The sequence below is a fragment of the Corythoichthys intestinalis genome, chromosome 6 (assembly GCF_030265065.1).
Source record: "Corythoichthys intestinalis isolate RoL2023-P3 chromosome 6, ASM3026506v1, whole genome shotgun sequence".
Classification (NCBI taxonomy): Eukaryota; Metazoa; Chordata; class Actinopteri; order Syngnathiformes; family Syngnathidae; genus Corythoichthys; species Corythoichthys intestinalis.
In genome coordinates, this window is record NC_080400.1 from 41683913 (window position 1) to 41756001 (window position 72089).

The 72089-nt window shown below is 38.4% G+C and overlaps 3 protein-coding genes across 6 annotated transcripts in view; 1 reads left to right on the forward strand and 2 right to left on the reverse strand.

The window, feature by feature from the left end:
• zbtb44 (zinc finger and BTB domain containing 44) overlaps positions 1–1775 on the reverse strand; it is a 19153-nt gene extending 17378 nt beyond the window's left edge. Inside the window, exons 1-2 of one of the 4 annotated variants that reach the window (XM_057839536.1) lie at positions 1434–1775; positions 1270–1335 (exon numbers count right to left, since the gene is read on the reverse strand). The gene's annotated coding sequence lies outside the window, so the exon portion shown is untranslated. The other 3 variants (XM_057839534.1, XM_057839535.1, XM_057839537.1) reach the window with 3 other exon arrangements.
• Positions 1776–4850: 3075 nt separating this feature from the next.
• LOC130918003 (A disintegrin and metalloproteinase with thrombospondin motifs 8-like) lies at positions 4851–26116 on the reverse strand. Its single transcript, XM_057839837.1, has 9 exons — positions 25168–26116; positions 22797–23036; positions 21171–21303; positions 20933–21100; positions 19942–20234; positions 16690–16873; positions 15713–15885; positions 15276–15451; positions 4851–7231 (listed from the first exon to the last, which is right to left on the reverse strand). Exons 1-9 carry the CDS (start codon positions 25888–25890, stop codon positions 6490–6492), a joined length of 2832 nt encoding a protein of 943 aa, XP_057695820.1. The 5' UTR covers positions 25891–26116; the 3' UTR covers positions 4851–6489.
• Positions 26117–29378: 3262 nt separating this feature from the next.
• On the forward strand, positions 29379–45290 carry LOC130917974 (A disintegrin and metalloproteinase with thrombospondin motifs 15-like). The gene is made up of 8 exons (XM_057839775.1): positions 29379–30496; positions 34514–34646; positions 36598–36765; positions 38457–38740; positions 39041–39218; positions 39309–39484; positions 39779–39954; positions 43074–45290. The coding sequence occupies exons 1-8, from the start codon at positions 29555–29557 to the stop codon at positions 43846–43848; spliced, it is 2832 nt and encodes a 943-aa protein (XP_057695758.1). The 5' UTR covers positions 29379–29554; the 3' UTR covers positions 43849–45290.
• Positions 45291–72089: the final 26799 nt, after the last annotated feature.

A 72089-nucleotide genomic window follows, 5' to 3' on the forward strand; every position in this document is an offset into this window, starting at 1 on the left:
TGAAGAGAAAAGCAAACCAGATTTTTTTTTTTTTGTATCATAAACGAATGATTTTTTTTCTAGGTTTAATTCAAAATAGTTCTCAAATTGCACTAGTGATAATCGTTTGTTTTTGATGGGTCAGATTTTAGGGAAACTTTTAAAATAGAAAATCATGATATTTTTCTCTGAGTTCGGGTGTTTTTTTTAGGCATTTCTAAAAGTTTTATAGTGATTGAAAGTTCTCCTGTGCATTTGGATTATTTGGCAATACAGTAATTGTAAATAAAAACTAATTGTGGTATTAAATGCTAAAACAAAAACACAAAAACAACCAGGATTTTTTTTAAGTATCATGAACTAATGATTTTTTTTTATTTTTTTTAATTAAAATTAATTTTCAACATGCGCTGGTGAAATATGTTTGTTTTTTTTTTTTTTTTTTCACTGGTTTTGATTAGAGATTGGTCTCATATTAGGGAAACTTAAATCTATCACCACATATCTATTGACCAAGTAGCCCAAAAACAACGATAACAACAATACACCCACACTCACAAAGTTTGCATCCACCGTACCTTTTAATTACTCGTGATGGCGGCGTCCAGTTTACAACCTGGTCCTTTCACTGTAACTATCATCACATACTACTAGCAAGTGGTCAGACCGCGGAAACAAATAAGGAAAGGCTAATCGTTGAATCCATTGCACTGAAGTTAACACAAAATAAAATTGCTCCACGTATAACGTATGAACAAGATAAACCTATAAATTTCCAAAAATAACATACTAAACAGAAAAAAAACTCCCAACAATACAGTTTAGCGCAACCCAGCTAAGGGTCAAGTTGCGATTAGTAATCACGGTTGAGATGAGAACTACATCCTGTTTTGGATATCAAAATAATATCTATCACGGTGTCCTTTAGCCTGACGTATCTGGACACTGCTGTCGTCACAAAGTTTAAGTGGGAAAATCTTGTTCTTTCGTTTATTCACGATGACAAGGAGCGTCGGATAAAATAAGTCGAATGCACATACATTTGTATAAAATGGAGGTGGGAATTGAAAATATGAAAGCACGAGGCACGGCTCACCAGACTGTTCCGCAATGTAGATTTAAGTTTACTTTTCAGTTGCTTCTATTTCCGAAAGTTTTGTTTTGTTGTTTTTGTCAACCAATTTCTCCGAGACCAACTTTGCTTTTCTTCAAAATTGAACAAAAGCTTTTCTTTCGAAGCTTACTTTATTGAATTTCCGGTTTGACCGTGGATAACCCTGAGTAACTCACCGCACTGAGTGATGCACAACAGCTAACGTTAGCTACTAGGCTCACCAAAGCCAAGAGGGCAGCATTCTGCAACCGACAAGCATATGTCTTCAACATGAAATAGTCGGATAAAACGCGCACCATCAGAATGTCGCTGAATTACACGCTGTAAAAAGGATGTTTACCTTTCAGTGCGAGGCCTCCGCTGGCACCTGGGCCCGAGTATACAAACAAGTTGAGCGGTCACAGAGCTGATTGCGACGCGTCCTGTCGCTTCTCATGGCGCGTTTACGTCCCAGCTTTAACGACGCTCACGCCCTCGTCATACTTGTTCAAAGCGTCTGACTGCTGTTTTTTTTCTCTCCTTAGTGATGCCGGTTAGCCTTTCGGCGTTCTTATTTGTATCCCCACAATGCAATGCGCATTACTGTACCATACTGTAAGGTGCAGGGAAGCCCATTATCAGACCGCCCTGTTGCTTCCCCAAAACATTTGCATCGATACTAAACACATATTGGGAACACCATGAACACAGTGTCACATGCTTAGTAACGCATCATTATGGTTTAAACATGCCTGTTGTTGTGAATGTGCTGAGGAAATGTATGTAACAATTTACTGAGGGATTATTAATAGTTAACCCTTTAATGCTATACTTTTAATAAATCAAGACTAATTGGCTTTTGGGTAACATTTCTGGATGACCCCAAATGTGGTAGAGGTTAACATTTTGTTGCTGTTTCCCTGGGGGGGTCACAATCTTTGTTTTGGCCATCATTACGGTGGCCATACGCCTTGTCCTGCGTCCAGTGTAACCTAATGTGGGACACTTATTCGTCCTCCTTTTTGGACCTAAACACAACACGCCAGTATGTACAGTGGTGCTGTTGCATTCGGATCAGCTACAGTGGTATGAAAAAGTATCTGAACCTCTTGGAATTTCTCACATCTGATCTTTGTCAAAATCACACAGATGTAAAAACAGTGTCTGCTTTAACTAAAACCACCCAAACATTTATAGGTTTTCATATTTTAATGAGGATAGCATGCAATCAATGACAGAAGGAGGAAAAATAAGTAAGTGAACGCTCTGCTTAAGGAGACAAAGAGGAATTGAAACCTATTTTTACCAAACAATTTAACTCAGGAGTGTGCCCAATCACTGATGAGTGGTTTAAAGCTGCACTGCCTACTATAAAACACACACCTGGTAAGAACTGTCTTGATGAGAAGCATTGTCTGATGTGTATCATGGCTCGGTCAAAAGAGCTGTCTGAAGACCTGTGATCAAAGATTGTTGATGTGTATACAGCTGGAAAAGGATACAAAACCATCTTCAAAAGTCTGGATGTTCATCAATTGACAGTCAGAGAAGTTATCTTCAAATGGAGAGAGTTTGGCACTGTTGCTTCTCTCCCAAGGACTGGCCGTCCACCAAAGATGATGCCAAGAGTTCAGTGCAGAATACCCAGAGAGGTAAAAAAAACAACCCTACGTAAAACTATGGCCAAGAATGGTGTTAATGGGAGGAGTCCACGGAGGAAGCCACTGCTGTCTAGAAAAACCTTGTTGCTCGTTTAATGTTCGCAGATAGGCCCTGGGACACTCCACAGAAGTTTCGGCAAAATATTTTGTGGACAGATGAAGCCAAAGTTGAATTGCTTAGGAGAAACACACAACGTCATGTGTGGAGGAAAACCGAAACAGCTCACTAACATCATCACCTCATCCCCACCTTGAAGCATGGTGGAGGGAGCATCATGATTTTGGACTGTAATATTGCTACCTCAGGGCCTGGACAACTTGCAATCATTCATAGAAGAATGAATTCAAATGTTTATCAAAATGTTTTGCAGGAAAACCTAAGGCTGTCTGTCAGACAGTTGAAGCTAAAAAGAGGATGGATGCTGCAACAAGACAATGATCCAAAACACAGAAGTAAATCAACTTCAGAATGTTTTGAGAAGAACAAATTACACGTTCTGGAGTGGCCAAGACAAAGTCCAGACTTGAACCCCATTGAGATGTTGTGGCGTGACTTTTAAAGACAGCGATTCTTGCCAGACATCCCAGGAATCTGACTGGACAACAGCAGTTTTGTAGAGAAGAATGGGCCAATAATAGTCCTGATCGATGTGCCAGACTGATCTGCAGCTACAGGAAGCCTCTGGTTGAAGTTATCGCTGCCAAAGGGGTGGGGCACAAAATATTAAATGTGATGGTTTACTTACGTTTTCCCCCTTCTGTCATTGTTTGCATACTATTCTCATTAAAATATGAAAACCTATCAATGTTTGGGTGGTTTTAGTCAAAGCTTATGCTGTTTTTCGTGTGTGTGATTTTGACAAAGATCAGATCACATTTGATGGGGATTTTATGCAGAAATGTGAGAAATTCCAAAAGGTCAAGGTACTTTTCCATAATACTGTATATAAAGCCAATGTTAATGTTAAGTACAGTACTTGGGAAAGTGCCATTTTACCTGAACATCTGATATGCTGTCAACTTGTAGGCGCCACTGCCACAAATGAATGATTTTTTGTTGTTGTTGTTGTTGTTGTTGTTGTTGTTGTCAGCGCGACTGCTAACGCGAGGATATTGTTGCGTTTGATCAAATTGTTGTTTGTGTTAGCACACTCGCGGTTAGCCACTCACCACGTTAGATCCGGCAGTATTTTTTGGGCTTGACCCTTTTCTCTTTAAACAAAATATAAATACTGTAAAATATTTTTCTCCTCAATTTGAAAGTCTTCAGTATTGTGTTGCATTTGAAACATTTCCTCTTTTTAATATGCACCTGTTACAAGATGTTCTCCCAGCTTCCAGGCTGTATCCATAAAAGTTCTATATAGAATAGAGATTTGTATATTCACATTTATTTAAGTTTATGAAAATTATTTTCACATTTAAAGCCACAGATATTCATTGTGGAAAAAAAATGTCAATAAATAAAATCTGGTTTCTCCAAATGTATTTTGTTTTTCCTATTCTGTTACACATAGGACTAAATCGTCATAGACATAGATCATCATCAAATTATATATAAATTATCTTGTGATTAATGTGTCTTAGAATGGCTGTGTTATGATACCATTACTATCATCTATTTGACTTCCTGGCGACCAGTTCATGGTATAGTCCTCTTTTTGCCCGATGTCTGTTGGAATAGGTGCCAGCACCCCCGTGACCCTTGTGAGGATAAGTGGTATGAAAAATTAAAGTTAAAGTCATGTTGGAAATTTTATTGTTATGGGGAGTGTACTTTAGTTTGCTGTTGTGATTTTTCTTTCCTGACAAAATGCAAAAAAAAGTGTCCTCCTTTCTCATGATGTGGAAATGGACACCCTAGTCCATAAAGTCCTATTTTCAAAAGTCCTTTTTATTATGCTGTTCATACTGTATTTTGGAAACTTCTAGCAATTGTCAGTGTATCTTGCCATTCCAAGGGAGTCGCAATGTCATCAGTAGATAACAGAGACTGGAAGAGTCACAGAAAGCCAGAGCCAAGGATTTCTTTTATTTGTACCTGGATGAATTTTGCTCTATGAGATTTGATTGAAACCGGCATATTATTAAGGGACACTGGTTAAGATACAGAAAAGTACGGGCGGAACATAACACACTGTCCTCGCTTTATAAGAAGGATAAAAATACAATAAGGCAATAATAATAATAAAATAAAACATAATTAGAAGTTAAAATCATGTGTAAAACATATTTATGAAAGAACAAGAAATAGAAACAATAGTGAGAAAAATAAAAGTCTTAATAAGATAAAAAGATAAATTATAGGAAATGTATCAATATGGTATTTTGTTATGAGTTATCTTTCTGTGCTGCCTAACTTCAGGGGTGGTCATGGAGGTGTTTGAGACTATCCCAGATGCCTAAGTGCAGGTCGGGGTGCAGCCTGAACTGGCTGTCATCCAATTGCAGGACGCGAAGAGACAAACAACCATTTATGCTTACATTCAAACCTACAGACCATTTGGAAAGTGCAGTCAGTCCCCCCATTAAATTAATATAATGTTTTGGGCCTAAAAGAACAAGTAATCAAATAAAAAAGTATCTGAAACAGTATAAGGTGTGTAAATTAACATAAATGTGTTTATTTGACATTTTTACAGACAAAATAATTTCTGAGACAGTAGCATCTGCCATGTTCATTACATATCCAAGGTAAAAAAAAAAGAACAATAATAATAAATAGCTTAAAAGGAAGCTGATATTACAAAACACTTTTGTCCTTCATTGAAGGGATAAAGGCCTAATGCTCCCTCTTTCTCTTAACAAACTGTAAAATAACAGGAATGAAGAATAAAAATCATACATATAAACATAGAAAAAATCTTTACATTTGAATGTCGACATTGTTGAGGCATGAGAGACATGAAAATGAAATGCATCTTAAATAAGGTTCTTTTTTTGTTTTTTGAAACGTATTAAAGTATGTATTATTATTTACTATGTACTAAAGATCATTTGTAAGCCAGATGCCCTCAACTGCGACATAAAGCAGAAAAGAAAGTACAGGGCAGGGAAAGTCTTCTCACAAAACATTTTACAGAATTGAGTTTTGCACTAAAACGATTTATTTGTCTAAAAGTAGTGAAATAGTTCTTCGGGGCCCAGGTAAAAAACATATTATGCAGTCAATGAATAGCTTTCTCATGAAACCAAGTTGGGTGGGTATTATTATAATTACAATCCTTGACATAATCAATCACCTTTGTGTAGAAATGGGAAGCAGTGAAACTGGATCACACGCCAAAAAAGCTTAAAACCACAACACACTAAACTAACCTACATCAACAATTGAGATAAAACATGAAATTGAAGCAGCCTAGTTTTGTGAGTTCTTTGGAAGTCTGTATGGCAAGATAGATTTACAGTATATTTACACCACGCTGCAAAATAGAGGACTTAATGCCATTTTCCTAGCCCCACTATAAATGAGAGCTAATTTACAAATCTATACGGTAAACTAGACTAAATATAACTCCAATAAATTAGTTATCATTTAAAGTGGAGAAAATTAAACACAGCACCTTGATCTAGCATCTCTAAACGGCATCTCAATACTTTTCTGAGGTAGTTTTCCATTGGTTACTTTCAACAGTGATTGTCCAAAAACAAGATGGCAAAACCATACTCAGGCAAATGCACTTATTGTGATGTGATGTAATCTGTTGATAAGTGCAGTCAGATCAAAAGGAGAATTTGTCAGTTTACCAATGCTCTTCATAAGCACTCAAGGTTAAAACATTCCCCAGAGACAGGTGCAGGTTTTTTAATAGCGTCACACTTTTCTGGTTCAACAGTTTTGCCAGTGTAGTCTATACAGAAGATGCTGCGGCGACGTTCGCCCTGACCACAAGTTCGTGAACAGGCAGACCAGGGTCCCATCTGCCAGATTGGACAGGGCTGGTCCCCGCAGGCCCGGATGTCCATGGGCTTCAAGTCTTTATCACAAAGACTTGAGGGAAAGCCTGCACTGTCTTTGCACTCGACATTCCTCCTCGACCACCCGGACCCGCAGCTCTTCGAGCACTCAGACCAGTCTCCTAAAACCCAGTCTGGCACAGTGAAAGGATGAATCATATGCAAAGATGTTGAGGAACCCTTCTTCTCCTTTGATTTAAAAGCAACATCTTTAGAGATAAAAAAGGAATATTTCACTTTGGGTGGACTGGTATCCCCCGCTGTCGCAAGGAGCTGAATAACGATGGCTTCTTTTAGCCTCATAAAGCTCTGGATCCTCTCCAAAGAGGTGGAGGATCCGCTGTATTTCAGCACAGCACCAAGTACAGGAATGTCTTGCTCCACTGTTGATACTGAGAAGTTTCCATTAAGGATGTAACTTCCACTCTCTCTCATGATAGCCAGATAATTCCCATCATGTTTGATTCCTCTGTGGCTCCGTTGTTTAATATCAATATTTGTTGCACCAGCAGGAATTGTGACGATGTCACTGTATCCATAGCTGAAAGTAAATAGAAATACATGGTTTAAAATACAGCATATTCTCTAATAGCATTGAGATAGAGTGAATGGTTGATATACTATGATGTACTCTGAAAATGACTTGTGACCAGTTCTTTAAGAGCATAGACCTGTGATCACCAATTTCATGATGATATAAGTCTTTGGACAACAATACGATATTTGCCGATATTACAAAGTCTGCCACGATTCAATTCAAGACCCTTCAACCGCATTCAATTGCCTGTACATTTCACTTAATTATCTAAATATATATATAAAACCTACAGTGCCTTGCAAAAGTATTCGCCCCCCTTGAACCTTGCAACCTTTCGCCACATTTCAGGCTTCAAACATAAAGATATAAAATTTTAATTTTTTGTCAAGAATCAACAACAAGTGGGACACAATCGTGAAGTGGAACAAAGTTTATTGGATAATTTAAACTTTTTTAACAAATAAAAAACTGAAAAGTGGGGCGTGCAATATTATTCGGCCCCCTTGCGTTAATACTTTGTAGCGCCACCTTTTGCTCCAATTACAGCTGCAAGTCGCTTGGGGTATGTTTCTATCAGTTTTGCACATCGAGAGACTGACATTCTTGCCCATTCTTCCTTGCAAAACAGCTCGAGCTCAAGAGGTTGGATGGAGAGTGTTTGTGAACAGCAGTCTTCAGCTCTTTCCACAGATTCTCCATTGGATTCAGGTCTGGACTTTGACTTGGCCATTCTAACACCTGGATACGTTTATTTTTGAACCATTCCATTGTAGATTTGGCTTTATGTTTTGGATCATTGTCCTGTTGGAGGATAAATCTCCGTCCCAGTCTCAGGTCTTGTGCAGATACCAACAGGTTTTCTTCCAGAATGTTCCTGTATTTGGCTGCATCCATCTTCCCGTCAATTTTAAATATCTTCCCTGTCCCTGCTGAAGAAAAGCAGGCCCAAACCATGATGCTGCCAAAACCAGGTTTGACAGTGGGGATGGTGTGTTCAGGGTGATGAGCTGTGTTGCTTTTACGCCAAACATATCGTTTTGCATTGTGGCCAAAAAGTTCCATTTTGGTTTCATCTGACCAGAGCACCTTCTTCCACATGTTTGGTGTGTCTCCCAGGTGGCTTGTGGCAAACTTTAAACGAGACTTTTTATGGATATCTTTGAGAAATGGCTTTCTTCTTGCCACTCTTCCATAAAGGCCAGATTTGTGCAGTGTACGACTGATTGTTGTTCTATGGACAGACTCTCCCACCTCAGCTGTAGATCTCTGCAGTTCATCCAGAGTGATCATGGGCCTCTTGGCTGCATCTCTGATCAGTTTTCTCCTTGTTTGAGAAGAAAGTTTGGAAGGACGGCCGGGTCTTGGTAGATTTGCAGTGGTCTGATGCTCCTTCCATTTCAATACGATGGCTTGCACAGTGCTCCTTGAGATGTTTAAAGCTCGGGAAATCTTTTTGTATCCAAATCCGGCTTTAAACTTCTCCACAACGGTATCTCGGACCTGCCTGGTGTGTTCCTTGGCTTTCATAATGCTCTCTGCACTTTAAACAGAACCCTGAGACTATGACAGAGCAGGTGCATTTATACGGAGACTTGATTACACACAGGTAGATTCTATTTATCATCATCGGTCATTTAGGACAACATTGGATCATTCAGAGATCCTCACTGAACTTCTGGAGTGAGTTTGCTGCACTGAAAGTAAAGGGGCCGAATAATATTGCACGCCCCACTTTTCAGTTTTTTATTTGTTAAAAAAGTTTAAATTATCCAATAAATGTTGTTCCACTTCACGATTGTGTCCCACTTGTTGTTGATTCTTGACAAAAAAATAACATTTCATATCTTTATGTTTGAAGCCTGAAATGTGGCGAAAGGTTGCAAGATTCAAGGGGGCCGAATACTTTTGCAAGGCACTGTATATATATATATATGGCGGAAAACACAGACAAGACTGAAAAAGCAGTTTCTGCTCTTGCAATCCTCTTAAAATGAAACTGCTGTATTTTAAGCCAAAACAAATGTTGTGTTTGATAGAACAATATGTCTATATGCTGCCATAGCAGATTTATAGCGCATGAAGCCGCCAAACTATTTTTAATTTGTCCGTTTTACCCTGGAAACCCCCGTTTACAGACGTCTCGCAACAGCTTTTGTTCTAACCCAGCCATATTATTCAAAAAGTCTGTCATGTTTAGCTTTAGCTTAACCCACGCAGGCACGGGGAGAACATGCGAACTCCACACAGGAAGTCCGAAGCCCGGGATTGAACCTTTGATCTCTGAGGCGGACGTGCTAACCACTCAGCCACCGTGCCGCTTAAAAAAAAGGCTTGAAAATTAATTAATCGTAATTAATCGCAATTCGAACCATCTCTAAAGTATGCCATATTTTTCTGTAAATTATTGTTGGAATGGAAAGATAAGACACAAGACCGACATATTCATTCAACATACTGTCTATAAGTACTGTACTGTATTTGTTTATTATCACAATAAATCCATAAAATGGCATTAACATTATTAACATTCTTTCTGTTAAAGGGATCCATGGATAGAAAAACATAAAAAATCTTCTTAAAGTTCTTAAAAGATAAATGTGAGTACAAGTTATAGTAATTTTATATCAAAACCCCTCTTAATGCTTTCATTCAAAAAAAAATTTGTAAAATTTCAATAAAAAAATAAACTAATAGCTCGCCATTGTTGACGTCGCCGAGCGGGACATCACATGGGCTCCCTGCCGTTCTTCCACAGTGTATTTACCTACGTAATGTGGTGATTGAAATACACCACAAGGTGTCAGTGGCGAGTTTTAATTTCATGTGAGATGTAGCCAAGGCAAAGTCTGAGTGTATTTTGCATAGCTATTTTGATTGGGAATGCCAGCTCTCTTTGCATTGAGCGCTTTTCTTTTTGTGAACATTATTTGTTTGAGAGATAGGAATATTATTTTTGTTGTGCTTTCACTAAATGATACTGTAGCGACTGTTCCGCCCAAATGCATGATGGGAAGATGGGCAACCATGACTGTCAGTGGTGGCTCCAAATGGTATATGTTCTGCGTTGTGTTCAATAAAGCATGTTGAGAAAAAGATCATCTCCTGTTATTCTTCCCCACGTCGCTCGCTACAATAGTTATGTTTGTTGTGATAGGGTTGCCAAAGCTTATGCCAATGAAAGGCATGGTCCAATGAAATCCTGCGTGCACTCGCAATTCACTGCCTTTTAGCTCTCAATATGCAAAACGGCATCATTGTAATCTGTTTGTGGCAATGCATGAGTGTGTCATTCCGTGCATGCGTTAAGTGCGTCAAATATTTTAATGTGATTAATTTAAAAAATTAATTACCGCCCGTTTGTCACATTTTGTTCCGCGACTTCTACACAGCGTCTGCCAATCGCCGTTTAATCCGACTGAGGAGCGACTTTGCTCGGGTTCGTTGCCGCTTGGAACTGACCCACTCACCTGGCTTACGATCGATTCCACTTGTTGCACAAGAAAACAGCAAGTCTTATTTTAAGGAGTAGGAGAGATTGTAATTACCTTGTACAGAGTTTTACTAGTTTCGGCGAGAAGGGAATAGTTTTCTGTTCTTGTGAAATACAATTACACACAAACGTACATCGAGATCACATTTAGCCTAGCAATTGAAGGCGTGGGACCGATTTTTCGAGTGTCCAAAACTTCCAATGAAGCGCATTTATCAGAATTTCAATGACCGTGACGTGTGTGTTTCCATCCACCGATATGAATGCTATGACGACGCCCGCTATATTGCTATAGAAGGCATTCAGAGTTTGCCACAAAACACTCACTGCCACCGGGAAGGAACCCTCCCATGGAGTTTCAGAATAAGCGCCTTTCAATTTAAATTTCTCGAGGTCGTAGAACATTTTGGAAGATTTTTGCATACTTGTGAGAAGGCACCATATTTTATTTCCACTTGATCATTAAAAAAAACAACAACAACAAAAATCAAAAACATCAGGATAGTTTAAAAGGTACTGGAAAAACTGGAAAATTGGTCTTGAAAGTCCTTAAAGTTCGTATGACACCAAAAAGCATGTTTATTTCATATTTCACGCAGTGTTTTATGCCCCTGAATGAAATGGACCGCTTGGATGTGTGTGGAAGCGATCGTTTTATATATTCAATTTTTGAATCCCGCGCCATGAAAATGAGTGACTTCTGGTTCCTATCTTGGGTTTGTGTGACGTCACCCGGGTCAGCATCTCACAATACAGCATTGCTTTATAGCATGCAGCTGGACTGCGGATTCAGCTGATTTTGTGGATTAATTCATTTATTTTTCACATCACGCCAGCCAAACGGCTGCAGAAAAATGTTGCTGCACCAGGGAGAGGCGTGTGAGCCTTTTTGGGGTTTCAAAAGGTTCCCATTCACTGGCGGATAGTGGCCAAAACAAGTCCTACTACTGTGAGACCATTGGACTTACGAGGAAGTGAGTAAACATTGTGTTTTGTACGATTTCAAATACTGGAACCATTTTAATACAGAGGTGGCTTGCATTTTGCTGACATGCTCCTTGTCCACTCGGCCAACGACTGGTGGCTTGTCGCACATCCCCCCCGCCGGGAGAGCACTATACTCGGCTTATTGCCCTCTTCCTGTGCCCGGTGTTCTGTCAAATTTTCCACCCGATCAGAACTTGCAACTTTGTGTTAAAAATAGCCGCGAATACAGTGATTACAAAGTAAACACTACAAACTTTCTTTCAATAAAGGACTATTTACTTACGTTTGATCATGGATGGGCATGAAAAAAAGCTCTCAGAGACATTCTGTCATGTTAGCTGCACAACAACTGCAGCCGCTCTCCTATGACTCTCTCGCTGTTTACGTCTTCGCCGTGTAGTAAGCATTGTTTTGACATATTTGTGTTGACCATTTTGCTGTTAGGTGTTCCTCCGACATCGGCCGGTTGGTCCGGCGGTCATTGTCCAGCTGCTTCCCGCAAACGAGCCCTCTGCTCTCAGCAGGGAAACGACAAGCTCTAACTTGCTCGCCGCCAGGTGGGTTGCTGATCGGCGAAGACAATCCACAACCCCGCCGCCGTGTGAAATGATCCAGCCTAGTTATGTGTGATTTTTTGCTTCAAAGCCTTGTAAACATTACTCGGTTCGGGTTAGTATGTCGGCTAGCTGTTAAGCCTCTTGGTTAGTTTACATTTTCCTAAGCCGGGGCAGGGAAATGACAAAAGCCTGACTAATATGGGATAAAATATTGTTCGGGAGGTGCGACAGTAAAGGTGAAGTCGACAGTTTTGAACATTATGGAGTAATTTTGCCATGTCGTACTGAATAAATGCATTTTTATTATTTCATATTCCATTTGGCACAAAACTGTTATTTGTCATGACCATACCATTCAATTAGCTATTGGGGGAAAATACTTGGATAAAAAGAATATCCTGTAAAAATATTGGAGTAAAGAGACTGAAACAATGATATTTTGCAGCTCTCTTCGGCCCATTTTTCCTTGTTCTGAATAATTCCCCCTCAATGGGCTGAATAGTAAAACAGATGAAACCACTCTCCTGCCGACGTCACCCTTATGTTGGGGACGCTAGTGCCCTATAATTGTAGGCGTGGCTAACCGGCAGATTAAAAGACTAATTTCTCGTCATCTGCGCTCTGCCAAATTGTTGTGTATAGTCAAATCGTCTCAAAATATGATTCTAATTCACATAATAATGCTATTTAAGACTTTTTTTCTCCTGTTGTACGCACTATAAAAAGTGCTTGAATTTGGCCATTAAAAAGGTGCCCGAACCCTGCGTCTGTAAAATATGTTCTGTTGAAGTGTCTCTCGGGGATACAACACCGAAGAATTTTTCCACCTCAGGTTTAATTAGTCACTCGTCCGACAAACACGCAGAACAATATAACGAGTATAGGAACTCACAGGAAAAAAAAAAAAAAAAAAAAAGTCGTTCCCAGCATACCGGCTCCTTCTGTGGCAGAGGCTTTTGAGAGGGTGAAAACGTTTCCCCGGGATAGTGCCAAGGCCAATAATCGGACAATATTGAAATAAAATAACCATTGCGGTATATATTTTTTTAAAAAATAAATAAATAAATAACTAAATAACTTGCTGTATTTAAGTATTGTATATCACTTCAAGTTTTAATTCATGCTTTACAAGTGGTTAATGTGACCACCACCATCAACATCAAGCCGATATGACTTTTAATTTGTTAAATTTACTTACCTGTTAAAAATACTTTTAATTCTTATTTAAATTCTAATTAAATGATTAATTAATTAATTTTCATAATTCATAGTTCATAGTTTCATAGTTAATTAATTTGATTAATTAATAATTATTTAATAATTCATTATATTTCAATGATTTTAAAATGAATAAATGTGTGATGATTTTGGCACATTCTTTTTGAATCACCCTGTACATATACATATACTGGACTGTCTCAGAAAATTAGAATACACAATATTCTAATTTTTTGAGACAGTCCTGTGTATTTATACAGGACTGTCTCAGGAAATTAGAATACACAATATTCTAATTTCCTGACTGTCTCAGGAAATTAGAATATTGTGTATTCTAATTTCCTGAGACAGTCCTGTATAAATACACAGGACTGTCTCAAAAAATTAGAATATTGTGTATTCTAATTTTCTGAGACAGTCCAGTACATATGTACATATACATATACATATACACGTGTGCATATACATATACAGTATATACAAATACAAATAATTATCTCTTTGATAATTTGGGTGGTAGAACATTTAAAACATTTAAAACTGGAAATCTTTTTTTTTTTCTTTCACAAAACAGCATATCTAAAAGATAACATTGTTGATGATAGCTGGCATTTCGATCCATTTGATTAGATAGTTGTTCAACCAGTCGCTGTATCGATCCAGATTGATATATCGTTACACTCCTATTTTAGATTAGTTACTTATTTTGTGATCAAAAACAATGATACTCAGAATCCGAAGGTTCTACTAGCAGTTCAAACAATTACTGGAAGCAGGGCGGAAAAAACATTCATGATTCTGGACAAAACTTTCCATTTTACAACATGTTCTGCACTGCAAATTTATAACGTCTTAATCAGATTATTTTTCATAAACTTAGTGAATTTTCTCCATCCTTTTTTGAATGTTAAAGACTAATTAACAGATTAATGCATGAGATTCATTCATTCATTCATTCATTTTCCAAGCCGTTTATCCTCACGAGAGTCACAGGGGTGCTGGAGCCAATCCCATCTAACTATGGGAGGTAGGCAGGGGACACCCTGATTCAGTTGCCAGTAAATTGCAGGGCACAAATAGACAGACAACCATTCACGCACACACACTCAACCCTAGGAACAATTTAGAGAATATGATCAACCTACCATGCATGTTTTTTGTATGTGGGGGGAAACCGGAGTACCCAGAGAAAACCCACGCAGGGACGGAGCCTGGGATTGAACTCTTGATCTCAGAACTGTGAGGCAGACGTGCTAACCACTCTGCCACCGTGCCACCTATGTGTCTGATTATTCCACGAATTTTAAGTAAATATTACTGTAAGTTCTTTTAAGCTTATACATCTATAAGTTGGTGATTTTTCACCTAAACCAAGAAAAAAAATGTTTTTAAATAAAGTTTTGAACAATATCTATTCTTGAATTAAGAACATGTCTGACAAACAAGCTTTTTTAAGATTAAATATACTAATTTATTGCTTAAAATAGGTCTATTAAGGTTATTTTAAACTTGCTATTTTTCTTATTTCAAGAATTCTAAAGTAAAATTTACTTTAACTTTACTTGAAGCACTGGCAGATAATGTCACTTATTTCTAGTAAATTTACACTGAAAACAAAGGAATTTAACTAGTTTTAAGGAGGTGTGTTTTTGCAGTGTGGTACAAAAAAGAAAAGTTTTCGACTCAACCAACTAAATGTACAAATCGCTTGTTGGGTGATTTCACCTCACAATCACACGTTTATATTTCTTGTTCAATTACATTTGCTACTCAATGTACAGTAAATGTAACTTACATTGCCTTGTTGTAGGACCCAGTGATCTTCCTGCAGGAAAGCCCATTTCCTCCACATACGCCACATTTATCCACTCGTTTATTGGATCCTATCACCTGATCACAGCCTGCCTTCACACACTGGCCTTTGACGCAAACTGATGTGGTGTCAGGACCACAGGGTGTTCCATCAACTACCTACAAATGTAGATTTATTGCATTATTGTAGTTCACATAAGTAGAGTTTTGCACTTTTAACAAATCCTCATTTTTTATGGTGGTGGTGGAATTGTATAAATTGCACCGAAGTCATTAAAGTTTGATTTGAATCTCGTATTTCCATTTGAATATGTTTCTTTATAGACCACTTGCTAATTCTGAACTATGTTTCATTATTTGAATAATCCTTAACTTGTAATTAATGTTTTTTGCACGGGCAGTGATGTTGGGTGCATGTACCTTGGACTCAAACACCTTAAATTCACTGCTGCCTCTGGCCCGGCAGAATAGTTTGCATCTATCCCTCGGAGACACGCCAGCATACTTTGGTATCCAATGTTTCATGTTGCCATTGTAGTCCAGGTAATTTGGACTGTTGTACTTCTCACACTGTTCCTCTCGATAACTCTTACCTGTAGGGAAAAATTGAAAACCCCTTTTTCAGAAAACATCAGGACATACAGTATTTTATAACCATCGCACTGTGTACTGTAGCACTCATCATAACGAATTTTACTCTTCACATTTAATCCAGAGAAAAAATATAAAATTAGAAATATATATGTGAAAACTTCTTTAGCAATGAGTGTAGCCTGTGACCTGTAAAAATAAATAAATAAAAGAGTAATGGTAAAAATTAGCCCCTTTAAATATTGCGTGGACACATTATAACTATAGAACTGTCTTCAGATTTACTAAAACACATTAAAACCAATGTTCAATAGAAGTCAGCACACACCAGCTGCAACTGAAAGTGCCTTTGATATACCCCCAAATGAATTTCAAATGTTTTGGAAAGCTTTACTGGACTTTTTTGTTTTCGAGCAAAAGCCTGATGTTTTTGTGCTAACACTGACTGATTTTAAACTGTCCATAATTCCTTCCACCCTGTCTAAGGCCCCAGTTTCAGATGAAGACAAACAATTTAAAACCCTGATGCTTCCACAACTTGCTTCTCTGTATGTGTTGTTCTTTTGTAATGAGCAGCTGTGTGTTTGCATCAAATTCATGCCAAAAGGTTCAACCCTTTGTTTCATTAGACCATAAAAAAAAAACTCTCAAACATGTGAAAATGTGGTCATGGTGGTTAAAAGGTTTGAAAATATTTATCTTGGCAAAAACCGAGCATTTGAACAGGACGCTTTTGAGTCTCACCTATAGCAGTCAAAAAATGATTATGAATTTCAAAACAAGAAGTCTCTGAAAATGTGTCTCACCATTGTTGTCACAGGGCTGTGTGTTACAGGACTGGTACTGAACCCTTTGTCCTTCACAATAGTTGCCCCCATTCTGAGGCTCAGGGTTTGTACACTCCCTATAGGAGAACTCTACTCCACCTCCACATGTCCTGGAACATTGTTGCCACGGTCCCCACGTGCTCCAGCCACCATCCACAACCACCTGTGGTAAAGAAAAAAGGGACAAAAACAGACAGAAGTCAGAGAGGTTGGTTGCCACAGGAAGTCTCAACTGTGCAGCTGAAACCACAGTCTGGGCTTCTGGCTCTGAGGCTTCAGTGGGTTGGCATGCTGTGACTCCAGGCTAATTCTGTGTTGAAGTACGGCACGCGACTCCTGTCTGCCTGTACCCACATTCTTGCTACATGTGTCACTCACTACTTGGAGCCTGCCGTACTGTAGGTTTCTGAGGCACAATTTAAAGGCTGTGTGCCTTTTCCAGAGGTTTAATGACTTTGGGACAGCTCAACTCCCAGCTGCCATTGTGTCTGGGTGCTGAAAACAGATGTGCAATCATAACACATGGATAAGTCATTAGGGTAACTAAACTAAATTTAAACTGCACAAGTTACTATTTCTTCAGAACATGCCACCAAGAACTCTCTGGACATTAACCATATTAAATATTGAGGGTTTCGTTTTTTTTAATTTATTTTTCTGCAAAAGCTATATAAACACTTTTTGGATGCTTACAGTCCATCCTTCGGCACTGCAATAGCAAAAGAAAAAAGAAAAGAAAAAGCAAAAGATGAGTGGATTCAGGCACTTGGTGACTTCATCTCTACATGTAAACAGTGATGCTTTGGTTCCCAGCCTTTTTGAGCTGGATGAGAACAGTGCCCTTTGTATTGGAGACATCTTTTAATGGTTCATTGAAATGAAAAAAAAGGAATATTCCCCTCTGTTGTGAAGTGACAAAGAGTCAGAACGGTTTGTGGCCCATATTGAGCTGCTACGCATGCCCAACCTGCCACCCAAAACCCAACCAAATACTTTTTTGTGCTCGTACGCCAACATTAATTTCCATTAATGGCTTTGAATGCAGTTTTTGGGTTTAAGCACCTGCCCCTTAAAATATGTGCATGTGGCTGTACTTTATATTTAAATGACCAAATGTTTATATGGCTGTAATTGCATACAAATTATTTGTAATGAATCCTTTTTTATCAGAACAAATGGATGATAGTACAGCAACCTTTGTAGGAATATTTTTTAAACAACAACAACAAAAGAAATGTTTTGTTGTGAATTTAATACGGATACCATATTCACACTTACAATTTAAATAGGTAACTAAAAGTTATCAAATCATGTAATAATACTCCATGAATGTTGCCAAAATACCTTATACGAAGCCTGAACCACAATGATTTCTTAACATCTTCAAACAGCATTGCCGTAAATGCAACAATTGGCTGTGATTATCATGTAATCCTTGGTGATATGTATTTTTTAACACTACATTTATTAGAGGGTATATAGTTTGCAGTCCTGTAAACATACTATTTGAGTGTCCCAAAATGTGTATGCATTTGATTACACTCCAGTCTCATATTCAACTAAAGGACCTATCTAAACCCCCCCCCCCCCCCCCCCCTTCCATTCCGATCATGATACCTCAATCAGAATAACTGTTGGTACCAATACAATTCCAATTCCAGATCTCGTTATTTTTCTACCCTTTAATATTGTTCAGGCCTCGCCGTTTGAAAATCCAGGAGAACCATTGACAATCGTCCTTAATATGTCTACGTACTCTACTGTTTCGGCACGTGTATGCGTTAATATCATTGCCATTGGTATGATTTACCATGAGTTCACTATTAGCAAAACAGGAAAGAAGACTAAAAATTAACAGCAACATAATTTCTACGGCATAAATTCATTAATTCGGCATCATCTGATAACCTGTATACCATAGATAGATGCTGCACATAAAAGGTTTTCACTGTAACTGTGCAAACATATATTTATTGCACTACTGTATTTAAAAAAAAAACTAAATGAATAATACTGTGTAATTTTCGAGTCTTTGTTAGTTGTTTGTTATGTTTTGTCCTCGTGTGCAATGTTCGTTCACATCCTGTGAGCTAAGGCTCTTGCCTTTAATGCCTAGTGGAGCCACTGATCAATTGTACCTAAACTTAGTGTAAAAGCTAGAGAAAAAAAAATAAATAGGCACTTTTGAGCGGGTTGACGGGTGCCCGCTGAGTCGCTCTACGTTACCCATCAGTATAATTTCTAAATTATGGACTTCAACCCCTTCCTCAGTCTCTCTCAGCCGCCAAGGGCGTCTCATTTTGGGCTTAGCTCGCTGAAGCATCTGTCACAAATCATGGCTCTGAGCGAAACTCATTTTTGTACCAAGGTCGGCTGAAATGGTGCCCTTTGAGGCAGACTGACAGGCGCTAACCCCCTGTGCTGCTTCTTGTGACCATATGCACTATAAAAGGGCATTTTGAGGACTTTTTTTTAATCAGTTCCTGACTTCCGCCCCTAACCACGGTCTCTCTTGGCCACCGAGCGCGCCTCATTTTCAGCTTGGCTCGCTGAAGGTCCAGGGCAAATCCTGGTTGTGGTTCTAAAACTTTTCTAAAATGCCCAAAATGGAGCCGTTCGAGGCAGATTGAGTGGCACTGAGTAAATGTTAAATTCCTTTACAGCTATCTAAAACTAGATTAATTGCGCCAAATGTTGCCGACTTCGTCTTAAACCGGAAGTTGCAATGGACGACGGCACTTACGAAAGTGGGCCTGATATCGAGCATTAGCATTGCATATATGTTTACAAAATGAAATAAAGCTGTAAAGTGCCGTAAAGGTGCTCCACGAATCACATTTTGGAGAGCGAGTGCATTTGTGCACCTTAAATGACGAGACCTGAGATATGGCTCATGGATCGGACATTTTTAACAGGCTAGATCGAGCCAATTCGATCCCTGAGTTATACTTGTTTCAGGACCCGATACGCGTACTGGATCGGATCAGCCCCATCCCTAATTACAAATAACAACGTGCCACAATAATCTTTGCGCAAATGAAAGTAATTCTAAAACTTAGCAAGAAACTGTACACAGCATATTATTAATTGGAGATCTCATTACGTAGCATTATCTACATTAAAATAATGACTGATGATTACATTGCATCATAAACTGAAATGAAATCGATATTATCAAATACTGTATATATACAAATATACAAATATACTTGTATATATTGCTATTCTTACCAGTGGCTCCAGCACCTCCTTTGTCGGCATGCACACTCCATGGAGGCATGTCCTGTTGAGACTACAAGGGGTGCCGTCAGCCCAGGGCAGACTGCCATTCTTTGTGGAGCACTGGGATGTTCCATCCTCTTGGCACCAGAGCTGGCTGCAAATATCATTGTCTGTTGTGTTGGGACAATGGAAGAATTCCTCTCCAAAAATCTGTTGGCATTGATGGTCTAGGTTGTATTTGCTTCCTGGAAGCTCCTTTGGTAATGGCAAACTGCTCTCTGGAACATCAAGCAAGCAGTCTCCTGTAGTGACAAAACAGAGAAATACTGAAGCAGATCGATCATACTGATGTAGGGGGAGACCTTAGGTTTTACCACATTGCACTAATTTTAAACATGCCTTTTCGCGTAGTATGACACTTGAAGAAAACCTAAAAGTTTGTGTCCTAAGTATTGAACGAACAAATGTAACAAAAAGGCCAACAATGTGCTTACATTGGCAAGTCTGTAATTACCATCTGAAACTAACTATTCATTGCTCTCTAATTTGCTTTTATTGCATTCAATAACCATTTTGTCTGGACTAACATTCCCATCTTGGTATGAGCATATTTTGCTACGAGAGCTGATAAATAGCATATTTTGCTGACACCAGCTGTTTCTTTTGGCTCTAGAGGGCAAACAGGAAGAAGTCCATAGTATGACTCAAAGGACAAAAAGGTTCATCAAAAGTGAAGGACACAAAACAATGAATGCATTTTCTGGGGTGGAAGAATCGAAACGGTTTAAGCAGCAGATGTTGGAAGCCAGCATGTGGAAATTTGGGGTGAGATAAACTATGCCTGCGGCTTGCAATTTATAGAAGTGGCATGTTAAAGCAGGAAATACATAGTTAGGGAGGAATATCAGTACATGTTACGCATCTTTAAATCAGACTTAATTACAGTTTTCCACAAAACAGATGACTACCACGATGACTGATTTACACTCGTTTTTCTTACCATGACCATTGTCAAAGAACTCTGTGATGTAGAGTGCACTACAGGGAGACCAAGGCGTAGTTTTATTGAGGCTAACAAACAAAGGGGCCATCAAATAATGTCCACCAAGATCCCCAAAGATCCTCTCGCAGGTTTTGGAGTCGTCATGTGGCATGCTCAGCACGTGACCTAAAGTTGGAAAGAGTGTCAGGAAAATTGACAAAATAGAGAAAAAGTATTTCACAAACAAAAAACTAACCAAGTTCATGTGCTGCAGTGAAAGCAGCTTGCAAACCGTTGTCCTCTATAACAGAACAACTTCTCTTGGGATCACACATTGTCCCTACATCGGCAACACCCAACGTATCACAGCTCTTTTGTCCACAAATGTCCTGTCACACAAAGAAAACACTGAACATTGCAACAGCGATGTTATGAAAGGAAAAGAATAGCGCCCATACCGAAGCTAACTTATTGTTGATGTTTTACAAAAATAAAATCATACAAAGACTTGTGTCTCCCTGGTGCTGCTTGTCATCAGGCCCAGTAAGCCTTCTGACAAGAAGTAAATGATCCGAAAAGTAATTCCATTACTCAATGCCAAATGACAGCTCATTTAGATTACTTGTGATGTGTTTGGATTATTTAATCAGAACTGGGCACACCCAAAACAGTGCAATCCAGTAGACCTAAAAAATATCACCAATTATACTTTATACATATTGTATATAAATTTGTATGTATGTATGTATGTATGTATGTATGTATGCATGTACATATTTATCTATGCACACACACACACATATACAAACTCACACCTACTCAAATCTAATTTTCATCAGTTCTTGTTAGCAAATAAGTTATCCCCTTCTTAGCAATAAAACGTTAAAGTTAGTTTTAAACTTTAAAGTTAATGTTAGCATATCAGTTTATGACTAAAGAAAAATGCTGTTTGTAGCTAAAACATAACCAGAATATTACAAACAGATTTTGCTACCATATGCAGTGTGTTTACACTGTAAAGTACACTCATAACGGCCATCAAAACAAAGCATTAGGGAGATCTTGTTTCATACAAATTCTTTTCTATACTCTTGGAAATTTTAGAGAAATGACATAACTGAGTAAGCAAAACGACATTAGAAACATTCCAAATCTTCACAATCCACAGCAATTGATTATACATCTGGATTGGAAGCTGCAGTTGTGCACTGCACAGCATGTTTGTACATCTTGTTCCACAAAAGCATTTGTCACTCATGCAGCCAGCTCTATGCGATGCCTAAGTACGGCTCAGCAGACAGGGACACAATAGAGTACTGTATCACATTTGTAAAACAGGAACACTAAAAGGTCAATAATCATGTGTAACGCAAAACTATGTCACATGAATTCAGCATACAACAATTTGAAGAACCAAAAGGTGTCTGGTGCAGTCCAGGCTCCCATGACTTTGAAAAATATGCTTTACACATCTGAAACTGAACCTGGCTAAGGATTCAGCCCGACCGGCATTCATAATGTCAGAGTTGATTTGTGATGGTCCTAAAGTTAGCTCATCCGAGAAGAGCTTTGCATCCTTTACATTTTAAAGCTTAACTCATTGGGAATAGAAAGAAAAACACATATGATGTTTGTTTGATGCGTTTTCAAATTTAATTGAACTTTTCTTTCAAAATACTGGAACTACCCAGATGTTGTACCAGTCATGTCATGAGATGTATGTGAGCACATGATTGATTTAAATTTGACTATTGGAATGTTTGAATTATCCCAAAGATATAGGATTTGCAAAATAACACACTTTCACCATGGTATTAATCAGATAAAAAAAAATTTCTTTGATTGTTCAAGATCAAATATATCCAACAAATTTGCCACTTACCTCTCTAGTGAAGAGGAGTGCAGTGTCATAGTGCTCTGGATGCCTCTGACTTGGCGGGTTGAAGAGCTGCTGCCAGGAGCAAAAGTTCCTGAGAGCGACCCCTCCATTGCTGGAGACCTCTGGCCCGACCTCCTCATCCTCTACCACCAGCAACTTCACCACAACTAAATTCACTGAATTCTTTATACTCGGGTGCTTGTACAGCTGGGCAGCCATTGACATTAAGGTCAAAATATAATGCTGTGGACAGGAAGAATAACAGGTTTTACATTAATAGGTTCACTGGTGAATAATTCTTTTTTTCAGTCCATAAAGTGAATCAATCAATATAGAGGAAATTAGAGTTCATGCCTTAATCAGAATTTTTTTCATTTCCAAATGTATCTAAGGTCAAACGCGTATACTCTAGGCACAGCAATGGGAAAATGGTCATGTTACAAGATGTAATATTAGACATAGTGTGTCACAAAAATAATGACAATTACTTCCAAAGTGCAAGGCAAAATGGTTAAAATAGCAGATTATGAGCATGGTTATCATATTAAATGTGGTAGCTGTATCCCAGTGATGGAATGTAACGAAGTAAAAGTACTTTGTTACTATACATAAGTACATTTTTGTGTATTTGTATTTGTACATTACTTGAGTACAAATAGGAAGTAGTACTTTTTACTTTTACTTTACAACAATTTACAGCAGGTATCCGTACTTTTTACTCCACTACTTTTCAAACTTCGCCTGCGTTACACGTTACTTGTTTTGTTTTCTTTTGTTTCTCATCGTGAATATAGTTTCATTGTGCTAGTTTCGTTTTAATGCCTCAATCGAGCCCAGTGCAACTGTACAGTAACTGAGCACTAGAGGGAGCAACACAAGTACAAGCAAGATTGGCAGGTATTAACCTATTAAAACCAGCACTCCTGTACAGTAGTTGGCGGAATGCGCCTGACAGTTGGTTGCAATCCGCCATTGAACTAAATTTTGGGGGTTTTGAGCTTTTATAAGCTTCTATTTACAGTGTAGTCAATTTTATTGCTTCCATTCTGCACAGTATTAAAGAAAACTGAGCAGTCAATGAATTTTCTGGTTATATATATATATACATACATACATACATACATACATACATACATACATACATACATACATACATACATACATTAAATATTTGTATAACATATACAGTGGTGAGAACAAGTATTTGAAACACTGCCAGTGGGTTTCTCCATTGACAGTGTATCAAATACTTGTTCTCCCCACTGTACATATATTGCATTTTTGCATCGGGAGAAAATACTTTTCCTTATAAAGTACATTTTAAAGCAAGTACTTTGTACTTTTACTTGAGTATTTTTTTCTTTGATACTTGCACTTTTAAGTTTGAGAAAAAAGTGAGTACTTCATCCGCCACTGCTGTATTCTCTATTTCTTGTGTGTTCAAATCAAACATGGAGTAATCCACTTCTGGCCAATAAACTGTGTTGCCATTTGGAGCGCACGCATGGAGCAGATGTCATGAAGCCTCCAAGTAATGTGGAATATTTAGACTCTTCACCATGTCTTAAACTAAGTGAATAATTAAGATTGATCATCTTTCTGGATTTGACACTGGAAAGACTTGTATCCAAATCTTATGTTCACTCGCCATGACTTTTATGTGAAGCATGCTTCCCAATTCTGGTGGTTATTTTCCTTTTTCAAAATCAGTGAAATGTCGTATCATTCTGTCAGTCTGTTATTCTCATTGAGGAAATCTATTTTTCCTTATTGACAGAACGGTCAAGTGTTGATGCACCACCAACCAAGTTTATGTCTCAGGTGGTTTATTCACATGACCTTGGAGTCTGTTCAACACTATATTGAGTTTGACTATATGGGTCTTGAACAAAATATTCCGATAATTTAGTCTGATGATAAGACCACAAAACAAAAATATTCTTTTTTTTTTTTATTGTTATATCCTAATGTCAAGACTATATTCGAACAGGGTATACAGCATTGACTGCAGCTGATTCCTATGGAATGCACATTACATAGTTGAGTTATGAATCATGGGAAGCATCTTCCATGATGCTGCGGTGCCGTTGCCAAGTCATGACCAAGTCCTGAGGAATGTGGTGCAACATTTTTTGTTGCAATATTGCTGCCTGACCTTTTCTTCTGTCATGCAAAACAAATTACATTTAACCATCCATGCCAAAATGCATATTTTAATAAGGTTTTAATCTTGAGATTTTTTTTTTTATTTTAGATGAGCAAAAATTACAACTTTATTGGGGGGGCGGGGGGGTTGGAGAATGTCCAAATAAACTATGCTGTTATAGAATAAATGTGTATAGTACACAGTATGCTATGTGTGCAAGAGGCTGACCTTTATTTCGTCCCCGTAGAAGTGGGTCATGCTGGAATCTGCCACTGCCAGCGTCTCTATGAACCGTGGCGCGGAAACGAAGCGTCGCCGGCGAGGTTCCCTCCGTGCGTCACCGACATCACCCAAAGCTTGCCACTTGTGTTGCAGTCCACTAGCTTCGGCCGCGTGATCGAATTGCAAAGGGACAACGTGGCTTTTGGACAAAGTCCTCCTCTTGATCACATGCAGCTGTTCAGCCGAGTGTGACCCCAGGCCTCTTCGAAATTTGGGCTCAATGAGGTACTCTGTCCCCTGTGTTATGAAGGAGCCATGGACGCCGGAGCACAAACTCAGAGCCACGAGCGAGTGTTGATCTTGATCAACGTTCCCTGAATAGAAACAACTTCTCAGCTGTCCTTCACTCTCACTCGTCCGGTTTTTTAATTTGTGGATCTCCTCAACCAGGGAATGTTGCGCACCTGAGGCGCTGCGCAAAACATCTTTGGCTCTGAGGCGCTGGATGGTAAAATAAGGCGAGATGAAACTACTGTCGGGGACAAGATTGAGGGTCATCTCTTTGCCAAATGCGTTGAGAATGACTCTCTCCTGGTCCTCGCTTCTTTTCCAAAAACGACCCCCAATTCTTCCGTTTATCCGAACAGGTACAACATCCTCGGATTCAAACCAGGTGGAGAGCGTTGGACGGAAGACGCAGAAAAGAAGCAAACAGGCAAACGGGGACATCTTCTGCTAGTGAAATTGACTTTGAAAACAAATTTATCACAATACTGCGCCTTTAATCTTCGACTAAGCGTCTATATTTTGAGAGTCAATCGGAAAGCTTCTCTCGTATATTTTTTTAGTCCGCTAATGTCAGTCTTGGTCAAAAGTGTGACTGCTTGCAATGCCAGTTTGCGTGACCGAGCACGGTCCTTGTGTCACCCACCAGCGTCACTCGCTGCAGTCTGGACACAGCGGGTCTATTTATACGTTCTGTTCTTCTCCAGACAGGAGGCGAGGGGGCGGCGGGGGTGTATTTTTGATCATCTCGCTTGCTGGAAATCCTCCTCCCACTCTTGCACTCGAGAAATTGGAGGATAAAACGGAACCGATTAGAATAAACCTCCTCATAGTCCTTGTGGAGGCACTATTATTAACTCAGCATTTGGATGGATAGGCAAGATAAGGGCACTATGCAGAACTCCATGTAGTTATTTCTGCGTCCATTCTAATATATTACTGCCCTTGAGTCATTACATGGCTAATCACAACAGCCAAGACCAAGGAGGTTCTCTGCAAAGTATGTCCAAAAGTTCAACAAGCTAAAATGTTTTAATCACTTCTCGATATCACTTGAAATAATGCTTCTTAACGCTTTCAGTGCTGTCACTTGTCATTGGCTGCCACTGAGGTCGCTTGACAGCCATGCCGTTGAAAGGCATTCAAAGCCAGTCCTTCCAGTTTAAAGAAATTGGACGTCTATCGTTGTCAGTGTCAGACAATGAGTTTTAATTGAGACCTGGCGTCCAAATATTTATACTAGGCATGTGCCGATATGATATTCTGACAGTATGATAACCATGCATAAGCCAAAATATCACGGTATTGCAATTACAGCTCTAAAATATCTTACTTTGTGATGCATAGGTTTTCTTTTTTTTTTTTTTAATAAAAAACCATGTTTCCATTGAAAAGCATTTTTATTTTTCAGAACATATCAGCAAATTGTAACTTAAGTTTAATGTTAAAATAAATTGAAAAAAAAAAAAAAAAACTAAAATATTCTAAATAAAAGGGGGGGAAAAATGCAGTCCCACCGCTCAAAATTATTACCATCAGAACAAAAATATTTATTTTCCATAAAAAGCACATGTGTATGACTTGTTGATGTTTACATTATACACACACTCTGTTTCTCAACACAGACAGTTGCCAGTGAGCAAAAAAAAAACACCGCTAGACACTAAAAACCTGGGAGTAAACTCTCATAGCTGATGGGAAACGTTTATGACAGTGTTGACTAATCTTAAATTTTGTATAAATGCAAAATCATATTGGAGGTATTGTCTCCTCGGCGGCCACCCTCCTCCACAAACATGTTTTACATGTCGGTTGGCACTCCTCCTCTAGGCCACGACCCTCTGTAACCAGCAATTTTGTTGTCTTCAATGTGGGAAAAAGTTCAGGAGTTTCACCTCTTCTAGCCATCACGTAACACAGCTAACTCACTGACACTGATTAACAACCGGTGGGGGTGGGTTGAGCCTTACAACTGCAAGTGAGGGATTTCTCGATGCATTTTTGGGACATAAAAAAAACAGCTAATACCTTAGGGACAGTATGATGAAAACTCTTTGCGATTTTGAAACCTTTGACGTTCTCATACCACTAATAGACATCACACTTTTGGCTGATGGGAGACGGTGCGTTGGGTTGTAAAAGTCCCATCACTGACAAAGGCCCAGAAAGTAAGATCGCAATACTACTACTAAAGTTATTACCTACAATGGAGTGAGCACTAAAAATATTTGTTATGCAAACACTTCTCTGAGCAGATCTATCGCTCCTCCACATCCTGCTTTTTTTTTTTTTTTTTTTTTTTTTAATGTGTTAGCCCATATACTGAGTCAACTCACCTGCAGCCAGCAGTGCTTCAGTCTGTGAGTACAATGAGAGACGGCAAAGTGCCCAAAAGTAGTGAAGCCAAAACAGAAGGAAAGGCTGCAGTTTTGTCATGCTTTCCATGCACTGAAAGTCAGTTGGCTAGAAAGCTGGAATTCAAAGACTTACCTGAGTTGTATTTTGTTTGTTATTTAATTCTGTCGATTTGTTTTCCAGGTAAATTAATATGAGAGCATTTTAGAGATCTTTGACATATTCTTTTTATAAGCAGTCTTCTATTGACAGTTTTCAGTCCTTCCTATAAGTAACTCACATATCGTTATTTTCTCTAATATGGCAAATGAGCCAAAAGTATCATTGAAGTGAACAATTTTCTTTTAACAGCAGGAATAGTTTTCGCCAGCAGGGGCCCAGTAGTATTACTTTTCACCCATTCCCACTTGTTTACTAAATGTTAATAAATTATGTCTGATACACACAGATGATTTCGAACATAAATTATTAATTACATTATAATTATTATTAGGCTTGATTGACACTATTTACAATACCAAGCACATTTATGACACTGACCCCATACTGTAAATGCAACTGAGCAATCCAAGAGCGCAAAAAGATGAAAAGTATGCAAAACTCGCCTTTATAAATTTTAGCGTGGTGCAATTTATTCTCTGAAGATTATAAATTGAAGTTTGTTTGTTTTTGTCGAACGGGCACCTCTTTGACTATTAATTATGCGTTATCATCAATTCATCGATTATAACCACTAGATGACACCATAGTACCAAACATTTACAGCGAGTCTCAACTGAGCGTGAGCCATGCTGGCTGCATTTACCAACAGATGTCGCTCTTTGTCAATATCCATGTCGCTCATACTATATTTTCTAGGCAATACCATGCAATGGCGGTCAATAAAATGCATTATGTTCTTGTTTGTTTAAAGCTGAGAAACTGCAGTTTCCCAAGTGCTTTTTAAAAAATATTAAATGGTTTTATTTTCCACACTATAGCAAAACATCAATAGCAGAAAATGTCACATGCAATTATACTGGACTGTCTCAGAAAATTAGAATACACAATATTCTAATTTTTTGAGACAGTCCTGTGTATTTATACAGGACTGTCTCAGGAAATTAGAATACACAATATTCTAATTTCCTGACTGTCTCAGGAAATTAGAATATTGTGTATTCTAATTTCCTGAGACAGTCCTGTATAAATACACAGGACTGTCTCAAAAAATTAGAATATTGTGTATTCTAATTTTCTGAGACAGTCCAGTATATATTGTTTCCAGGATTTTAACACACATACGTCAAGTTTTGTTGTAAGAGTATCCAATTTGAGTGAATAACTTAGTAGAAACCGTCTGAGTGGGTCTTTCTCTAGTGAGTGGGGGTAAGTGGGAGGGCTGATGATGCTCCGGCTGCTGTCACACATGCTGCACAGCAACAATAATATTTGGAGAGTTACAAGTGGCTGCGGTCTGCAGCACCAACTGAGATGCATGAACAATGAACTCTCTCTTATATGCGCACACCTCCAGCTGACAGAGGTCATTGGCGTGCATGCTTACAGAGGGTCGGTGCATGGCCACAGTAGACGGATCGGCGAAATAATGGATGAAGAGCAAGTGTAGTTCTTTAAAAAATATATATATACGTATTATTATTTCAATTATATTTAAGACTTCGCACTGTGCGCAATTACGCCTATCAGTCATTTGCATGCAAACGTAACTCAGCGGACTCCAAAGGGCTTCATTACAAGAAGTGGAGCAGCTATGGCTATACTAATTATTTCCACTTTGATCATTTGTGTAAAAATGATTCTTTATGTGTCATTTACACATTGCATGGATGTTGACTTCTGCAAACCTTCACGAGTGGATTCCCGTGCGTCTGGAGCTCATTTACAGATGAATGAAAGACGAATTATTTTTAGGATAAATGCATTCGAACAGGAATTTTACCTCCACCTCCAACCGGATTCTAATTTTCTCGGACCGGGGACTTTAAAACCATTCGAGCTCAATGCATCAACACCTGCAGACCTCAGGAAATGCTTTTATTCCGGTAATGTCAATTCACAGCCGGATTCGTTTGCAGCGCTAAGCTTGTGCAAAGGTCTCAACGGGGGGTTTTATGAGAACGGCACAGAGTATTTCATCAGCCTTGCAAGAGGTGAGGACGGAGCAGACAAAACCGGGGACTCGTCATCCAAGAGTCACGTCATCCACCGCCGGAGAAACTCTGCGCCTCTGGTCGACAACTTCACCGGCAGGTGTGGAGTGACACCTGACTCTAACTTCAACGCTTCCCTGGAAAAATACAAGTATATGAGTGAAGCGGAATTTGGAGGCTCATCTGAAACTGTGTTGGAAAGCTTGGGAAGGGCCAAAAGATTTACATCCATCCCCAGGTTTGTGGAGGTGTTGGTGGTGGCAGATCCATCCATGGGTTCCTTTCATGGGGATGATTTGAAACATTACCTCCTGACACTCATGTCAGTGGCAGCCAAGCTTTACAAGCATCCCAGCATCTTAAACTCCATCAACCTTGTGGTTGTGGGCTTTATGGTGCTAAAGGAAGATGACAAGGGTCCAAAGGTTTCAAGTAATGCTGCCCTTACGTTGCGTAATTTCTGCTCCTGGCAAAAGAAGTTGAATAAAAACAGTGACAAGCATCCTGAGTATTGGGACACCGCAATTCTCTTCACCAAACAGGTAAGAATGAGCACGTTATGTGCATGTCTCATTCTGCTTATCTAAATGATCTACTTTAAAATAGGTTTATTTGGTTAAAATTAGTACTTACCTTCATAAAAAGTATCTCATTTTCAGGTTTCACAAAAAGTACATTTTCCATAATGTGTAAATGTTAATGTGACGTTACTTGGAAATGTAAGTTAATTTTTAAAAATTAATGAGCTATATAAGTTCATTTTTAAGATCAGTTGCGTGTGACTCATGTTACAAACAAATCCCTTGGAGATAACTAATTTTGTAATCTTTTTGAGTTGCCTACATGTGTGCAGACCACTGACAAAAACAACAATGTCCTAGCCTCATTTTTTAGAGTGCATGTATTAAGTGAATAAAACCATCTCTAAGTTGGGTTGACCAAAATTGCTGAACAAGCAGACACCAAGTAACAAGTTCAATGTATTAATTAGGAAAAATGTGAATTTCTTAGACATTTGATCATAGAATTTTTTTTTTTTTTTTTTTTTTTATGACAATGCTTATGAGCTCAGCCATTGCTGTGACAATTGTGACGTCATTTATAGACATGCTCGTACAACACAGAACCGCTGAATGTCTTAAATACAAGTATAAAAAGATTTTTTTTTTAAATAGGCATCCATTCTTAATAGTTACTGTATCTTTCAGTTGGTAGCTATCTTCCTTTTTTTCTCTATCTGAGACACCGATAAATATTGTATTATCTCTTGGGTTCCCCTTACATCTTCGCAGTTTCACAATAAGCCATCATCCCCAACATCCTGTTTGTACAGCTAAAAGCCAAACATTATGTTACTGTGGTTTTTCAAGCAAAATATGTTGGGGAAAAGAAACTTTTGAAGTGATTATAGGCAGGGATGAAAGTGGGCCAGAACGGTCCGGAACCCCGTTTCGGTATAAGATCCGTGGCTGGAATGCCGTTCCAGTGCCTGGTGCTTTGATCCGGAAAAATATGAAGGAACTGTCAAAACGCTATGTAAAAGAACACTGCAAGGCTGCCACACACGCATCTCGTCTCCAAGAAGAAAACAATCTCCCAACATCAGATTTACATAGACAAGTATTAACAACAAGCATGATAAAGTACTTGTGTAGCGTAATCCGTTTCCACCCATATTTATTATTTATTTATTCCACGGACGACGCAGAGGTTTCCCCAGCTGCTGCAGTTATCTGAGTCTGACGATGATGAGTCATGTCAATCTGCGCATGAACGCAGCAAAACAAGCCGCCCTGGACTCAGTTGTCTGTTCGATTGGCTGAAATACTGACATGTACTCGGCATGTGATGGTATGATATTCTGACGGTATGATAATTTTAATCCAAAATATCACGGTTTCACAGTATTGCAATTACAGCTCCATAATGCGTTACTTTGACATATTTGGGTTTTGAAAAAAAAAGGGGAAAAAATCCAATTAACAGGACTTTTATTTTTCAAAACATATTAGCAAATTGGAACATAAGTGTAATGTTATTATGTATAAAGTTCAAATAAAAAATAAAATATTCTAAATGAAATTAAAATAAATGCAGTCCTTTAAGTGAGCCTATACCCACAGCCACAGCTCAATATTATTACCATCAGAACAAAAACATTTGAATTAGTTTCCATAAAAAGCACATGTGTATGACTCATATCATTTACATTATACACACACTCTTTCTCATCGCCACCGCTAGACACACTAAACATGCTGGAGTTAACTCTCGTAGCTGGTGGGAAACGTTCATGATAGTGTTTACTAACCTTTAATTTTGTATAAATGCGAAATCATATTGGAGGTGTAGCCTTCCTCTGAAAACATGTTTTACATGTCGGTTGGCCCCGCTCCTCTAAGCCGCGGCCGTCTGTAACTTTTCTGTAGCCGAAGAATTCCCATACCAGCGATTTTGTTTCTTTGATAGGGGAAAAAGTTCAGGAGTTTCACCTCCTCCAGCCATCGTGTGGCACAGCTGACTCCCTGACACTGAGCAACAACTTTTTTGGGGGGGGTTGAGCCTGACAGCTGCAAGCGAGGGATTTCGCCATCTATTTTTGGGACCAAAAAAATAGCTAATAACTTAGGGACGATGTGACGGAACATTTTTGTGCTTTTGAAACCTTGACATTTTCATACCACGGTATACCACGGTATGAACGGTATATTATTATTATTATTATTATTATTATACCTAGAAACAGGTAATCGGCACATGTCTACATGTGATCAGCAGAGATAGTTAGCTCTGATTGGTTCAAAATGTGCATGTTATCTGGAACAGAAAACAAAGAAGAGAAGAAAGAACAAGCTTGTTCAGTTGATGCGATTAAAAAAAGGGCAATGCAACAGAAAATTGATGAAATCTTTAAGAGCAAGGAAAGCGTTGAGAAAGCTTACATATTGTATTTCATTTTATTTGCTCTGATGAGGAACATTTCAACAACATCAGAACATATTATCTGTCAATGCACACTTTGGACTTTTTTTGTTCATTAATGTGAGGCTACTTATTCATTTCCCTATAGGCCTAAATTAGAAAAAAAAATGTTTGCGCGATCTTCAAAATATATTTCATTTCACTGTGCATAATATAAGTCATTTGTACTTATTTTTGTGAATGTATGTTACTTATATTTTTATCATTTAAAACAACATTAAGTAAATGTTCACATTAACTTCAATTTTAATGTACATCCTATGTTCTGAAGTAATTAAGAATGAGGTTTTGCAGGGAAAATGAGGGAAAATAAAATTTCCGAGATAGAGGTTGGGGTTACTGCTGTTTTTGTTAACTTTTATTTTGCAAATCATTAAATGAAAATCAGTTTTTTTTTTCTGTGTTATTGGAATAACTGTTCCAAAAGCAATTTTCTTTGCATTTCAGTGGTTTTAGGAAGTTCGACCCCGCCTCCCCAAAAACTATAAAAAAATAAAATATAAAATTCTGGCTCCGTGGCGACTTTCATGTCAGGGAGTTCCGGCAAGAAATTCTAGCCACTTTCACCCTTGATTATAGGCACTTAAACAAGTGTTAATTCTGTACTGTATACCGGTCCATGGGTATTACTGATGTCATGTGTAATGTTGGACAATCTGGGATACTCGCATTTGTTTGGGTAAATTATTTACGGCATTGAGAAAATACCTGCCCCTTCTAAGGGTGGCCATTTCTGAGAAGTAGTAGCTGTTATTTACATTTTCTCCCCTAAGACACAAATTCAGTCTATTTCATTGTTACATCACATAAAAAGTCTAAATCAATGATATCCCAAGTCTTCATGTTCTGAAAACTATAACCTAAAAGTACCATGCCAAAGGTAATTGGAATTCTCCCCATGGTTAGATTTGCTGCAGTAAACTAAAATGTCACTCCAACCGAGAGCTATTTGTATGTGCGTTTTACAGACAAATGAAATAGGAGAAAATACACAAGTGTTGTGTATATCAAATTACCAAAAATTGAAAAACGAATCAAAGCTGAAAACAAAATCCACAGTAGATGATGTGACCTCTTAAGTAACCTAAATCAAGTAAACTACAGGTTTTTTCCTCCATCAGCCAGTTAATTCCTTAAACGATTCAACACAGCATTGGTCCAACCCAGTGCGTTACCACAAATGAGTTTAAGACAAATTTGAGTTGACCCACATTTTGTGATTCAGTAAGGAAAAGGAAAATTGCCCAGCCCTACCTCACCAGAAATAACTAAACACATTCCTGTCCAACCCAATTAGCCTATCGTTGCCTGTACTTTAAATACTGTCCATGGTTGCATGGGCCAAGTGTATGTCGTCTTTTCCGATGCTCTTTTTACCTTTTAAACCATGAGGCAATCTTGCTTGAGCCCATGTATAAGGACATAGTAGGTTGACAACAAAGACTAGACAGCATGTCAGCATGTGCCTTGTATTACTGTCTGTCATCGTCATGACTCAAACATGCATAACGTAGTGTGTGTAAGGTTCAGATCCCTTCTTCAAACAACTCTTTTCACAATAAACTGTTACCAACCAGGATCTTTGTGGGGCCACGACTTGTGATACGCTGGGGATGGCTGATGTCGGGACCATGTGCGACCCCAAGAGGAGTTGCTCTGTCATTGAAGATGATGGCCTGCCATCAGCATTCACAACTGCCCACGAACTCGGTAAGATGGGATGTTGCACAACGAAGTTATGTTTGCCAAGTTAAACCTGAGTCATGCTCCTGCGTTGCGGTGACGGCGCAGCTATTACGGCATTCACTCGACATTCGATGGTTCTCCGGCCAGGTGGCGCGTTGCTCTGTAATTCACCGCCAAGCCACTAGAGGGGTTTTGTGTCATGTTTGTACAGTTTTGGGGCATGCTTGTTGACTTCCTCTTGTGTAGTTTAACGGAGAAAAAATAAGCAATGCAAGATGGAACGCTTGAATGTGGATCTTTAGCTCATCAACATTGAACAAATGTTGATCATACAAATGTTGAGGCGCAGGCGACGCAGAAGATGGTTTCAAGGCGGTCTGTCCAACTTTTGATGCCGCATAGAGTTCTTCTAGCCTCGGGTGAAAACCAGGTAGCTGTGGCAGCTAGCTTCAAACTGACGTCGACCACTGCGTCCAGCGTTTTGTCCGAGGTCTGCAAAGCCCTCAAGCCCGATTTGTTTGCAGTGTCCTACAACCAGCCAGTGGGAAGCCATAGCAGATTTCTTGCGTCTATGGAACTTCCCAAACTGCGTTGGAAGCCTTGATGTTAACGTTATCATGAAAAGCACCGAGGCACTCTCAATCAGCAATGATGTATCGTGTGTGAACTGTCATTTATTGAAAATTAAAGATCAAAACAACTCTTTTGACACCAAACCTGTCATTTATTCTTCATATACTTGAAGTGTGACACGTAAATAAGTCACAGACTCACAGCAAACATATGTACACAATAAATGATGAAGTGCACCAACCAAAAATACGACATAAACTGATAAAAAGCTGGCAGTTTTTGGCCAACTGGGTCATCGCTTCGTGTGGCCACTCGATTCCGAACACACATGTCTCGGTGGGTCTTCCATTTTTTTATTCAATCGCTAACCTAGCCATTTGGCAAACTTTATGATGTCTTGACGAGACTTGCTCTTCGATGATAGTCCCGTGGCTTGGTCCATTTTTGCGTCTAGAAAAATAATGTTTTACAATGGCGGTGATTTCGCGCTGAACCGGAAATAACAGTCTGAGCGAAACAATGACAGTCCGTTTCCGTCACGTCATATGCGTTGACGTGACGCTAGGTTTTGAAAAATCAATAGGACCACGTCAGGCTACGGCGCAGGGTCGTAAATCGGGTCTTCCTTGATGGCGCAGGTCTGATGCGGAAGTTTAACTCGGCCTTTAGTTTAGAAATCAAAATCAAGAACAATGATAACAACATCGATTGATTTGCGACTCCATGATGAAATACATAACATTAAACACTAAACTATAATGTTTTGTGGAAGGGATTCTCTATTCATTTTCAAAAAGACAACAATTGCAATAGCCCGCTTAAGTTCTTAGTGGCTATGTGTTTAGGGACTATGTCCAGTTCCAAAAGTAGTTAATAATTCTAAAAGCCCGTAAAGAGGCATTGTATTACAGTCTTTCCAAATATGTAATGTAATAAGTAGTTAAACAATTTCCCGAGCATGTTTGTCTCGTAATTAATCACATTGACACCACAGTTTCTTTTTCTTTTGGAAAGTTTTTCATGTTCATATTAAGGGAAAGAAATAGTTTCCTTGGGAACTGAATTCCCCTGTCAAGCCTGGTTAAGCACATGGATGTATGCCATGCTTTATATTCCCATGCATAGCTGCATTCCCGCTTGCTATGACATCATTTTAAATCAGTCCAATTTTAATCTGCTCTGCTTGTCCATACTCAATGAATAGATGCCTGGCAAAGCTTTTAAAGAAATATTTTCATATGTGTTATTGATTATTCTAGAAAACGTAAGAGTACATTGTGCGCAGAATAACAGTTGATCTTGTTTTCAACAAACCGAACATAGAACTGCTAAAAGTAACATGCAATCTCTCTCTCTCTCTTTTTTTTTTTTTTTAAATTCCCTTCCCACGCTTTCCTCTTAGGTCACGTCTTCAACATGCCCCATGACAATGTGAAGGCATGTGAAAAAGTCTTTGGGAAACTAAAAGACAACCACATGATGTCCCCAACTTTAATTCAGATTGACAGGAGTCGTCCATGGTCGGTGTGCAGTGCAGCCATCGTTACAGAATTTCTGGATCGTGGTCATGGTTAGTGAAAATTTCCGGTGTGTGTCTCTTGACTCAGAAGAACAACACATTCTGTCCAGGTGGAATCTTCTCAACTGGCTGTGATCTAATTGCATATATTTCCAAAGACAGGCATTTGACAGATTGGATTCATTTCAATCAGAGGTCTCCATCTGCTAAAATGAAAGATTTTAGGTTTCAAAATGGTTTCATGGAAAGCTCTTCAATTATGAAAGAACAAGACACATTTATCACTTAATACACCTGACACATTCCTCCAACCTTTCCAACGTGCTTGGATACTTTTCATCACTTTAATACCGAAGTCATAGTCTTGGTGAGTCATTCATCTTCATTATCTTTTCTACTCACTCTTTGCCCAACATCACTGTTTTTTATGCACATATATTCTATTTTCTACTAATTTTGATCCCTTTGCTTTTCATTTACAAATTTCCACTTTTGTCAATGTTTTTCCACCTGGTCCATGTTCTCATCGCAAAGCAGATTGCCATCCAGTCCTATCATCTGAGAAAGTATAAATGCATTGTTGAAACTAGTTAATATCACACTGAGAGGAATATATTTATTTATTAGTCATTTGTCTTTTCCTATTCAGCTTCTTCATTCCAAGTTTGTCCAAGTGTAAACTCTTGTAACTGACATTAAGTGGATTCTGTATAAATGTGGCAATAAAACATGTCGAATTATGACCTCCTTTTGACCTGCGCAATAGCTATGTATATAGCAGCAAGCTCTTACCAAGTTTACCATGATATGAGTCATTTGAACATCCTAAATAACACTGTATGGCAATGGGGCCGCGGATGGTCGAGGGGACCACCCTGGATCCGAGAGGGATGACGGTGGCTCCCTTGCTGGAGCTGCGGGAGGAGGGATGGGGGCTCACAACACCTGATTGGCTGGGGAGGGGCCATGGCTCTGGGCCGGCCCCTGCGCAACATCTCCTCTTGTTTGCAGGACTGTCACACGTCTGATGGGATTCATGCATGACTGGGTGCAATTAGACACACTCAAGTAGAGAAACTATCAGTGCCAAGATTAGCGATCAGACAGCATACAATAGAATGTCAACACATCCAAACTTACAAGTTAGTCACATAATACTGGGTTCTACACCTCACATTGCTTATTTTTGCACGTTCCACACCACCTAATCACATCCCTTTCTGACTCTTCCCCCCTTTCTTCCTTGGTCATCAGGCGACCCGCATGGTGTCAACTGGATATACAATTAGCTAATGATAGCACTGGGATATTCATAGTTAGTGTAGTCGTTGAATGTATTTCTTGTTGTTCCTCTCTTCAGTCTCTCTCTCCTTTTCAATTTTTCCATTCTGTCCCCCCATAACCCCTTCTGCTTTAAAAATGTATATATTAAAAAACTAAAATTATACTGTATCAGTAAAGCTGCAATGCATAATCTTTACATTTTTAGTAATATTTTGCACAGTTTCTGTTAAACACTTATTTTCGACTACTCATTCTTTTCATGAACAACACGTTTAGAATGTGAGCCTCTGCTGGTTCAACGTGGCTTCATTATTCTCTCTGTGTTGGTTCTACCCTGAACAAGACAAGCGGTTATAGAAATCGAAGAAGGAATGTTTTTTGTATCAGTACAATGGAATGAAGAATTTGAAATTGATTCTTTTTCCGGCTGGGTTTTTTTTTTTGTGTGTGTGTTGTAGGAGACTGCTTGCTGGATCAGCCCCAGAGGCAGCTGTCTCTCCCAGATAACCTGCCCGGCTCCAGTTACAATCTTCATAGTCAGTGTGAATTGGCTTTTGGGGACGGCTCCAAGCCTTGCCCCTACATGCAGCCTTGCTCGAAACTGTGGTGCACGGGGAAAGCTCGTGGACAGCTGGTCTGTCAAACCAGACACTTTCCCTGGGCAGATGGCACCAGTTGTGGCACTGGCAGAGTGTGTTACCAAGGGGCTTGCACTGAAAAAAACACTATCATGCAAGTCAAGGTGAGACATATTGTTGGTGTTGGCTTGTAAGAGTATTAGATGCCATGCCACTTACCAAATACATCCAGTTTCTGCTTACCAAACACAAATGTTGCCTTCAGTCTTATTTTATAGAGTATTTTAACTATCATCCATTTTATACAGACAAGGTACTCTCCATGAGTGTCTGCACTTTAACATTAGAGAAAAACATCTAGTAATGACTTTATCCATTTGGAAGTAGCACTTCGTCTTAGTTAGATATCTGAATTTTTTGACCTCACTGTAAATTTAGGCACCTACTTTTTCTGTTCGTCCTAGGTGGACGGTAGATGGGGGAGGTGGGGCGTATTTGGAGATTGTTCCAGAACTTGTGGTGGAGGTGTCCAGCTGGCCAAGAGAGAGTGTAATAACCCAGTCCCTGAAAACGGAGGCAAATATTGCTACGGCCTTCGAATCAAGTATCGCTCCTGTAACCTCAACCCTTGCCTTGATACAGGTACATTAAGACTCTCCGTACAGGACCTTGGATCCTACAGTATATCATACATACAAACATACAAGTTTAAACTTCCATTTTGCACCTTAGATAAGAGTTTCCGTGAGGAGCAGTGCGAGACGTTCAATGGCATGAATATGAACACCAACAGATTGGGCTCATCTGTGGTCTGGGTTCCAAAATATTCTGGCATCTCCCCTAAGGATAGATGCAAGCTTATCTGTCGTGCCAACGGGACTGGTTACTTCTTCGTCCTTGCCCCAAAGGTACTGGACAGTTTTCTATCATTATTAAGATCAGTAAAAAGGTGGGGAACAGTAACAGTCAGTAAGGTTGTATGAATCAACAGTATTATTTTTTCTGTCTATTTTTAAATGAAGGGTATTTTATTCTGTGGTGTTAAGGCAGTTGTTTAACAATTGATTGATTTTGCAGACTGGGTTGTGTAACAGCAGTATAAATCAGTATATGTAGCAGTATACAGCAATATACAGCATGAATATCTTGAATATCTCAAGATTTTTTTTTAATTTCTAATTATGAAAATCCTCACTTTGCAGGTTGTAGATGGGACGCCTTGTTCACCAGATTCCACTGCTATATGTGTTCAAGGAAGATGTATCAAAGCAGGTTGCGATGGGAAGCTTGATTCCCCCCAAAAATTTGACAAATGTAATGTGTGCGGCGGTGACAATCAGGGCTGCAAGAAGGTCTCCGGAATGTTCACAAAACCCATGTATGTAGTCTGTATGTGATTTGTCAGCATGTTTGAAAAAGTAAGTCTTAACAAGAGAGACACAAAAAGCAATAGAGCTACCTTAGTGGATGACTAGCTGCCTAAACATTATTGTTGCAGTGCATAAAGTATTGGTTGAATTGGGTGAGTGGGTTTAAACATTCTCAGAAAAAACACATTACACCTTTACTAGGATAATGTGACTATTTGTAGTTAAACCGTTAAACAGAAAAGGAAAAAGTCAGACATTTTTGTAGGGACAGCACTGCAAGACTAAGATATAGAATCACACTTGTCAAGAAGGGTAACAGACCCATGTATGGGGTGCAACAACATGAGGTTGAAAACAAGTAACCCTTGCCATCACGGCTTCACGGCCTAACCTTATGTATATATAAATATATACTGTATATGTATACAGTTTTTACTAGTGTACAAACCCCGCATACAAATCTAAAGAGCTCAAAAATTTAAGTTCAAATTGATTAACTTTATATTTTTTCGTCAAATAATCTCTCATTTGGAATATGATCTCTGCATCACAGTCAAAATAAATTGTGATAGGCTCAAAAGAAGACTAGGAAAGTTGAGGAATCCTCAAAAACAGTTTTCCATATTGTCTATTTCACAACTTAAAAGCTAATTTGAAAGAGATTTATATCATGATTGGCTATACAAGGATTTTTACGAATTAAAAGCATTTTTTCTCAATCTATACTTCCAGGGAATACATGCAGACAAACAATTATTTCCATCTGCTTATAATTAGGCTACGTTCAAACTGCAGGGCAATTCCGATTTCTTTTTCCAGATGAGACATGTATCTTGATTTTTTTTTTCATGCAGTGTGAACAGTTTATTTCCATATCCGACCTGGGGTTGTTCGTGTGTGGACAAAAATCAGATTTCGTTCCAACATCTCTACAGTGTGAACATATGTACTGTATATTGAGATGATTGCGACCCATACAGTATGTCTTCATCACGTGAAATACGTCACCACTGTTCGATAAAACAAAGAACACAAGCAAACGAGCAATGGCGGACGAGGGTGTAGAAAACAAATTTTCCATCTCGTTACCTCAATTGATGCTATGAGGTTTAAAAAGTGTCCTCAAATCCTCAAAGTTGCCAAAAAAATGTGATGGCTGAAACCTCCCAAAAGGATCATATTTACTTCCGTTAACACTGCGACATGTCGACATGTCACACGTGTACCAATGTGTAGGCATGTGACCAAGGGCGTAGGTTTGCATAGGGACGTTAGGGACATAACACTACCAACGTTTCAAGATGCTCAAATAGTCCCCACCAACTTTTAAGCAACCTTATTTGCATTATACAATCAGTTCAGCTATAAAGGTAATTTAGGTTGTCTTCCCATGTGTTGTTAGAATAGAATGAACCCTACCATTATTAAGTAAATTATTTTCATTATGTCCAGACTTAGATTTACCCCTTTTCATTTAGTAGTGCCGGTCCAATTTTTTCCCCTCAAACGCACGTTTGATTTGCTGATGACTAGAATCCCCACATTCACACAATCCCGACAGAAATACATGTCATTATGCCGCCTCCTCCGCCCTCATTGAAGAGGAGGGATATTACTAGTTGTTTTTTTTTTGGCCAGCAGCAGCTGCAGCAGCAGCCACTGTAAATATTGTAAAAATATTTCAATGTTGTGGAGATGGGGAACACACCACTATTTTTGCTACTGAAAGTCCAACCTGCATCAGTGTTAGCATAACATTAAACTGGGAACTTTTTTCCCTGTAACACTCGAGTAGAAAGCTGCTTAGAGAGGTGTCTTCCTGTATGTTTTCTACAGTCAAATTTAATTCAACTGTGCAATTTGTGCATTTATTCTTTAATCAAAATGTATTTATTTTCTACATCATTAAAAAAAATATATATTTGCAGCCTATATACATTTTTTAATGCCCCACCCCTCAGAAAAAACCCACACAAAAACACAACTACTGTAAATTTCCTTTTTATGACGCAAGCATTTTGAAAAATGACTTTCTCCCTATGAAAATAACTTTTTTCATTTTTATGTATTAACCAGCTATTTTTGAGAAATGTACTCAATCTGTTTGGTCTTATTAATGTCCCGTCCCCAGCAAAAAATGTACATGCAGGTTATGCTGTACTAGTGTCCCTACCAATGTTGAGACCAAGCCTACGCCCTTGCATGTGACGTTATAGACACATTCCCTCGAGTAGCATATGTTTTTGCAATATGAACAGCTTCACAAACACACACGCACACAAATGAAATCAACCAAAAAACTGAATTAGGTGTCAAGCCCTGCAGTGTTAACATACCCTTAGAGTCTCCAATTAACCTACCCTGTGTGTTAAAGGAATATAAGAGGAAACAATATATCCGGAGAAAACCCATGCAGGTCGGGGAAGAACATGAAAACACATGAAAGGGCCTGGATTTTAAACCCATGACTTTAGAATTGTGTGGCGAGTGTGCTAACCAATTATTCACTGTGCCTGTGACGCAACATAAAGCACAATATATAACAACAGAAACTTAAATTGTATTTTAAGCAAGGATGAGAAAAAAATCCACCTAGAAAGCTTCAACCATTGCAAGCATCAAGTATTTGCAAATGTCCCCGACTCTTTGTACTGTATGCAAGCAAAAATTGGTTGAAAAGGATTTGCACATCACTGCATTCTGTTTTAAATATATTTTATATAACGGCAAACCTTCATTGGTATTGGGGTTTTTAGTTTGAATGTTAACTAAAAAAATAATTATCATGAATAAATAAAGATGAAAAAAAAAAACATATACACAGTATATAGTGACTAATCTACTAACAAAGTAGCTCTCTGTACTTTTTTAGCTTTGAAATGGTAGTACTTCCAAGAGCAACTTGGTGTGGGTTTAGAATAAATTTGACTCACTGTTAGTGGAGCAGGCACAGTTTTGTAAATGCTTTTATTTTTAATTGATTTGGTTGTTGTATCTTACACCTGGTGGGTGGGTAGGTAGTAGGTACTCTATAAATCTAAATATGTGCATACAAATGACTACAAAGTAAATATCATCAATAACATCAACTCATCTGGAATGTTACTTGTTTTATTCTCTTTTCCAGTCATGGCTATAATTTTGTGGTGGCGTTGCCTGTTGGCGCATCAAACATCGACATCCGCCAGCGGGGCTACCGAGGAATCGTCAGTGACGAAAACTACCTCGCAATAAAGAACAGGCATGGAAAGTACCTGCTGAATGGCAACTATGTGATATCGGCTGCAGAGCGCGACCTTATGGTGAAGGGCAGTCTGATGCGCTACAGTGGCACGGCGACATCTGTGGAAATTCTTCGGTCCACAAGACCGCTGAAAGAGGCATTGACGGTGGAGGTGCTCTCAGTAGGGAAGATGACCCCTCCCAGGGTGCGCTATTCCTACTACGTTCCAAAAGAAAGTAAGGAGGAAAAGACACAGCGGAAAGAAGAGAAGAACACATCAGAAAATAGCATCTTATTGAACGGCAACAAAGTAGAGGCCAAAAAGAAGGTGATGGGCAAGCAACCAGCAAATCACTGGGTGACTGGAAACTGGGATGCATGCACAGTGACTTGTGGTAGTGGACTGCAAAAGCGGCTGGTGCAGTGTCAGAAGATGGATGGAAATCCTGCCTTTGATTGTGACAGCAGTGAAAGGCCTGTTTCTCTGAAAGCATGCGGAGATCCGTGTCCCAAGTGGGATGTTGGGGCCTGGTCTCACTGTTCTAAGTCCTGTGGCAGGGGCTTCAAACGCCGGTCGGTGCGTTGCATGACTGACAATGGTCTTAATCTGCCCAGAGAGCACTGCTCCGGAAGAAGAAAGCCCCAGGAACTCGACCTCTGTTATCTGAGACAATGTTAAGGCTGATTCAAAAGGCATTTGAGAAATGCCACATTATTATGGTAGTAACTTGGTGTGTTGCGTTGGTTGAAAAAAACACAAATGCAGCATAACTGCAGTTTACAGCGTGTTGAACCAACTAAACAAAGTCATTGACGACGAAGGGGATCTTCCTCAGACCTTCTGTTTACATGAAAGAAAAGTGTTTTTGCTCTCCTCAACAGTCTAACCAGCTGATGCAAGTTGGACTTCATGTAAGTCTACCTCTTCCGGAACATGTGAAATATGCTGCTGCATCCAAGACTGGTACCTGGCATTCAATGGGAGGGTTTCAAGAGCAAAAGAAAATGAAAGTTCCAGTAAAGCAATAAAATTAGAGCATTAGGAGAGATTGCTTGAACAAATGAGTTTACCTGTGAAATGACTTTCCGCCCCTTGATTTTAGCGAAGAAGCAGGTGGAAAAATGTGAAACACAGTAATGTATTGGAAATATTTTACTGAAGTGTATATTTTCGTCTCACCTCTATTGGCTGCTGATTAATTATATTAGGCTAGAGTAATAATGTTGGTCAACAGCAATGTCCATAATTCAGGCCAACTACAATTTTTTTTGTGACGTGTTTCTAATTATTTTCTGGGGGGGGTTTCTGTCTTAACATGGTAATTCCAACTTTTTCATATCGGATCCAAGTTTCTTTTTACTTGTGGATTTCACACATAACTGTACAGTATATGATGGGACAGCAGTCTGGACGCTCAGATTGTGCTCATCTGATTTATACCTCTTCAAAATACATGAAATGTCAGGGTTGTTCTTTAAACTAGACAGCCACGAAAGCAATGGTGGATGAAGGAGCAGAGAACAGATCGTAGCGGGAAAAAAATCTTTTAGAAACTGATATATCTTGTAGATTGTTAGACGGGTCAGTTTAAGCAATAAGTCCTTGAAATGACCACAAACGCTGAAACCTACATAGAGGACGTTATGTCACTTTCTGTGCCACTTTACGGAAACATTCTGTCTCCAATAGAAGTCGGATAATTTTTTGTAATGAGAAAAACAACGCCCGAAAAAAAAATCTTAAAAAAACAAAAAAATATGTATTAGGCATCTGTATGAAGTTCTTTTGACTGGCTACATGTATTTTCAAGTTTGCAAGATCACCATTTACATCTACTGAACAAAATGAAAGAACTCAAAAAGACTCTCTTTTCTTATTGAGTTTAATAGATGCAGTTTACCCCTGCATTGAATCCCTTATTTAGGTCCACTGTTTGTATCAAATAGAGATACTGTTTTCCTTGTATATATTCAGTCACATGAAAAAACTAGCACACCCCATTAAGTATTCAGTTCTTTATTAAGAAATGTTCACATATCAATGTCTGATCTTGTTTTTCTTTATCTGTGGAAAAGAAAGTGATTTAATTGCAGGTAAACAACAAAAATTAACATTGTTTTACTCATTAAACCAAATATAGAAACAAAAATGCATATTCTAACTGAGGAAAAAGTTAGGACACCTTAGCACCTAATAGCTAGTTTTACCCTCTTTGGCTGAAATAACTTCAGTGAGACGCTTTTTGTATCCATCTACCAGTCTTTGACATCGGTCTAAATAAAGTTTGCCCCACCCCTCAATGTATAACACTTTCAGCTATGAGATGTTTGAGGGGTTTCTTGTATGTACAGCCCAATTTAAGTCACCCCACAGCATCTCAATGAGATTAAGATCTGGGCTTTGACTCGGCCATTCCAGGACTCTCCATTTCCTTTTCAGCGAGTCCTTGTTGGATTTACTGGTATATTTTGGGTCATTGTCATGTTTCAGGGTCCAGTTTCGCTTAAGCTTAAATTTTTTCACTGATGATCTCACATGTTTCTCAAGCACCCTCTGATACATGATAGAATTCATGGTGGATTCTATAATGGTATGCTATAAAGCATACCCAAAACATGACACTTCCACCTCCATGCTTCACAATCGGTATGAGGTTCTCTTCCTGGAATGCTGTAATGGGGATACATGCCAAACATGTCCTCCGTTCTGGTGTCCAAATAATCCAATTTAGAATTAAATGTCCAAAGAACATTATTCCAGAAGTCCTGGTCTTTGTCTGTATTCACTCTGGCAAACTTCAGTCAGGCCTTCATGCTTTTCTCGGAAAGCAAAGGTTTCCTCCTTGCCCACCTCCCATGAAGGTTAAACTTGTGAAGTCCCTTTCTGATTGTAGATGCATGCACATCAACAGTAGCAAGAGTCTACTGTAGGTCCCATGATGACATTTTAGTTTTTTTTTTTTTTTTTTTTTTTAAAGACTTCTTATAGCATTTTGCAGTTTGCTCTCAGGGTGAACTTGTTTGGACGGCCAGACCTGGACATGTTGCCAGTTGTTTTGAGTGTCCTCCATTTGTAGACTATTTACCGGACAATGGAATGGCTGATTTTATTTTTTTTTTTTTTTTTTAGAGCTTTTGAAATCCCTTGCCATACTCATAAGCGTCTACAATCTTTTTTCAACAGTTAGTCACCGTTGAAAGTATTCTGCGTTGAGGAGTGGGGCACACTTTCTTGAAACCGATGTCAAAGACTGGTAGATGGCTACAAAAAGTGTCTCACTGAAGTTATTTTAGCCAAAAAGGGTAAAAATAGCTATTAGGTGCGAGGGTGTCCTAACTTTTTCCTCAGTTAGAATATGCATTTTTGTTGATATATTTGGTTTCATGAGTAAAACAATGTGTTTTTTTTTTGTTTGTTTGTTTGTTTACCTGCAATTAAATAGCTTTCTTTCCTAAAGATTAAGAAAAACAAGATCATACATTGATATGTGAACATTTCCTAATAAAGAACTGAATATTTAATAGAGTGTCCTAATTTTTCACATGACTGTACAGATATATGCTGTATTTGGCAGTCTCAAAACTATATGGCACACAACAATTGAGAATATTTGTGGTCATTATCTTCCTATGATGACTTGCATTCACTCAGTATGAAGTGTTTGCTTAAAAAAAAAAAAAAAAAAAGGCTGCTCTGACAAAAAGAGATTGACTTATGTCTTATTATATTATCCTTCACATTTCTCTGTCTTAGTTCCTTTTTTAAGGTCCTTCACATTTCTGTCTCAGTTCCCTCCTTAAGGGAACATAGTGTCATAGATAAATGAAAAATCCCAAAGTGCCCCAATGACATTTTTGGAGGGAAAAAGACACAGCAGAATCAAATTGACAGTACAGTTATCAGTTACAATGCAGTCTAGTATTCATATAAACAGCTTGTTCATTTTACATCTTTGTTAACTAAGTGACTGATTATTTCTCAAAACACTTGAATCTCTAATAAAGACATAGCTAGTTCATATCCCTTATCTTTATTTTTATTCATATTTATTATTCTTGGTATCAAACTGAAACAGCCGAAATTACAAGTGATTTTATTTTAGGTTTGAATCAATGCATTAATCACAAAATAAGTATATGATTCATCTTTGTTGGCTAGTTTAATTACTTTATGGCTGCTGTCTTTTCTGCATCCTCTGCATGGCTGCTTCTCTGCCTCCAGTGCTTACAGATTTATAAAATAAGACATGCAGATTGTGAACTCATGTTGGAGCCACTTCATTTTAAAAGGCTGCTCTATAAACAATGCAGAAAAAGAAAAGCCAAATTCATGCATGTATCTAAAGCAAGGGTGGGCAAACTATTCCACAAAAGGCCGCAGTGGGTGCGGGTTTTTGTTCATACCCATCATGAGGACAGCCTTTCACTAATCCGGTTTCTTACAAGTGCAATCAGTAAATTTCAGTCAGGTGCTTCTTGTTTCCACTGATACCTCATTGGCTAAACTGTCTGTGCTGAATAAGTTTGAACAAAGACCAGGACCCACTGCGGCCCTCGAGGACCGGTTTGCCCACCCCTGAGGTAATATGAACCAAAACCCACACTCAATCTCTTCGAGATATGCAATTTTGCATTCCATGTTATCATGTGGCTTGTTTTTAAAGGACTGTTTACATTTTGCTGAAGAAATATTGTTGTTCATGTCATGTGATCTGATAAAATCCTCATTGTATCTTCATAACTTCTTCCAAATGGGCAGAGATTTTTTTTAACCATACAAGGTTAAAAGAGACCATGTTTATCTTGATTGTTGTCTGTTTTGTATTAGGAAAATAGCATCTAAATGATGGAAATGTAAATTTAGTTGCTCCTTACCCCATATATTGAAGATATTATTTCTGTTCGTTTGTATTGTATACTATGTATACATTTATCTAGATGTATAAAACCATGAACTTTTATATATATATATATATATATAAGAATAAAATGCACTCTGTTACTGAGTTTGTTTATTATTCATATTTTACATGTTATTCTTTATTCATAGGAGTTCACACACCCACATAGATATATGACTAAAAACTACATACAGTGGTACCTCAATATACGAATTGATTTCGTTCCAGGACCTGTTTTGTAAGTCAAAATGGTCGTATGGCAAGCGGGATGTTACCATAAGAATACATTATAGTTCGATTAATTGGTTCTACAGTCCAAATACCTAAGCTAAATCCTTAATAAATGCTGCAGGTACAATTACTAAAAGTGATTGCATATAGCAAAACAAATACATTATAAATACAAATCGGAATAATAATAATAATAATAAATGGAATTTAGAAAAAGCGTTTTAACTGTCACTTTATAGAGACTTGCGAACGGATGTCATAAGAGATGGCTGGGGCATAAGGAGACGGTGACCTGAGTTCTGTCTAATTTAACAAATGCATTAAATAAGATATGTAAAATAAATAAATTATGAAGAAATAAGAAATTGAAAAACTGTTTTTGTGGTTACCTTAACTAAATGAGCGCCACACTCATACAGTATTTTTATATAATTTCCGTCTTAATTTCAATGGTAAGTGTCATTTTGTTCCTTTTTTCACCACCTGCACCAACCTCCTTGGGACCAGTGTTGATTCTCACAAGTAAATCCACCGTGCGTCTGTTTTGCAGGAAAACAATGAAATTGCGATGCTGAAATAAATCGTTGTGTTTTGAGCATGTCTTCATGTCGAGACTAATGACGAGCCAAATTTTACATTGGATGTCGAAAGGATCGTATGTTGATGTTGGGGTACCACTGTAGGCGCGCTACACTACAGAATCACATCAATCACCGGTAGTACAGTAGCTGATTGTTTTTATTGCACCTTAAAACCGAACAGTAAACCTAATTAAAAAAAATAATAATTCAAAATTACTTAAACCTGCAAAAAAGTTGCAATCGCTCAGTCCCCACAACAAAACTACAGAAGGAATTTCTGTAGTCGTAACATACAATTTTGATGCATGTTAAGCAGGGCAGTAGTATTAAAAATCAATTTACGTTCCTGATTAAAGTCTACGACTTCTAACTCATAAAAGTTGACCTGAGGGTTGACCACACAACTGTTGGGTTGCGGGTTGACCACTCAACCACCTGCGTCATCATTAGCGCAGCAGGGCTCAGGAGGTAAAATGCCTGTCTCCCAATCCGAAGCTTGTAACTTCTATCCTCATTTCTTGTGACCATGTCAAAGTGTCCTTAAAGAAGATATTAAACCCCCATGGTGCTTCTGATACCTATGTTGTTGGTAGATGAATGAAAGTGCGATAGAACACAAGGCCATGCATTTACCATTTTAATTATTAAAACTAATTCACGTGACTTAAAAAAAAATACAATAAAACAAAAAGTACATGAGTTATTCATACCTGTCAACATGAGGCCGTTGGCAATCTTACAAATAGTGACGTATGCCCTTACAAATTGGTGACTAATCTTACAACTTTGAATATGGCGTGCAATATGAAACAAAAATAAAACTCAATTTTTAAAATAATATGAATTTATTGGTAATACTGTAACATATAAACTGGTGCAAACAAAGAAAAACATATCTTCAGCTACATCGTGATGACTAAAATTTAACAGTGACTTTTGTTATAATTGTATGTAGCACTTTTGGCAATTTCTATCATGTCTTTTGATGGCTGCACTTCATGGCAGTTCAGCTCGCAATTCAGTTTGATTTGAAGGTAGTTCGTTAGTGTCCAATTATAAATTAAAAAGGTCAATTAATAAAATTAACTTACCGATGCAGTCTTTGAGTCTGGGACCATTTCTTTTGCTAATTCTGAGAAGTGATCAGCAATAGTTGCAGGCAAATTGTGTTCGGCAACAAATTGGCAGAATAAAATCTCCGCTTTCGTCACTTTTCATTCTGCAGACTTCATCTTTATGACCAGTGTTGTTAATCTTACTTTTAAAAAGTAATTAATTACACTTACAAATTACTTCTCCCAAAAAGTAATTGCGTTAGTAACTCAGTTACCTGAATGTATGAGTAATTAGTTACTTGGCAAAGTAACTGGTGTTGCCTTTCATGTTTTTTTTTTTTTTTTTTTTTTCAATTAAAAAAAAACAACAACAACAAAAAAAAACAAAAACAAAAACAAAAAAACATAGAAACCTTTGCTATGTTTGGAAGTCATTTAATGTTGTGAATCAACTGTTAAAGTTGTTAAAATTGCTCCGCATTAGTTCCCTTCTGTCTACTTTCGACATGTGAAAGTTTTGAAACTGTTTCATCATTTAAAAATAGATTCAAGTCAAGATTTCATCGATTCAGGAGTATTTTAGATAAAAGTTACTTAGGTTCGCTAGGAAAGTTCACTACAAGAGGGCCTTTCTGAGAAGTCTACTGCTTTAAAATGGTGGCTGTTTACTAACGCCGCCGAGTCTGTCATTTCGTATGTAGTTCTATGTGCATGTGATATCTAGGCGTTGATTGTAGGCTGTCGGCTACAGTCAGGAAATATTGGAGCCACCTAGCCCAGCATTGTGTATGCTACAGGTTCACAACAAACACTCTTCTCTCTCCTTGTCTCGGACTTTTCTCGCGTCATTCAACCAACGTAGTAACGCATAGTAACGCACATTTTCTCCTTGCCGAAACGATGACAAAATCCGAACTGAGAAAAAAAACGTAATTGACGAAAAACGTACTGATTTCAAACGTACGGCGTACACATTTAAAAATCAGTGCTCACTTGTACAAATTACGCTGAAACCGTACAACTTCACAGGTATGGTTATTTGGAGACAATTCAAATGTCTTAAAAGAAAACCCTTAACTGTTTGAGTTACATTAATACATTTAAATGAATTATTGAGTTTCAAATTTTTAGTTCAACAAACTCATCACGTTTTACAGTGTAGCGCCTTTTCAAGTGAGACATGACTAAGTATGAAAACAGATTCATTCACCCGTTCAAAATTTATGTTTAGTCAAGCAACCTTATCCAAGCTGCACTGTGAAAACACACCTTGCAGCACCTCCTCAAAACCCTCATGCATTTTTCATAGACATTTGGCCAAGACAGTGACATTTATGGAGAAGAAAGTAATGTGTAAAGTGGTTTTAAATACTCTGGTAACATAAACTGGGGCTAGTGAAAATACTTGGTTAAAAAGGTGATTAAAAAAAGATACAATTAATACATAAGTCATTAGATTACTAGAAATTTAAACCCTGTTAATTTACCAGAACTCAAGCATATTTTAGGAAATCAATTGCCTTAAAGTTCATGAACTTAATAATATTAATTTGGATTACCTACTACTTGAACGATTTGATTTCGGTTGAGTAAAAAAATTAAAAAAGTAAAGCATTAGCAGAGAGCAGGGTCTTTGTACGGACTGCAGGACAGGGGTGTAATGTAGCTAAGCCTAACCCTATTCCAAACCCCAATATAGCACATTACACCCCCGTCTTGCAGGCCGCAGATGGTTACACTTGTCAACTGGGGGACTCGAACCTGGAACAGAAATGTTAATCAGCCTTGCGCAGCAAGTGCTTAACCCTTATATTGTGTTCCGGTCAAGTTTGGGTGTGCAAAGTTAATGGTACTTTTTACATACCCAAATTTGAAAACGGGTCAGTCTTGACCCAAAAAAAATATATATTGCAAAGGTTTAGTATTTTCACGCTGAGTTAAATCACAGATCAAATTTGATCCACTAGCAAAAATGCGGGCAGATACAAGGGCACAAAGCTACCAGGTGGCTGCAACAAAAGTAGAGTGGTACCTTGACGTACGCTCGCTTCGACACACGATCTTTTCGACATCCGACGTAAAATTTGACTCGCCATTTTTTTCTACATCCGAAGATATGCTCGAGATACGATAATTTATATTTCTTCGTTTTCCCGCAAGACTGCTTACGTTTGATATTGTTGTGAGAGAAATCAACATGGCTTCCAAGAAGGTTAGTGCAGGTGGTGAAAAAAGAAAAAATGTGACGCTTACCATTGAAATGAAGATGGCAAATCTGAGCATAGTGTGTACGTCTGTGAACTGGCTCGACAATACGGCCGTAAAATATCTACCATCTCGACGGTCCTCCTCTGACCTCCATTTGACAGTCTTTATAAGTTAAGGTATAAATTATTATTGTGGTAACATCGCCAAAGAAATTGCCAGCTTCGACAGGTTTTTTAATCATTTATTTTGTTGTGTTGCAACACAACATGCCTACTGTCCGCCACAGTTGACGCTAAGTTGCCAACAACAACAAAACATTATAAGAGAAAATAAAATCTCTCCCGCACTCTCTATCTCACTGTCACATCAGCCACACGGTGCATTCAGGTACAGCACGCAAACACATCTGCCACATTAGAACCCGATTTGTTACATTATTTCAGGAAACATTATTATTATTATTATTATACTGTATTATTATTATGATTTTTATTTATAATTTATGTATTGATATATTTATTTATGCTATGTGTAATTGCCATTTGTAATAGTACTAGCAGTATTTGTTATGGATTTAGTGTAGATTTTCAGGCTGTGGAACGAATTAATGGAATTAAAATGTATTCTTATGGGAAAATCCTGATCAACATACGACCACTTTGACTTACAAACAGAATGAATGAACTTCGTATGTAGAGGTACCACTGTAGATGTAATACAAGTTAGACAATCTGAAAGATGAAATGAGTTTAAGATTGCACGTCTGCAGTTGGGTATGGATATTCAAGAAGAACACAGCCGATTTTCTCTTCTCAGTACCGATACCGATTATTAGTAGTTGGAGGAGCCGATATCCATTTGCAGTAAAAGTGTCAAAATTGGCGTAAAAAATTGAATACTGAAAACACTGAACCTCATTGAAATGCCTAAAGCATGTTTATTAAATCACATAAATAGAAAATAATAGCTCAAGAAGTGTCTGACTTTCCTAGAGTCAGAAACATCTCTTATAAAGTTGAATAAAAGTTTAGAAAAATAGCTCGCTGAAAATTTTCCACTGAAAAGAAAGCCCTGATGACCTCTTCTAAGTATCCTTGAGTAAGATACTAAACCCCACTTTGCTCCTGGTGCTGCGTCACCAGTAGGTAGATGAGGATATATGTACGGTAGTGTGACGCGCTTTGAGAGCCTTAAAAAGGTGGAAAGGCGCAATACAAGTGTAACCCCATTTACCATAACCATTTATCCAATCAAAGGACGAGGTGAAAAATTGTGCAGGAGACAACAGGCAGGACAGAGAGGCACAGCTGAATCAGAGCTGAAATAACACAGGTTTAAATTGATTTTTTCATATTTTAAAAAAAGGCCAGTACCGAGATACATCAAATTTCCAAATATTGGCGCCGAAAATTGCCCCGGCCAATTATTGGTCTATCTCTAATACAGTTCAATGTTTGTTGTTATAAAAACAGTGCAAAAACACCAGGGATACATCAGGAAAGAAAAAGAGAACAGAAACTCACTGCCCATATCTATCGAAAAAACAAAGGACGACTCCTTGTAAGGAAAACAGTACCTGTCCTCGGTGTCCACAAATTAGACAAAACACAGTACTGTGGGGACAATGAAATTATTATGTGTGGCGATATTTGGTTTCAAAAAGCTCTGCTACATCTGCACAAGGACTAAATCTACTCCTAAACTCCTAAAGTATGATCTACATTGGTTCCTATTTCTGCATTTTCCTTTTTGAATGTTATTTTCACAATACATAAGCTCCTTACATTATCCTACCAGTGCTGATTTAAAAAGATCACATGGTTTTTATCATCCCTCACCATACTATGACCTCATTAACATGAGATGTGCAGAAAAATTGACGCAGTAGAAACATTTATATTGGACAGCTTCATTTTTATTTCTTAATAAATAAGTATATGAAATTTGCTTACTTAATATACACAAATAGTTTAAATTAATAAAACTTTTTCTTTAACCTTTGAGTTTAGACTACTCTATTTGATGTGATTTTTGGACTACAGGGATCCCTCCTTTTTCGCAGTTAATTGGCACCAGAACTCGCCACGATAAGTGGAAAAACTGCGAAGTAGCGCACCTAAAAAAAAAAAAAATTAAATAAATAAATAAAATAAATAAATATTTTTTTGTGTGTGTGTTCAATGTATTTATTCAGATTTAGCATTGGAAAAAGATACATATAAGAAATGTTTTTCCACTTTTTTTCCCAAAGTATAATTAAAAAAAAAATATGTATATAGATATTTTAATAAATGGTTTTGAAGCACTTCAAATGTAATAATTATAATAAGGTTTAAACATGTTTCTGTCATACCGAATTATTTTAAAACAAGAATAAAGTACGGTAGTAGAAAAATATTTGGCTTTATTAAATACTTCTGTTATAACACCATTTACCATTTTCCTCCCTTGGCTGTGACTCTTGGAGTGATATGTGGAAATTACAAACTGCTCAGGATGACTTTTAACATGTGGCGTTTATTGCCGCGGACACAACACGTCCGGCTGCCTCGAACGTCACCACACACACACATTCATTCCAGCAACTGTTTAACAAGTTAAACAATGACGGACGCATGCGGCGGTTTTGAAGCTCGTGACTCTGGGAAGATCAAATTCAAACATCTGTCAACATCATTAACTTCAATAAGCAACTCCAGTGTAGGATCGCAGTGCCTGACGAACAAAGAGCGGGGGGAGGGACGGAGGGAGCAAGAGACTGCGCGATCGGCTCGGGACAGCTCATCTGTAGTTTTTTTTTTTTTTTAACCGAAAAAATTCCGCGATGTACTGAGGGCAAGAGGTAGCAAGGGATCGCTGTATACAGTAATGTTGCTCTGGATTGTCAGTCGCAAAAGCCTAAAAATGCATAATGATGTTGAAAAATAACATATACAAGTCATACTGGTGTATAAGTCACATTTTTATGGGGATATTTATTTAGCAAAGTCCAGCCCCAAAAAAGAGCAATTCATCTTGAAAAGCATGTTAAAATAATGTAGCGAGTGACGTGGGGACGGAGTATGGAGACACAGGCCTTTACCTTCACAGACTGCTCTTGTGTTTCATACACCGCACGACTCCAAAAATCCGCTCATTCTACTAAATGCAGCACACCTTTGCAGACAAAACAGACCAGTAAGAAGAGTCACTACAATTTTCATCTATGAAGTCCGCACACAACACGCAACGCTTTGGTATGTTTGACCTGGCCCCGAATTTCAAATTTTAGAACCCAGTATGGTCCCCCAAGCCAAAAGGTTAGCCCACCCTTGTACTAGGGTCAGTTTCTCACCTATTCATGTTCAAAGAAAGCAAATGTACATTCTTTTACAGCTTTCCTCATCCGTTTTCTACCACTTCGATAGCACTATGGATTATATACTAGTACATTGCATCCCAAAATGAGAAGCTATTGATTGTTAGTTTGTTACATTTAGGTATTGAGAGAATTCTTCACAGTGGGTCCCTGCTGCAGAGAAGTGTGACAACAGCTCTTATCCGGAAATCACATTATCTGCCTTACATAGGTTGGCCTTGGCTGAGAGTAGAGTGGATTCTGATGTACAGCCCCTGCCACCTCTTCACCCCAACTGAGGGCCTTTACACCCATTCAAAACACAGTTATGTGACTAATGGGCATGAAGGGTTAATGTCTCTAGTCCATGGGAACCGCTGAGGCTTTAAGTTGGCCTTTCTTTACATTGAGTGAGGTGCAGTCAAAATGACCACCGTTACAGAATTAAATGTATGTCGAGGGCTGAAAACAATTAGCCGGTCCAAGACATCAGGAAGTGCATCAAGTTCCTCTCCTGTTTAACATATTCAACAATACACACTAACTTATTGTGGCTTTTCCACCAGAAAGAACAGAAACTATATCGCATATCCATAGGAATAGCTAGTGTAATGTGAAGATATCACTCCCATGTCCATACGTCCTTTTGCAAAGGTGAGCACCAGGGCTGTCACTAATGAACCATCACATTTTCCACTGTATCATTTTTTTTCTCGACTTAACAAAATCCACGACAAATGGTCTCAATTCCAAGAAATCAAACAATAAAGGTGTATGCTGGCAGGAGCAAGTCAGAAAAATGAAAAATATAAACTACGAAATTGAGATAAGTAAAGACCTCGCTAACGTAACTGTAACTTTATGTTATGTTATGTACGTTTATTTCGTTATTTTAAGAATCAGTAACGCTTACACAACTTAATTGGCGCTAGAAATTTCTCTTACTGATAACACCATATAAAACATATTTTGTTCCCAGGTTTGAAGTTGTGTTTCCTAGTTTGTTTTGTCGCATTAACATACAGCGTATCACAAAAGTGAGTACACCCCTCGCATTTCTGCAGATATTTAAGTATATCTTTTTATGGGACAGCACTGACAAAATAACACTTTCACACAATGAAAAGTAGTCTGTGTGAAGCTTATATCACAGAGTTAATTTATTTTCCCCTCAAAATAACACAAAATACAGTATAGCCATTAATACCTAAACCCCTGGCAACAAAAGTGAGTACACCCCTTTGAAAAAACGTACATCCCTCAATGTCCAAATTAAGTACTGCTGCAGAGATTGAGGAGGTGGGGGGTCAGCCTGTTAGAGCGCAGACCATACGCCACACTCTACATCAAATTGGTGCGCATGGCTGTCACCCCAGGAGGAAGCCTCTTCTGAAGACGTACACAACAAAGCCCGCAAACTGTTTGCTGAAGACATGTCAACAAAGCACTTGGATTACTGGAACCATGTCCTATGGTCTGATGAGATGGACGGGCAGAAATGCGAGGGGTGGACTCACTTTTGTGATAAACTGTATAATAACACTTTTGTTTCCCAAATAGTTTTTGGGTTTGTGGTCACAACTTTGAAATTCTATTTTCCTTTTCTTTACTGTTGTACTTTCTAATGCTTTTATTTACTGTATATATGCACATTTTCCTCCTAATTTTATAGACTATGTTTGACCTGAAATGAAATTTGAAACCGAAAATCGAAAATGTTCAATGTAGCCTGTACTTTTAGTGATACTTTTTCATTTAGTTTGGACCCAAGCAACACAAATAAAACAATTACAAGCCAGGAATATTTTCTTTCTGTAACATCGTGTAATTTAAGTCTATCTAAGTACAAACCCAATTCTCGTTGGAAGGACATTACCACTTGTTGTCAGGTTAGTACTACCAAGCACAACACAGATCGTTGCTCTCTTAGGCAATGTTAGTTTTTGTATTTATTTATTTATTTATTTATTTATTTATTCATTCATTTTTAAGGGTTAGTAACATTAAATTCTCTTAGGTACACTCAACTCTATCCCCAAAAGAGCTAGAAAAAGAAAGAACTGTAAAAACCACCAGTGTAATATAAAATAAATTTTCTTTTTTTTTTTTTTTTACAAAGAAAAAAAAACGTAGGTCAAACAAAGATGAAAGGAAACAGAAACTCTTTTCTGTTGCTGTGTTTTAACTTTGGTAGCTCTTTCACAGACCTTTATTATGTTGAATTCCTTTATTGACAAAAATGCACAGAAGTGTTTGGACCTTGTTGCGTGTTAACTATCCATTCTCCTAAAAGGAAAGGCAACACTACCATGCCTAAAATAGAGAAATGCACTAATCAATAGTTGCATCGCATTGAAGTGCCTCTTATAGGACATGGGTTGATGGAGCAATTAAATGGTTGACATATTTACAAGAAATTGCATGAGGACAAATGCGGAAGCTTGGTTAAAAGCGCTGTGCTGAGTTTCCTGACCTTTGGGACATGACAGATGGCTTTCAAACTGCTTCGACTTAAGACCGAAATATATTTCAAAGCGGTTTTGGTGGAACTGTACAGCAGCTCATTAAACTCTTCTAGTTCCCACCGAACTTGCTACTAAACTTTCTCACGTCCTTGGGGGGCGTCACTAGACCTAATACAATACTGGGGCACCACTGGGCACTGGCAAACGAGCAAATTTTTTTCAAGCACTTATCTATAATTAAAAACGTCAGAAATAACATTTTAAACTAAATATAATCAAACCAAAATGCAGGTTTCTGTTTAAAAAAAAAAAAAAGTCACATTTTTATTTTTCAGCCATCGCTATTCAAAGTCGAAAATGGGACATCCCTTGTTGATAGTAAATTCACCTCTGCTCATGCTTATCAACATCCATCTCTCCTTCACATCTTCCTACACTCTGCTGCTTTACTTTGTCTGGACAGAAATGGTGATATATCCCCTGTAACTGTTATGCAATTAATCAGTGTTTCTCAACTAGTAGGTTGCAACCTAAAAGTTCATGTTGCCTAGGTGGGTTACGTAGCTTACCTCTGTCATTCCTTCTTGCTGATTTTCATTGCTGTGAGCAAATAACTTTCTTGTAATCATTTGCAAGAGTAATGTTTTTTGAGTCAAATAGAAATAAAAAATAAGACATCTTGTGACAGATTACAGGGACTGCAGTAACAAATAAATACGCGAACATGGGACATGGTTCCAGTAATCCATTTGCTTTGTTGACATGTCTTCGCAAACTGTTTGCGGGCTTTCTTGTGTACCGTCTTCAGAAGAGGCTTCCCCCTGGGGTGACAGCCATGCACACCAACTTGATTTAGAGTGCGGCGTATGATCTGAGCACTAACAGGCTGACCCTCCACTCCTTCAATCTCTGCAGCAATGCTGACAGCACTCCTGCAATGAGTCACATGACATTTTGGAGGGAAAATGACAAGCAGTCCTCAATTTGGACATTTAGTGATGTGCATTTTTTCATAGGGGTGTACTCACTTTTATTGCCAGGGGTATAGATATTAATGGCTATATTTTGAGTTATTTTGATGGGACAATAAATGAACTCTATTATACAAGCTGCACACAGACTACTTTTCAATTTGCGACCAGAATAGTTTACTGCAGTTAACTGCCTGATGCGTAATGAGTAAAATTGAACCATTCAAATTCACAATTCATGGGAACAGCCGACCAAAAGGACATCTACACAGAGGTAACAACAAACAAGGATTGGCACTTTATCTGGCACTAAGCTGTAAAGCAGGTGGGAGGATGTAATTTGCACCGTCGACTGTATGATTGGCACCCGCACAGTAACACTGATGCTGCATTCATGTGTTGTTAGAGTAATTAAAAAATGAGTCTGTATTACATGGTGTCTATAAAAAAAGTGCCAAACAGCCACTCAACTTGCGATGTATCGTTGGATCATTAAAATAGACTATCCTTCTTTAGAGCACCCATGTTTTTAACCTACATTATGACTCTACAAGACATCAGAATAATTTTCCAACTTGGGGACTCAGATCTCCTGATACACATGAACGCAGCATAACTCCCGAAAGTGCTTCGCGGAAATATCAACTCATATGGCTATCACAGACAAAGTTACGTGCATAAATTACCATATTAAGGAGCCAAGTGCAGATATATGGAGTGAATAGAGAAATATGACCAATATGAGTTTATTTTAGACCTCCCCAGTGCAGTTTTGCAATGGTGATTCAGCCACCCCATTGTCAGCTTTCCTTCACATATTCTGGAAAGTACTACCTACAAGCTAAAGGGCTCCAATGTTTTAAACATCTGGGAGTTTATTTGTCTCCCTGAATGCGCTGGACAGGTTGGATGCTAATGTTAAGTAACACATAGTGTACAGGATTAACATTGCTTATTTTCTTGGCCTAAGTTTATACTGAATTCTTGTTTTGTACAGGACAAATTCAATAATGTTATAAGAGAATTAAATGTCGCCAATACATAATTAATACTCCCATCCATTTTCTTTTGCAGGTCTTCCTTATGCAAGGCAACCCAGATTTCACACTGCCCAGTCACATCAACAAGCTCTTCTGGGGAATCCTAATACTTTCCCAGGCCAGCCTTTCTTGGCCCATTTCACCAGGAAAGGATCAAGGGAGCATCTAATTGAGATGTCCTAGCCACCTTAGCTGGCTCCGCTCTAAGCATGAGAGAGCTCTGTTTTCAGTTGACAAAGCCTCTCACCATATTTTAACTGAAGAGCTTAGGCACCCTGCAGAGATACTGTAATTTCAGCCAATTTTAAAACTAAACCAATGGTGACGTTAGTCGGCATCCATTTACTTCCCACTTTTCAGGACACCACCATGACAGTTTCCCATCAGTATTAGTGAAGCCCATATATGGGGCTTTTAAAAGGGTAGTAATGTCTGCAACTTCCATGCAAAGCTACATCATGTTCAAAGTTCAACTGCATAGTCAAGTTTTGATTTACAACAAAAAAAAAGTGTAACATAACAACTCAATTGTCATCTCTGGTCAGCTCCAAGATATTGTGAAAATTGTAAAATAAACAAAACAAAAAAAACTTTAAAAATCATGAGTAGACAGAGGGGCAGTAATTTAATGTGCAAAACCCATCCCCAATAGCAGGCGACTGCGTGCCTGATCCGGCCTCAGGTCGCCAGATCCGCATAGCAATCAAACCCGGTTAACGTCAGTGTGCCAGATGCGGCCCGGATCTATGTCAGTCCAAATAATGTTACGCACTGTTCTGGGGCGGATTGCGCACACCGGATGTGGTCAAACCCCCGCTTAACGTCAGTGCACCAGATGCGGCCAAGATCAGCATTATGACAGTTTTGCCTTAATTGTCGCCTTGATTGCACAAATGGGTGAGCCTGGGACCAGGTGCCACTGATCATCGTCAGCAGCTTACTTAAACTTTGGCCTCACATCATCACCAACTCACCAACAGGAATGTGACTTTCAGCTAACAAAGAGGCTTGTAATCCTGGTACTAGCTCATTTTTATGTTTTTTCCCCCATAGAGCCTGTACTGCTTGTCTGGCAAAACGCCTGCCTGCCCGTTCACCTGTTCTATCACCAAACTGTCCACCGGATTCTTCGGACATTATCTACCACTCCCTCTCATCGTCAATGAATTAGGTCCCCCGTTACCCCAGCACCTTAACATTTTTTAACATTTTCAGACTGTTGTTTACAGTCTAAAAATGGGTCATCTTTGATGTTGAGTTGCTTGTTCCAATTAAAATATTTTGTGAAAAAACAATGTTATCTTATTATGTTGTTGTATGTTGAATTCATATGTTAGCATTAATAAATGGCATGAAAAAGAAGTGTCATTATTGCTTTTAATAGACTAATTTAATTTGCAATTATAAGCACATTAAAGTATGATACATTAAACAAAATGGACTCCAAATTTAATACTGAAAACAGCTTTGATATAGATCTGGCCCAGATTGGATAACTTGTGTGCCATATCCGGGCCATACATTAATGTCGTGTCCGCTACTTTGGACCAGTTCTGGCCCAAAACTGGTTGCTGATCCGGCAAGTGACTCCTTACTGAGTTTGGGCCATTGTTAAAAAAGACACTGGGGCGGATCCGTTTTACGAAGTTGGACCGAAATTTGCAGTACATCTGGCCCATGGCCGCTCCAGTTATAGTTTGCTATCTGGGATGCCTGTTACATAATAAAAATATCGCAGTGCTTATGCAAATTGTTCCTGTAAACTGTGCATAGATTATTCCACAAAGAATAACTCTTCAGTTGCAAACTCTAAACTGGTTTATTTGGTCGTGAAATTAGGTGCTCTATAAGGATAGTCTACGGGAGATTGTGTCACGTATTAATGTTTCTGCCATTAATGTTTCATCTTCTTGCATGTGTAATATTTCAGCTAGTAATGTTTCATCATATTGCTTCACATTCATGCATCACAAAGCCCTTTATTATGTCGCTTCACACTCATGCATCACAAAGTCCTTTATTATGTCATAAAGAATAACTGAGAACACTATATAAGCCTCGAGCAGACAACATCCAGTGTCAGGTCGTCAGTGATTAAACATAGGTCTGCATGTCAACTTTCCATTATCGCTTGACCTGATAGTTTTCCCTTGCCTGTCAACATCAATAAAATCCTGTGTCTGCGATACGCAACTAGGTCCTCCGTCTCGTACATGACAGATTGCTCTGTTTTGAAACTAGCCTCCAGTGGAAATCTCCAGTACTGCAGGGTTTTTTTTTTTGTTTGTTTTTTGTTTTTGTAAATTTTGTTTATTGATCCCATGTGGTACAGGCAAATGAAGTAATGCCATTTTAGCATATTTTTTAACATATCAAAACAACCAAAACGAATTAAAAATCCAGCCAAATACCCCCCGCCCCTCCAATACCCAGGGTGCATATTTTCAAAAACAATACATTATTATTATTGTTTTTGTTTTGTTTTTAATTATTATTGTTGTTGTTGTCCCTTCAAAGGAGCAAAGAGCACTGATCAAGAAAAATATATGTATATATACATACACATTAATATTGTATGGATTTTCAGGCATCGTTCAAAAATTCACAGAGAGATGGTAATTTGTACTGCAGGGTTTTAAAGTGCGTGTGACACCAAAAAGCATGTTTATTTCATATTTCACATGGTCTTTTATGCTCTTGAATGAAATGGACCGCTTGGATGTGCGTGGAAGCGATTGTTTTATATATTCAATTAAATATTCAATTTTTGAATCCCGCACCATGAAAATGAGTGACTTCTGGCTTCAGTCTCGGGTTTAGGACGAATGCGAATGTGATGTCACCTGGGTCAGCATCTCACAATACAGCATTGCTTTATAGCATGCAGATGGACTGCGGATTCAGCTGATTTTGGGGATTCATTCGTTTATTTTTTTGCACTACGCCAGTCAAACGGCTGCAGAAAATTGTTGCTGCACCAGGGAGAGGTGTGTGAGCCTTTTGGGATTTCAAAAGGTTCCAGTTCACCGCGAATATTTGCCATAACAAGCGCTACTACTGTGGGACCATTGGACTTACAAGGAAGTGAGTAAACATCATATTTTGTATAAGGTCAAATGCTGGGATCATGGCACACATTTTAATACGGAGGTGGCTTGCATTTTGTGGCTGATTGTCCACTCGGCAGACGACCGGCGGCTTGTTTGCACACCCCCCTCTATACTCGGCTTATTGCCCTCTTCGTGTGCCCAGTTTTCTGTCAAATTTTGAACCTCATCAGAAATTGCAACTTTGTATTAAAAATGGCCGCAAATACAGCGATTACAAAGTAAACATGACAAACTTTCTTTAAATAAGGGCCTATTTACTTACGTTTGACCATGGAAAGACATGTATAAAAGTTCTCCTCAAACACATCCTGCCATGTTAGCTGCACAACAACTGCACGCCGCTCTCTGTTTACGTCTTCGCTGTGTAGTAAAGCATTATTTTACACCATCATGTTGACCATGTGGCAGCTACGCACTCTTCCGACGTCGGCTGGTTTGTGTGGCGGTACTCACCAGCTGCTTCCCCGGCGAGCTATCCTGTCCGTAGCAGGGGAGCGAGCTGTAACTTGCTCGCCGCCGGGCAGTTTGCCGATTGGCGAAGACAATCGACAACCCCGCCATCGTATGACATGAGCCAGGCTAGTTTTGTGTGATTTTTTTTGCTTCGAAAAGCAATATAAGACTTTGAGACGCCACTCGGTTCGGGTTAGCATGTTGGCTAGCTGTCACACCTCTTGGTTTGTTTACATTTTCACAAGCCGGGGTAGACAAATGACAAAAGCCTGACTAACTACGGTGGCATAAAATATCGTTCGGGAGGTGCGACAGTAAAGGTGAAGTCGACAGTTTTGACCATTATGGAGTAATTTTGCCATGTCGTACTGAATAAATGCATTTGTATTATTTCATATTTCATTTAGTACAAGACTGTTATTTGTCATGACCATACCATTTATTTAGCAATTACGGAAATAGTTTCAACTAGCAATAACTTTGATAAAAAAAATAACCTGTAAAAATATTGGAGTAGAGAGACTGAAACAATGACATTTTGCGGCTCTCTTTGTCGCATTTTCCTCGATCTGAATAATTCCCCCTCAATGGGTGGAATTCTAAATCAGATTAAACCATGACCCTGCCAACGTCACCTGCCTGTTGGGATGCTAGAGCCCTATAATGGTAGGCGTGGCTAAATGGCAGATTAAAAGACTAATTTCTCGTCATCTGCAATTTGCCAAATTGTTGTATATAGTCAAATCGGCTCAAAATATGATTCTAATTCAAATAATAATGCCAATTAAGACTTTTTTTTACCCTGTCATATGCACATTAAAACAAAAATATAAATAAATGGCATCATCACTGTTGAAGCCTGCCAAATGCAGTGACAACAGTTCCCTCATTTGAAGATTAAACACAGCTCATTGCCCTGACCACTTTGCACTAAAACACTGTTTTAAATCTTTATAAAAGACTAAGTGTACTTGCATGCCATTAATCATTATAGTCGTTTAACTCAGGCTGTCATTTGCAAAACTTGCTGCAGCTGAATCATTGGGGTGATGTGAACGACAGAAACAGACAGAAACATTTTTGGTAAATTAAATACGGCTAAGGTCTTGCATGAGAATGGAGATGGAGAAAAAAAAATGTCCATTTTAAAAGACTAATGGTAACTGCTTTGCATATGGACTGTTTGACACTGGGTGCTTTTAGAGGATCTGTTCTGAGGAAGATTTTTTTTTTTTTTTTTTTTTTTGACAAATAAGTGAGTCAATGAGTAAATTTTCTATTCTACATTGCATAGCCACTCCCAAGAACATACAAGAATCCTGTATTACCATTCAAAATATTATGACTCAACAAGCTCTGAACAAGGTTTAAAATATGCAGTGTTGTAATTGAATTGGTGACTTTTGAGTTGTTACTAATAGTGTCCTTGTTTGTGTTGGCCCATGAAAGACCATGTTAGTATGTTTCCAGTTAGTCATATCCAATTAAGTTGAAATGTGATCTTGTGGGAGAGAAGGGTATACAATAAATCTGAAGACAGAAGATTAAGATACCATATTGATTTATTGGGCTCTGGCCACCTTGGATTGATTTCACAGATATCGGTTTCTGCATGTCTACATTTGGCTTTGGTCAGTTAGAAAGTAATGCATGTTTGGCAAATCGGTTAAAGTACAGTTTAAAGGAATTTCAATTTTTAATAAAACACATGATCGATAAGACCAAGAGTAGGGAATAACAGAAATGCTAAATAGTAAATGTATAGTAGATTTAAGTTATTTAGGCTTTTGAGCTATTTAAAACATGCATACTGGTCACATGTAAACAAATAACACACTTGTATCTCAAAATAAACCAGCTACAGATCTTGTCCTTATAAGGACCTTCTTCATACTTTGTGTCTCACATCCTTTTTACTTTCCTCAATGCAGAAAAATGCTGACGGAATTGGGGTTTTCCAGGTACAGTGTACACAGATTTTGGTTACTATGGCAACCCCACAAAATAAGGGTCAGGCTCTGCTTAAGTTTCAGCAATCATCTTTTCTGTAATGAAAAGCAGCATGTCGCAATACCTTGACTCTTTACAGTCCTTGTAAACCTTGGCAGTTCATTTTGTGTTATTCATGCCAAATTTTATAGTGAGTAACATAAAATTATGTTGCACAGATGGACCTCAGTTCCTTGTAAAAGGCAGAGTTGATAAAGAGGTTAGAGCAGCGCTTTGGGATGCACCTAGACGTTTTGCCAAAGACACACAATGAGTGATTAATTTGCCTGAGTCAGGCTTTACTTCACAGACACGAGATTACAGGACACTCCTGAAGACTCCTGTTGAATTGGTTCCCATTGGAGGGCCTCTGGCCTTCATCCAGGGTTCTCATGCTGTGAGCAGGAATTGAAATTTGATTAGCCAAAAGAGGAAAAGAGGGAGAAATTATCCAAAGGGAGTGTGGCTGAAACGGAAGCTACTGACTGGTGGTATTTTGCAGAAGAGTGACACAGAAGAGTCTTAACCACAATGCACTATTGGCTTGATGCATTTTCATCTGAAAAACTGTTGATGAAGCACGGGAGCAAAATGCCAGTGTGCATATGAAGGTATTTTGATCGGGAATCAACTAGTCAGGCTGGACAGGTTAGGGGCTGGCCTTTTTGCTTTTCTAAAATGACTTGAAATATCACACGATCATGAAAAGAAATACTCTGTCCGAAGCCATTGGTATGGGTGGGGCTTTTGTTTTTCCGAGACAGCACCAGCCATCAAGTAAAACAAAATAAGCATACAGTGCTGGCCAAAAGTATTAGCACCTCTTCAATTCTGTGAGATAATGCTGAATTTCTCTCAGAAAATGATTGCAATTACAAATGCTTTGGTATAATACCTCCATTAATTTTTCTTGCAATGAAAAAAAACAAAAGAGAATGGGAAAAAAAAATTAAATCGTAATCATTTTACACAAAACTCCAAAAGTGGGCCGGACAAAAGCATTGGCACCCTTTGAAAAATCATGTGATGCTTCTCTAATTTGTGTAATTAACAACACCTGTCACTTACCTGTGGCATATAACAGGTGGTGGCAATAACTAAATCACACTTGCAGCCAGTTAAAATGGATTAAAGTTGACTCAACCTCTCTCCTGTGTCCTTGTGTGTTCCACATTGAGCTTGTAGAAAAGAGATGACCAAAGAACTGTCTGAAGACTTGAGAAGCAAAATTGTGAGGAAGCATGAGCAATCTCAAGGCCATCTCCTAAGACGTGAGTGTTCCTTTTTCTACCGTGCGCAGTGTCATAAATAAGTGTAAAGCCCATGGCTCTGTGGCTAACCTCCCTAGATGTGGACGGAAAAGAAAAATCGATGAGAGATTTCAACGAAAGATTGTGCAGATGGTGGATAAAACTACTGCGCCCCCCCCCCCCCCCACACACACACACACACACACACAACATAGTTTTCCCACAACAAATAAATGATAGCAGGGGCAAAGATAAAGTAGTCAAAACATAGCATGCCCTAAAAATAAGGCCCGTAGTAAATGCAGAACATTAACTGCTTACTTGCATGCGGGCCACTTGATTTGAACTGTAACAGTTGTGTACAATGGAGTTGCTGAACTGGTCACTGAGTTCCGGACATAATTTTTTTTTTTTTTTTTTTTTTCAACAATGCGACCTACATCGAGCCAATGCCCATGTCCGGCTAACACCTTCACGTCTGGATTCACAAATCTGACAATCACACTAATCGATGAACTCACAATTGATCGACAACTTTACCTAAGTGCTACGTCCAATCAATGACTTTTGAGAAGAAAATTCAAGTGAAGAATATCAAAAAAAAAAAAACTAAAGCTGTTCATCTATCGCAATGTATAATGCCACCATGTATTGACTGTGCGTCCTTGGTTGGTTGAAGGGGACGGGACTTGATAAGCATATGCTTCTCCCGTCAGCCCTTGTCTTTTCTTCGGTTTTGTTTTCTTTGGGTTAATCATATCACAAAGCTTGTAACTGCAATGATGCCATTGATGATGACAATATTTTTTTTTTTTTTTTTTTATAAAAAGAACCTCGACTAACATCCAAATAAGTTCAAGTTGACCTGCAGTCCAAGGGCACAACAGTGTCACCCCATACTATCCGTCGGCGTCTGCATGACAAGGGACTCTATGGCAGGATACCCAGGAAGACCTCACTTCTGACCCAGAGACATAAAAAAGCCAAGCTGGAGTTTGCCAAAACTTACCTGAGAAAGCCAAAAACGTTTTGGAAAAATGTTCTTCGGTCAGATGAGACAAAAGTAGAGCTTTTTGAGAAAAGGCATCAACATAGAGTTTACGGGGGGGGAAACGAGGCCTTCGAAGAACACTGTCCCCACAGTTAAACATGGCAGAGGTTCCCTAATGTTTTAGGAGTTTGCGTTGTTACCTCTGGCACTGGACTGCTTGACTGCGTGCATGGCATTATGATATCTGAAGACTACCAACAAATTTTGCAGCATAATGTAGGGCGCAGTGTGAGAAAGCTGGCTCTCCCTCAGAGCTCATGGGTCTTCCAGCAGAACAATGACCCAAAATACACTTCAAAAAGCACTAGAAAATGGTTTGAGAGAAAGCACTGGAGACTTCTATCGTGGCCAGCAATAAGTTCAGACCTGAATCCCATAGAACACGTGTGGAAAGATCTGAAAATGGCAGTTTGGAGAAGGCACCTTTCAAATCTCAGAGTCCTGGAGCAGTTAGCCAAAGAAGAATGGTCTAAAATTCCAGTAGAGAATTGTAAGAAACTCATTAACGGATACCGGAAGCGGTTGTTCGCAGTTATTTTGTCTAAAGGTTGTGCTACCAAGTATTAGGCTGAGGGTGCCAATACTCATCTCTGGCCCATTTTTGGAGTTTTGTGTAAAATGATAATGATTTAATTTATTTTTTATTCTCTTTTGTGTTTTTTTTTTTTCATTGCAAGCAAAATAAACAAAGATATTACTACCAAAGCATTTGTAATTGCAATCATTTTCTGGGAGAAATTGAGCATTATCTGACAGAATTGCAGAGGTGCCAATACTTTTAGCCAGCACTGTAGATTTCATCAGTTGATGGGACACAGTGCTTGGGGCCGATCCGTAGGGCCTGTTTTCAAAAACCAAAAATTCAAATATTTTAAAAACCAAAGGCGGTAGCAAACTAAAACCAAAACAGGCACCTCCCTTAGGCATATATGAGTCTCCATTAGCAGCATCAAAAATTCAAAGTCGTTCCCTAATAAAATCCTGATTATTTTTTATACAAGCATAACAAAACTTAAAATGGCTATAGAATTCTCAAACTTTATGCTAGATGCACAAAAGTCACCAAATGTAAAGATAATCACCTATATTTAACATATCGTATGCATTTTTGCCCAAAATAGCAAGTTATTTTTTTATATATAGAGCAAGTTTTCAACAGCTAATAAATCACTCAATTTTCACATCAGAAATTTAATACTCGAGCAAAGCATGCAGAATCATCTTAATTTTACTCAACAAAAGCAAAACTTGAATTTTTCTACATAGAGTCACAACTTATTCATGTTGAATTCTGATGTTACTATTGCCTCAGCACGTCTTGCCGGTGTTCTGTCAAATTTTGCACCCTTATAATATTTTCTACCAAAGCTACTGTGTAAGTGAATAAGCCCTTTTTTGCATTCAGTTGGACTCTGAATGTTGTCCAAAGGCGCTACATAAACAAGTTACATCATATACATACATTTACAACAGAAAAATTGCGTAAATTAATGCTTAACGACACGGCGAAGACGTTAACAGTGAGAGAGCGGAGTGCCGTTGTTGTGTGCAGCTAACATGGCGGGATGTGTCTGAGGAGAACTTTTCTACATGACCTTCCATGATCAAATGTAAATGAATATTTCTTTCTTCAAAGAAAGTTGTAGTGTGTACTTTGGAACCGTTGCATGCGCAGCCATTTTTAACACTGCGCGTATTCGCAGAACCGCAAAGTTGCAATTTTTGATGGTGTACAAAATTTGATTTTAAAACACGTAAAAGAGCAGAAAAGTCAAAATTACTACTTTTTTGACAAAAAAATGGGCAGTTGGCCAAAAATTACCTGTTCATTTAAATGTAAAGTTGTGTTACTGTGTATGGATACAACATGGCGGCTATCACAAAACAAAGAGCTTTTTAAGATGAAAATTCTTGTAAAAAAATGCGTACATCCCGGAATTTCTATAGATATGAACATAGAACAGTCTAGATCCTTGGTTAAAAGCTAAGAAACGGGCAGTTATCATTCATTTTATGTAAATATTTCAAGCTGAAATTACGCTATTCCAATGTGGTGGCCGTCACAAAACAAAGAGCTTTTTAAGTTGAAAGTGCATGCATGGGGCGCTGTTATATAATAATTACAGCGGTACCTCAAACATACGATAGCTTCGACACACGATCTTTTCAACATCCGACGTAAAATTTGACTCGCCATTTGTTTCTACATCCGACGACATGCTCGAAATACAACGACATGACAGCAGTGAAGAGGAACGCACAGCGGATGTTCTTGTGAGAAAAATCAACACAGGTTTCAAAAAGGTTGGTACTGGTGTTGAAACAAGGAAAAACATTGAAATGATGATGCAAATTATAGAAAAACATGAGCGTGGCTTGTGCATCCATGAACTGACTCAACAATATATCTCCTCCCCCGACCACCGTTCGCCAGTCTAAGTTAAGGTGACAATCATTATTGTGGTAACATCGCCAAAGAAATTGCCAGCTTCACCAGGTTTTTATCATTTATTTCAGAACTTATCCAACACAAAACACATACTCTCCGCCACAGTTGACTGTGTTCTCAAGAAAACACTGAAAGTGAAAGTAAGCTGTCACCCTTACCGCTTCCTCTCTCTGAAGAGGTGTGGTGCGTTCAGGTACAGCATAAAATGTCCGCCACATTAGAACCTGATTTGTTGCATTATAATATTATTATTATTATATTATGATTCCGATTTTTATTTAGAATTTATTTGTTTTGCTATGTGTAGTTGTCATTTGTAATAGTACCACCAGTATTTTTTAACGATTTAGTGGTTTTTGGGCTGTGGAACGAATTAATGGAATAATAATGTATTCTTATGGGAAAATCCTGCTCGACATACAACTATTTCTACTTACAAACAAGGTCCTGGAACAAATTAACTTCATATGTGGAGGTACCACTGTACCTTGAATCCTCGACCAAATCACTCTTGAGACACTACTGCCTGCTTGTATGCAGTAAAACATTTGTCCTGTTTCCACCTAAATCCGGCGTGTGAACATAGCGTGTGTTTAAAAGATTATCACAGTGAAAGCCAACTGAGCTCTGCCTGGGTCAGCCCCCAGCAGGAAGGCATGGCGCAATGTATGTAGGAGCTGTCTTATCAACTGATGGTTAAGTCTATTGAATAAGCAAAAGCAAAATTGGGAAAGCATTTGTGAATGTTGTCTATTCTTAATTGTCTTTATATGACTATTGTTGTAAATGCTGTCTTTTATAGATTGTCTTTATATAACTGAATTTGTAAATGTTCTTTTATTGATTGCCGTTATATGACTACATTTGTAAATGTTCTCTTGTATTGGTTGTCTTTGTATTTCCTATTAATTTTGGCACTCCTGTGACTCCATAGCCGAACTTTGCTGTTCCTGCATTTGGGTCCACCTTTCCTCGTTTCTCGCCTGCTCATTCACGCACGTGACATAGTCTATTTTTAATGTCACAACATTGCTTCAAACATGTGACATCACTCGTAGGGACAAGAAATCCTTTTCCACAGTTAACAAAAAAATGTCTGAATGGGATCATTTTGTTGCCTTACCTCATTTGGCATGTATTCTTCCACTGCGCTTTGGCCTGTATTTCTGTTTGAGCCAAATGTGTATGTCATCACGATTTGGATTTTTAGCCAATATTCATTTGATCATTGGGTGGTCCACATGTAAAACTTAAGAAAAGGCACCAGAATATAGCACCAATTAGACAAATCACATTGTCGTTAATAGGTACTGTAGATGTAGACTATACATTTAAAGCTTTTTACATAGAAAAGCGGTTGTGAGTGATGGAAAAAGAGTATCGGTTTGTGGTATAAGATATAACTAAATTTGCAGTATATTTTCTGTAAATACAAAAGTCTGTCAAGAATGAAACAGCCCTTTCCACATTACTTAAAGGGTTGAGGTCATGATAATTCCATGAGCATCCATGACTGACAGGGGTCCAAGAAATAACATTTTCATTTGGCAGCACTGACATGGAGGCCAAAGTGTTTTTTTTTTTGTCTCCTCACAGCGCCTTAAATCCCGGGCTGACAATATATACGGGGAACTCCTCTCAACTATAGTATGTCACAAAAAATGACGACAGCCCTTACATTTAATAATATCTTTAAATGTGAGATCACTAAAGAAATACCTAAACTTTGCTGTAATATAATGCTGACACTGCTTAGCTTGTAAATGCTCTGTGCCCTCAAAATAAATCAACTCAATGCCATTATTACTTAAACTGTTGTCAAGAATAAA

What these genes read in the sequence shown, in the direction of transcription:
- LOC130917974 (XM_057839775.1), top strand. Translation starts at nt 29,555, where the DNA reads ATGGCTATACTAATTATTTCCACTTTGATCATTTGTGTAAAAATGATT. An exon ending in ACACTATCATGCAAGTCAAG is followed by an intron (nt 38,741 to 39,040) that starts GTGAGACATATT and finishes TGTTCGTCCTAG; the next exon opens with GTGGACGGTAGATGGGGGAG. An exon ending in TCTTCGTCCTTGCCCCAAAG is followed by an intron (nt 39,485 to 39,778) that starts GTACTGGACAGT and finishes CTCACTTTGCAG; the next exon opens with GTTGTAGATGGGACGCCTTG.
- LOC130918003 (XM_057839837.1), bottom strand. Translation starts at nt 25,890, where the DNA reads ATGTCCCCGTTTGCCTGTTTGCTTCTTTTCTGCGTCTTCCGTCCAACG. An exon ending in GTTCTTTGACAATGGTCATG is followed by an intron (nt 20,235 to 20,932) that starts GTAAGAAAAACG and finishes TTGTCACTACAG; the next exon opens with GAGACTGCTTGCTTGATGTT. An exon ending in AGGAGGTGCTGGAGCCACTG is followed by an intron (nt 16,874 to 19,941) that starts GTAAGAATAGCA and finishes TCTTTACCACAG; the next exon opens with GTGGTTGTGGATGGTGGCTG.